This window comes from Capra hircus, chromosome 14 (assembly GCF_001704415.2).
Source record: "Capra hircus breed San Clemente chromosome 14, ASM170441v1, whole genome shotgun sequence".
NCBI lineage: Eukaryota > Metazoa > Chordata > Mammalia > Artiodactyla > Bovidae > Capra > Capra hircus.
Window position 1 is genome coordinate 30348117 of NC_030821.1, and position 72089 is coordinate 30420205.

At 36.5% G+C, this 72089-nt stretch overlaps 1 protein-coding gene and 1 long non-coding RNA gene across 2 annotated transcripts in view; both read right to left on the reverse strand.

The window, feature by feature from the left end:
• The window catches only part of LOC108637525, a 15864-nt gene extending 12995 nt beyond the window's left edge, over window positions 1-2869 (reverse strand). Inside the window, exon 1 of the long non-coding RNA XR_001919134.1 lies at window positions 2704-2869. This is a non-coding gene — a long non-coding RNA (uncharacterized LOC108637525). The remainder of the gene's footprint in view (window positions 1-2703) is intronic.
• LOC108637477 (CUB and sushi domain-containing protein 3-like) lies at window positions 13639-46226 on the reverse strand. The gene is made up of 4 exons (XM_018058091.1): window positions 45989-46226; window positions 41995-42321; window positions 37934-38128; window positions 13639-13817 (listed from the first exon to the last, which is right to left on the reverse strand). Exons 1-4 carry the CDS (start codon window positions 46224-46226, stop codon window positions 13639-13641), a joined length of 939 nt encoding a protein of 312 aa, XP_017913580.1.

The window sequence follows — 72089 nt, forward strand, 5'->3', positions numbered from 1 at the left end:
GTGTCGACATAAACAGTGTTTTATTTGTTTTCTTGGTAAGAAAGGGTTTGTGATGTTAGAGATTATCTCACAATGCTAAACAAGTGAAAGTGTTAGTCACTCAGTCATGTCTGACTCTTTGCAACCCCATGGACTATAGCCCGCCAGGCCCCTCTGTCCATGGGATTCTCCAGGAAAGGATATTAGAGTGGGTATCCATTCCCTTCTCCAGAGGATCTTCCTGACCTAGGGATCAAACCCAGGTCTCTGGCATTGCAGGTGAATTCTTTCCAGTGAGTCATCAGGGAAGCCCCTAAGTTAGCCTTTTGGTTTACTAAATAAACCACAAGGCTAATTAGAAAAAAATGAAAGAAAATGAACTTTTATAAACAAATTTAAATTCAGAGTCACTGTCTCCTGGGCAGATTAGACCAAAATCAGTATCTGTTGTGCCTCTCATCAGCCTCAGAATTATCTAGCCTCTACTCTGCCATTTAAGCACTAGCCCTCAGTAATAATTTGGACTATTTCAACAAAGACCTTTAGGTGACAAACTTGCTGACCGTGATAGACTGTGCTTAAGCCAAACTCAGAGTCAGGCTCATCCCCTTGGCTGGGCTTCCCTGATAAACACAGTTGATAAAGAATTTGCCTGTAATGGAGGAGACCCCAGGTTGACTCCTGGAAGATCCACTGAAGAAGGGGTAGGCTAACCACTAGAGTCTTCTGGGGTTTCCCTTGTGGCACAGCTGGTAAAGAATCTGCTTGCAGTGTGGGAGACCTGGGTTCGATCCCTGGGTTGGCAAGATCCCCTGGAGAAGAGAAAGGTTACCCACTCCAGTATTCTGACCTAGAGAATTCCATGGACTGTACAGGCCATGGGGTTGCAGAGAGTTGGACCCGACTTTCACCCCGGGCTCTGCCTTTGGTCCATTTAATTCAGTTTTAGCAAGAATCTGAACTAAATCTGTTGGTCAGTTTATTGAAAATCCGCACTCTTTTAGTAACACTTTGCATGACAGTTTAACGTAATCCTTAAAATAATTCTGTGTATGAGAACACTATTACGACCACCTACCTTGATTGAAATGGACTGAATAGGATGTATTTGGCATAGAATAGAACGCTGGGCAAAAGCGAAAATGGTGTCTGCTCATGTTAGCACAGTGATACAAATTAATTGCTAGTGAAAATTAATTTTGACATAGACCTTTAAAAATGACTCTACTCTGACTCAGGCTTAACTAATAAATGTTAAAGATTGAAATTAAAGTTCTTTAAATTCATTTTAATTCCCAAGTGTGTGTTAATCCTCTTATTGAATTTTGTAATAGTTCATAAAATATATTTCCATGCCACAAAGCTCTAAGTAAAGGAAAGTTAATATAATTAAATAATATTGTAGACAAGGTTGAAAAGAAAAAGAAAACAATAAATATATATTCATAAGTTAAAAAAAAAATCTCATGGGTCCAACCAGATTTACTGAAGAGAGACACCTAACATGGAATATACAGTTACAAATTTAAATGCTGGAATTTTTTTTCTGAGGGGCGAGGGGGCATAGGAGACTTGAATACAAAAATCATAGATACAATATCTATCTGAAACTGATATAAAGATATCTTGCAATGATCTTAAATGTATTGTTAGATACAATCATCGCAACTGTTTTTCATGGAAAGATATATGGCAACATATTTCCAGATTAAAATGTGTGAATACATGAGTTTATATGTATGTGTGTAACTGTGCATCATATGCAATACATCCACACATTTAAATATGTTAGATGTTTATAAATAAAACAGAGATTTGTATATATATATCAGAATCAATTTTAAAAATCAGACATATTTTAGATTTTTTAAACAAAACTATAGTATTCTAAGTGAAATTATTGTAAACTGATTCCAGCATTGTAAATTAGCTGCTGCTGCTGCTAAGTCGCTTCAGTCGTGTCCAACTCTGTGCGACCCCATAGACGACAGCCCACCAGGCTCCCTCGTCCCTGGGATTCTCCAGGCAAGAACACTGGAGTGGGTTGCCATTTCCTTCTCCAATGCATGAAAGTGAAAAGTGAAAGCGAAGCTGCTCTGTCGTGTCTGACTCGCAGTGACCGCAGGGACTGCAGCCTACCAGGCTCCTCTGTCTATGGGGTTTTCCAGGCAAGAGTACTGGAGTGGAGTGCCATTGCCTTCTCTGACTGTAAATTAGAGTTTAATATACAGCCTTTGGCTAGTTATGTTAGCCATAGTTGCATGTACATGAGTATATTTTTTACTTTATAATATTAATATAATTTTCAATACATCACACAAAATAAAATTAAATATTTTAAATAGAAATGTATGCAATGAGTGTGAGGAAAATATAGAAGTATGATTGAGTTTATGAAGTAAATGCTAGAAAAATTTATCAATGTTTATATACATATTAGACTGACATTTCCACTTATTGTTGGTTTTTCAGAACTGCACAAATAATGATTATAGGAACTCACTTTTAAGATTTTTTAGTTAATACTTTTTTACATTTCCTTAGTATTTCCCTTCATAATGATATTACATAGATATTGTTGGAAAAAACCTATTATGGAATTTACTGAAACACACACCTTATAACCCATTAGCATTCTCATAGGTTCTCTTAATGATACAAGATAATGCCAAAAGCATAGAAAAGAGAATAAAAAAATTAAAAAATAATGTTGGCATTACTTACTTTCATAATGAATCTTGAAACCATTATTAGAACGACTATTGTCTGTTGTAAATAGAAGGTATATAAAATTACTGCTGCTAAATAGAAACTGGGGCACCTGTGTGCCATTGTAAGATCCAAGCAAGGGTGACAGAAGATTTGGTCCATCGTGAACTTCCAGAACATCATAATTCAATTCAGTCTGAAATCTAAAATTAAGAGAGACATGTGAAAATTTATTTATTAGGAAAAAAACACTATAGGCTGCTACTTAAATTACTATTTATAATTTTTACTATATATATAATTTTCTCTAGCTTTGCTAATATCTTATACATCATTTAAGGATCCATAATTAAGAATGCCAAAGTTATAAGCTCTTATTCCTGTGGACAATTTTCATGTAAATAGTATTTATATATACTTATTGTTCACAAGAAAGATTTATTCAAATGTCACAAACTGTCTTGAGTAAATAAATGGTCTTTTCGTTAACCAAACATGTTTTATGAAGTCGTCTTTTTTTTTTTTTTTTTGCTTTCTTCATTTCTATGGAAAACTATGTGACTATATAACATTTACCCTCAGTAAGATCATTATAATTTCATCTTAATAGTATATGTATATATATTTCAAATCTGACCTCTGCTTCATACTGACCTCTGCTTCATATCTCTGCTTTTTTTGACAAATCTGTTTGGCCATTAAATTTTTGCATAGTTTTTATTTAGATTTTTGGCTGTTCTTCCTGATATTGCTTGCAATTTTTTAAAAGATATAATTATATTATAATCTATAGCCAAAACAGAGCTTCTTTTAACATGCATAACACATTATTGATAAAGTAAAATTTTGAATTCCTTCTTGCATGTCAGGATTATACCACATTTTGAATATGGATCAGAAATCTTAGTTATAGCAGCTCAATTCCAGAAAAATAAACGACCCAATCAAAAAATGGGCCAAAGAACTAAATAGACATTTCTCCAAAGAAGACATACGGATGGCTAACAAACACATGAAAAGATGCTCAACAGCACTCATTATTAGAGAAATGCAAATCAAAACCACAATGAGGTACCACTTCACACCAGTCAGAATGGCTGCGATCCAAAAATCTGCAAGCAATAAATGCTGGAGAGGGTGTGGAGAAAAGGGAACCCTCCTACACTGTTGGTGGGAATGCAAACTAGTACAGCCACTATGGAGAACAGTGTGGAGATTCCTTAAAAAACTGGAAATAGAACTGCCTTATGACCCAGCAATCCCACTTCTGGGCATACACACGGAGGAAACCAGAATTGAAAGAGACACATGTACCCCAATGTTCATCGCAGCACTGTTTATAATAGCCAGGACATGGAAACAACCTAGACGTCCATCAGCAGATGAATGGATAAGAAAGCTGTGGTACATATACACAATGGAGTATTACTCAGCCATTAAAAAGAATTCATTTGAATCAGTTCTGATGAGATGGGTGAAACTGGAGCCAATTATACAGAGTGAAGTAAGCCAGAAAGAAAAACACCAATACAGTATACTAACACATATATATGGAATTTAGGAAGATGGCAATGACGACCCTGTATGCAAGACAGGAAAAAAGACACAGATGTGTATAACGGACTTTTGGACTCAGAGGGAGAGGGAGAGGGTGGGATGATTTGGGAGAATGGGAATTCTAACATGTATACTGTCATGTAAGAATTGAATCGCCAGTCCATGTCTGACGTAGGGTGCAGCTTGCTTGGGGCAGGTGCATGGGGATGACCCAGAGAGATGTTGTGGGGAGGGAGGTGGGAGGGGGGTTCATGTTTGGGAACGCATGTAAGAATTAAAGATTTTAAAATTTAAAAAAAAATAAAAAATTAAAAAAAAAAAAGCCTTTATGTGGAATCATTAACAACTGAGCATCTGACTCCCTTGCCAAGATGATCTTGCAGCCTAGGACATTCTTTTCTGCCTTCACCAAGGTTTTCCTATACATATTTCAGTTTTCAGCTTAGATATGTCCACAGCAAGCCCTTCTCTGACCTTACAGTGTAGGTTAGTTTCTTTACCATATTGTCACAATTTATTGTGCTTTTGTGATACTAATCATAGTTGCTTGCTTGTTGACAGCTGTCTCCTTTAAGAGATTATAAACTCCATGAGGTCAGACAGTTTCTGTTTTTCGCTGATGTTCTGCATATAGCAAACCCTCAGTAAATATTTATTAGATAAATGAAAGAATGAATGTATTTTAAAGGAAAAAAAGAGAATATTTTCTCTAGAACTGTTATTAATTTTATAAAAAAGTCAATATATTTAGATACTTCAGTATTAACTACTCATTTTCACTCTTTTAAAATATACCTTCCAACACATTTTGTCAACTAGTTATATTCACTATGTTTTTAAAATAATTGTCAGTTGAAATATCGACCAATTTTCAGATAATCACTTTATAATCAATAGTTATCATTAATAGATGATCACTCCATCATACCTAATAATAGTCAAAACAAAGTGTATAATTTAACGCCATTTGAGAAATACAAATGAAATATTTTTAGATTTGTACTCTGGTACATACTATTAAAATAGGTTTAGTAAAACCAAAGGATTTCATAAGTTTATCTTACTTTTCACTTTGCAACCTGGGGTATATTGTATTTTTGTCTAATAAAAATAGTTTTTCCAATAATATGATTTAGAGTAGTAAATGTATAGAAACACATTATGTCTCTTAAATAAATGATCAGGCAATTATGCACTGCAAATCTATTATTTGGTTATTTTGTAGTCAGTCTTCTCTAGTACTGAAATTGGACTTTCACTTTGATAGCAAGTCAGCTGATAACAACCAAATTAAAGTGTACAGAAAAGTCAGGGATTACTTTGAATTGAAGCATAAAGAGACTTAATTCTTAATAGAACAGCTACATTAAATGCTGTGATCAGAGAGTATCATTCAGTAGGAATGAATGTATAGAAAGAAAATCATCACAGATTTGCCTCAAGAAACTATAAAAATACATTTAATAACAGAAAATGAAAAAGAGTTACACAATAATTTGAATTTCTTTCATTTTGTATTTTAGGATGGTTATATATAAATTTTACATGAATTACCTTGATCTACTGTGTATTTGTTTATGACATTAATTTTATTGTTTATCATAGAAAATGTTATGGAGCCATGAGATGATGTTAAAATGAAAATTAATCTGATCTTACTCAATTTTCAGTATCTTATAAAATATTCTTTGTGTTATCCAAAATCTTTCTGACCACAATGAAATAGTTTGCATTTAAAAATTTGCACTCAGGTAGACTGATACTGATAGCTTGTGGCCAGGAGTTAAGGAAGGAAGGTGAACAGAAATAAAAGTTTAGGATTATTAACAGTAAAGTTAATTGAGTTAGGAGCTACCAAATATTGAGAAATGAGAGAAGAAAGAAAACAAAATTTCTCTGCAAATCTCAGAATAAGATCTAACTGTTGGCTATGTTAGAAAGAACTGTACAAAAAATATCTTCACCACCAAGATAATCATGATGATGTGATCACTCACCTAGAGCCAGACATCCTGGAATGTGAAGTCAGGTGAGCCTTAGGAAGCATCACTATAAACAAAGCTAGTGGAGGTGATAGAATTCCAGTTGAGCTATTTCAAATCCTAAAAGATGATTCTGTGAAAGTGCTGCACTCAATATCCCAGCAAATTTGGAAAACTCAGCAGTGGTCACAGGACTGGAAAAGGTCAGTTTTCATTCCAATCCCAAAGACAGGCAATACCAAAGAATGCTCAAACTACCGCACAATTGCACTCATCTCACACACTAGTAAAGTAGTACTCAAAATTCTCCAAGCCAGGCTTCACCAATACGTGAATCGTGAACTTCCAGATGTTCAAGCTGGTTTTAAAAAGGCAGAAGGACCACACATCTAATTGACAACATCCGTTGGATCATGGAAAAGGAAAAGAGGTCCAGAAAAACATCTATTTCTGCTTTATTGACTATGTCAAAGCCTTTCTTTGACTGTGTGGATCACAATAAACTGTAGGAAATTCTGAAAGAGATGGGAATATCAGACCACCTGACCTGACTCCTGAGAAACCTCTATGCAGGTAAGGAAGCACAGTTAGAACTGGACATGGAACAACAGACTGGTTCCAAATAGGAAAAGGAGTACGTCAAGGCTGTATATTGTCACTCTGCTTATTTAACTTATATGCAGAGTACATCATGAGAAATGCTGGGCTGGAAGAAGCACAAGCTGGAATCAAGATTGCTGGGAGAAATATTACTAACCTCAGATATGCAGATGACACCACCCTTATGGCAGAAAGTGAAGACGAACTAAAAAGCCTCTTAATGAAAGTGAAAGAGGAGAGTGAAAAAGTTGAAGCTCAACATTCAGAAAATGGAGATCATGGCATCCAGTCCCATCACTTCATGGGAAATAGATGGGGAAACAGTGGAAACAGTGGTTGACTATTTGGGGGTCTTCAAAATCACTGCAGATGGTGATTGCAGCCATGAAATTAAAAGACGCTTACTCCTTGGGAGGAAAGTTATGACCAACCTAGATAGCATATTAAAAAGCAGATACATTACTTTGCCAACAAAGGTCCTTGTATGGATGTGAGAGTTGGACTATAAAGAAAGCTGAGTGCCAAAGAATTGACGTGATTTTGAACTGTGGTGTTGGAGAAGACTCTTGAGAGTCCCTTGGACTGCAAGGAGATCCAACCAGTCCATTCTAAAGGAGATCAGTCCTGGGTGTTCACTGAAAGGACTGATGTGTAAGCTGAAACTCCAATATGTTGGCCACCTGATGCAAAAAGCTGACTCATTTGAAAAGACCCTGATACTGGGAAAGATTGAGGGCAGGAGGAGAAGTGGTCGACAGAGGATAAGAGGATAAGATGGCATCACCGACTCAATGGACATGAGTTTGAGTAAACTCTGGGAGTTGGTTTTGAACAGGGGTGCCTGGCATGTTGCGGTTCATGGGATTGCAAAGAGTCGGACATGACTGAGTGACTGAACTGAACTAAACTTAGGTTGAAAGTGAAGGTGAAAGTGAAGTCGCTCAGTCGTGCCTGATTCTTTGCGACTCCATGGACTGTAGCCCATCAAGCTCCTCCATCCATGGGATTCTCCAGGCAAGAATACTGGAGTGGGTTGTGATTTCCTTCTTCAGGGGACCTTCCCGACCCAGGGATCAAACCCGGGTCTCCCGCATTGCAGCCAGACGCTTTAACCTCTGAGCCACCAGGGAAGCAACAGTTAAAACTTATATGTCCATTAGTGGTTTTGTTATATATTTTTTTGCATCTGATGTGTATGTGTGTGCTAAGTCACTTTATTGACTCTTTGCAGCCTATGGACTGTAGCCTATGGAGTGTAGCCTACCAGGTTCTTCTGTTCATGGGACTCTCGAGGCAAGAATACTGGAGTGGGTTGCCATACCATTCTTCAAGTGATCTTTTTGAGCCAGGGATTGAACCCATGTCTCCTACATTGGCAGGTGGATTCTTTACTGCTGAGCCATCAGGGGAAGCCCTTGCATTTGACAGGAAAGCGTAATTCTTAAGATATTACTGATTTAGACACTCTCAAGAAGCCAACTAATGGCTAATATATGCATAATGCTTTCAGTATTTGTTTTTCTGTAGACTAATTCTAATCACTCACAACATTTGAGAATATGTGAGTTTGTGTTAGTCACTCAGTCATGTCTGACTCTTTCTGACCCCATGGACTGTAGCTCGCCAGACTCCTCTGTCCATGGGGTTCTCTAGGCAAGAATACTCAAGTGGATTGCCATTCCCTTCTCCAGAGGATCTTTCCAACCCAGGAATCAAACCCTGGTCTCCAAAGTCATCTGAATATATTATCTGAATTTTTAAATTTCTTTTTCAGCCAAATTAGTTTATGCTATTCATGAGTAGTAGAAAGCAAATGATGTTACTCTGTAATAAATGCAATCCATCATTTGGAAACAAATTCTATAAAAAGATATTCTCAGGATGAGAAGAACTATTAAAGAATTAACAATCAGTGTCCTTACAAGAGTTCAGCTGAAAATCAGAAAGGAATTCATTTTCTTAACAATATAATTCTTGGTGGATAGTTCAAAGATGATATCTTGTTTCTCAGAAAAATCATCAGGGGGAAATGAAGCAATGAAATACTATAAGGTCACTAAACAAGGAAGTGATAGATGTACACATTTTTTATTTTAAAGTGACTATTTTATGTTATTACCTAATGGATAAAATCCTCATTTATTTTTAACTCGATGAAGACTGATGGTTGTTGTTTAGCTACACAGCTACTTCTGACCATGTAGCAGAAGTTTAAAAATGTTAATTACTTTAAAGAAGACAGTTTCTGATAAAAAGTAAATGGAGTATGGACAACCCTAAAACAGGTCACACACACGCCTTAAGAATCTTTAGGAAAAACAAAAGAAACAGAAGTTTCAAAAATAATTTTCCCTTCAAAAAGCTCAAACTCAAGAATCCAATGGGGGTGGGTGGTGTGTGTTTGTGTATGTGTATGTGTGCTTGCGCACGTGCACATGTACACGTATGAAGGGCAGATGGAGGATTTAAATCCCCAGACATTTTTGTTCACAACACTTAAAATAATGTGGGACTTTATTTATTTTAGTTACATAAAGTGTGATTCGAAAGAAATATACTGATATAGCTGAGCCTTGTCTATTCTAAAATAGTGAAAACATCATCAATAAATACACAAAGTGGTCTAACTCTTGATTCTTCCAGTGTTTGTGCTAATTAACATGAAATTGTTTAAAAATTAAAAAAAAGAAGATTGCTATCAAGGAGGTGAAGGAGCTGGGGATCGGGGCGGGGGGGCGGGGTTGTGATTTACTTGAGTGGGTAGTTGAGGGATTAAGAAAAAAGGCACAATTGACAAGTCCTGATCAGTGATACTCATGGGAGAAGTCAAAAATCTTTGGATTCTGGAAATCGTTTTTCATCCTAGGCTTGTTGTTGTGATTCAATATACAGAACTGTTTTTTGTTGCTGTGCACAAACCCTGGCAGTGAAAATCACTTTTTAATTTTATTCTCTTGCTTCTGCTGCTGCTGCTAAGTCGCTTCAGTCATGTGACTCTGTGCGACCCCATAGACGGCAGCCTACCAGGCTCCCCCGTCCCTGGGATTCTCCAGGCAAGAACACTGGAGTGCGTTGCCATTTCCTTCTCCAGTGCCTGAAAGTGAAATGTGAAAGTGAAGTTGCTCAGTTGTGTCTGACTCCTAGCGACCCCATGGACCGCAGCCTACCAGGCTCCTCCGTCCACGGGATTTGCCAGGCAAGAGTACTGGAATGGGGTTGCCATTGCCTTCTCCTCTCTTGCTTCTAGTCTAACTTAAAAAATTGTGTCTCAGGAAAAAGGTAAGAGAATAAGAAAGTGGCAGAGTAACAATAACTGAGTAAACTATACTTATCAAAATTCAATTAGGTGTTTCTAGCATTGCATCTTATAAAAATGACTGGAAAGATTTTTTTCTTTTCCAAAGGAAGGTAAATTTGGGCTGACCTGACTTAGAACATAGCCTGTAGGTGCGTATTAGTTTTGAGAATTCTGAAGGTATCTAAAGAAGATAGCAAAGAAGCCCATGCAACAACATGTTTGAAGAGATAAGACAGACATATTAAGAACTCTGGACAGAGAAAATAGTGCCTTCAAATAAAAGTCCAAAATCATAAGTTATGCGTGTGGTGCTCCAAATTACAACCATTGCTTTGCAACCTAACTGCTTTTCAGGTAGGCAGTGCTAGATAGCCTACATAAGGCTGAAGGATATCACGCATGTGCGCTCATCAGTCGCTAAGTCATGTCTGACTCTTTGCAACCCTGTGGACCATAGCCTGCCAGGCTCCTTTGTCCATGGGATTCTCCAGGCAAGGATACCAGAGTGGGTTGCCATCTCCTCCTCAGGAGATCTTCCCGATCAGTGATTGAACCCATGTCTCCGGCAATGGCAGGGAGATTCTTATCACTGAGCCACCTGGGAAGTCCTGAAAGATATCAGGGGTTACTTTAGTGGAGTTTAGTGACTATTATTAGCAAACTGGGAAATGCTTTTTCATACAATAATACACTCTTTGTTAAAAACACTTAATTTTCTTATGATATTATTTTATGCTTATGTAATTCTTCTAAATTGAATATTTATGTATATATATATTTAATTTTAATTTAAAAGTTGGCTACAATCTGAGTCATCTGGGAGGTAGATAAGGGGTAAATTATTCTTATATGAACACTGATCTTTGATTTAGGGGGAAAATCTTAATCTGCGTGTTTAGAAAGAAAGGCAAAAATTCATCCCCATCATCCCACCCATTGCCAAGTTGGGAGCTCAGAGAAACAAAGACTTAAATTGCTTTGCTTAAGTTAACAGATATTTTGAGATTTATCCTGCTATATAGTGGAGGGAGGAACTAGAGAGTGAGGGAAATGAGGGGTGAAGATCCTGATGGGGAAAATACTGGATAGACATGGAGAAGGGTCTAGGCTAAGGGGAGAAAACTAGAGAGAGAAGCAATCATTCCCATGATGGAGTTTACCAGGAAAATTTTAGAACAGTGAGGGTTTATTTAATCTTAAATTACTCTGGATTGTCCAATAATCCTACTTGGTTATCCCTTGTACTAAAGTTTTCTTTCTTTCTATTGTGAGAATGAAGGCAAGTGATCCAAATAAACAGCAGAATAAGGAGTTGAGAGGACAGCAGCTTCTGTACCTCAAGTGAGATGACTCGAAGAGCAGGGATTCAGAGTCATAAGTGAACAAAAGCATCTCCACGGAAGCTCTGAGGATGTAAAGAGGGCCTAGACTTCCCTTTGTATCTGAGATGGGGCTCAACTCTTCATTAGATATTGAAGGATGATGATTGATGAGAATTATTAATATATGGGTGAAAATATTATGAATTATGAAAACATAAGACGTTTCAATCACCTTGGCATCATAACTCCTGATGTAAAATAATGTTAAGTCCAAAACAGGAAATACTAAAATCATGTTTAAACCTATAATATATGCAATTTTTTAAAGTGTGAGATCAATTATGACAGAGTGACAACTATGCTAACATTTCAGGTGTGATGCTCTAAATTTAACAAATTAAAAATATATTATAAATCTCTGTCATATTGACATATTTTTAAAAAATTATTTAATGACATGATCAATAATATTATGTTATATGGTATACTCCAAACCAAGTAAAATTTTGTGTAATAAAGTAAGGTTGGTTAATTTGGATCACACATTGATGGGGCACTGTTATTTGACAATGATTTGATTCTAAATAAATAAGATGCTTTTCAAGCTTTTTTAAAATTACTATGGCAACAAGCTATGTCAACTACTGAACAAATGACATGGTTTTAATATCACAACAAAAACTCTTCATATTATTCTAAATGAATTTACTTTTTAATATGTAAGTCATTATGGGCTAAAACTTACATGTTGAAATCCTAACCTCTTAATACCTCTGACTGTGACTGTATTTGGAGAAAGGTCTTTTAATTAGGTAATTAAGGTAAAATGAGATTATATGGGAGGATCTTCCCTGGTGGCTCAGATGGTAAAGAATCTGCCTTCAATGCAGAAGATGGAGGTTTGATCCCTGGGTGAGGAAGATCCCCTGGAGACCCACTCCAGTATTCTTGCCTGGAGAATTCCATGGACATAGATGCCTGCCAGGCTATAGTCCATGTGGGCACAAAGAGTCAGACATGACTGAGTGACAAGACTAACTAAAATATGACTTCTGTCCTTATAAGAAAAGATTAGGAAACAGATACACACAGATGGAAGACCACACGGAGACACAGGAAGGCATAGACAGGCATCTATTAGCTAAAGACTAAAGCCTTAGAGGACAGCCCTGCTGACACCTTTATCTCAGACTTCTAGACTTTAGAACTATGAGGAAAGACATTTCTGTTATTTAAACCACTTAATCTATTATATTTTGTTATGGCAGCCTGAGGAAATTAATACAGTCATAATAAAATTGTGTAGGTCATAATAAGGGAGAGTGACCTCATATGAAATGATTAGTATAATACATCTTTCAAAATAGAATGTTTTCCTCTCAAATTTTTACATTAGCCTGAATAGATTAATTCAATGAAGGTACTCTTTCATTAGGGAAAGATCATGTTATATTTGTAAAATTCAATCATCAGAGCACAATTCTGACAAATATATATATATTTACTATAAGGCTTACAGGGGTTCCTTCTCTTTCTTTTTTTTGTGTAAAGAAAAGGTTGGAAGATGAGAGGGGTCAAAATGTAATTGAAAAATTATATAGATACTTCTATTTGGATTTGGGAATAGTGATCCAATCACAGACATGAAAATAGAAAATATTATAATCTTATAGGATATGGATTATTTCATCAGTAATACTAATTATCCTGGGTGGGAGTGGACACTTTACTGACAAATCATTAATTCACATGAATTTGATACAGCCATTTTTCTGAAGGCCCTTTAAGTGTAGGTATATGGGTAATGTATGGAAGCAGATGCCTCAGGCTGCAACATGGTAACAATTCAAATGTATTTACAGCATCTTTACCTTTGACAGTCTAGCAGAATAGAATCCACAGGGCCTTCAAAATATAGGGCAACTAAACATTAAGTTAAAGGTTATAGATTCATATCTCAGTAGTGTGTGTGCGTGTGTGTGTGTGTATGTGTGTATATATATGAATAAAAAATCCATCTTATGTATCTCATTAGTACTGATAGAGCATTAAGCAAATAGAAAATTAACTTCAGAACAGACTGAAGGCTAAAAGGGGAAAACATTCTGAAACACTCAAGGCACAACAACTGACTAGTTCAATAAAATTAATCATTAATTTGGTAAGTAAATTAGAGAATGTCAACTATATTTTAGATAATGTTTTTTAAGTAGAAAAGTATTTTAAGAAACCTTTCAAATGTAATTTTGATAGAGTGTCCTGGTTCAGCTTCAATCACCCATTCACAATTCAGAGAGTCTTTATAGTATCCAGGCCATCCTGGTGACAGAATCAATCCACTGGGAGCTGAAAAATGGCCACCACACGGAGCTGAAAAATAAAATCAGAGAATAGGTAAAAACAAAATTTTAGAGAGTAAGCTGCGGAAGATATTTTTAGTATTAATTGTATTTATTAAAATTAATCTGTGTATGTATATTGGAGAAGAAAATGGCAACCCACTCCAGTATTCTTGCCTAGAGAATCCTGTGGACAGAGGAGCCTGGTGGTCTGCTGTCCATAGAGTCGCACAGAGTCAGACACAACTGAAGCGACTTAGTGTGCACGTGTGTATGTATATACTAAACGCTATTTTAAAACATTTTGGAAGTAAAACATCTAGTCATTTTATTATTGAATGATTATTTTCCCTAAAAAAAAAAAAAAAAAAAAAAAAACTTTACTTTTTGAAATAAGGTTTAGTTACACACTCAGCATGTCAGATGAACTCAAGTCTCCCAATTATATCCCTTAAATATGCTCTTGTGTCTCAACCATTTTCCCCATTTTCAAATCTTGGAAAAAAAAAACAAACATGTTGTTAGTTTTACTTTATCGCTTTTGTTTTCTGATTTATGTATCAAATACTGTTAATTCACACAGAAAACTAGCCAATCTGATCATATGGACCACAGCCTTGTCTAACTCAATTAAACTAAGCCATGCCATGTGGGGCCAAGACGGGAGGGTCATGGTGGAGAGGTCTGACAGAATGTGGTCCACTGGAGAAGGGAATGGCAAACCACTTCAGTATTCTTGCCTTGAGAATCCCATGAACAGTATGAAAAAGGCAAAATGATACGATACTGAAAGGGGAACTCCACGGGTTAGTAGATGCCCAATATGCTACTGGAGATCAGTGGAGAAATAACTCCAGAAAGAATGAAGGGATGGAGCCAAAGCAAAAAAAATACCCAGTTGTGGATGGGACTGGCGATAGAAGCAAGGTCTGATGCTGTAAACAGCAATATTGCATAGGAACCTGGAATGCCAGGTCCATGAATCAAGGCAAATAGGAAGGGCTCAAACAGGAGATGGCAAGAGTGAACATTGACATTCTAGGAATCAGTGAACTAAAATGGAGTGGAATGGGTGAATTTAACTCAGATGACTATTATATCTACTACTGTGGGCAGGAATCCCTAAGAAGAAATGGAGTAGCCAACATGGTCAACAAAAGAGTCCAAAATGCAGTACTTGGATGCAATCTTAAAAATGACAGAATGACTTCTGTTCATTTCCATTTCAAACCATTCAATATCACGGTAATACAAGCCTGTGCCCCAACCAGTAACGCTGAAAAATCTGAAGTTGAACGGTTATATGAAGACCTACAAGACGTTTTAGAACTAACACCCAAAAAAGATGTCCTTTTCATTTTAGGGGACTGGAATGCAAAAGTAGGAAGCCAAGAAACACCTGGAGTAACAGGCAAATTTGGCCTTGGAGTATGGAATGAAGCAGGACAAAGGCTAATAGAGTTTTGCAAAGAGTACACACTGGTCATAGCAAAAACTTTATTCCAGCAACACAAGAGAAGACTCTACACATGGACATCACCAGATGGTCAACACTGAAAACAGAATGATTATATTCTTTGCAGGCAAAGATGGAGAGGCTCTACACAGTCAGTAAAAACAAGACCAGGAGCTGACTGTGGCTCATATCATGAACTCCTTATTGACAAATTCAGACTTAAATTGAAGAAAGTAGGGAAAACCACTAGACTATTCAGGTATGACCTAAATCAAATCCCTTATGATTATACAGTGGAAGTGAGAAATAGATTTAATGGCCTAGATCTGATAGAGTGCCTGATGAACTATGGATGGAGGTTAGTGACATTGTACAGGAGACAGGGATCAAGACCATGCCCATGGAAAAGAAATGCAAAAAAGAAAAATGGCTGTCTGAGGAGGCCTTACAAATAGCTGTGAAAATAAGAGAAGTGAAAAGGAAAGATATAAGAATCTGAATGCAGAGTTCCAAAGAATACCAAGGAGAGATAAGAAAGCCTTCATCAGCGATCAATGCAAAGAAATAGAGGGAAATAATAGAATGGAAAAGATTAGAGATCTCTTCAAGAAAATTAGAGATCCCAAGGGAATATTTCATGCAAAGATGGACTCGATAAGGGACAGAAATGGTATGGACCTAATAGAAGCAGAGGATATTAAGAAGAGGTGCCAAGAATATACAGAAGAACTGTACAAAAAAGAGCTGCATGACCCAGATAATCACTATGGTGTGATCACTCACCTAGAGTCAGACATCCTGGAATGTGAAGGCAAGTGGGCCTTAGAAGGCATCACTATGAACAAAGCTAGTGGAGGTGATACAATTCCAGTTGCGTTATTTCAAATCCTGAAAGATGATGCTGTGAAAGTGCTACCCTCAATATGACAGCAAATTTGGAAAACTCAGCAGTGGCCACAGGACTGGAAAAGGTCGGTTTTCATTCCAATCCCAAAGAAAGGCAATACCAAAGAATGCTCAAACTACTGCACAATTGCACTCATCTCACACGCTAGTAAAGTAATGCTCAAAATTCTCCAAGCCAGGCTTCAGCAATACGTGAACCGTGAACTTCCACACGTCCAAGCTGGTTTTAGAAAAGGCAGAGGAACCAGAGATCAAATTGCCAACATCTGCTGGATCATCGAAAAAGGAAAAGAATTCCACAAAAATATCTATTTCTGCTTTATTGACTATGCCAAAGCCTTTGACTGTGTGGATCACAATAAATTGTGGAAAATTGTGAAAGAGATGGGAATACCAGACCACCTGACCTGCCTCTTGAGAAACCTGTATGCAGGTCAGGAAGCAACAGTTAGAACTGGACATGGAACAACAGACTGGTTCCAAACAGGAAAAGGAGTACATCAAAGCTATATATTGTCACCCTGCTTATTTAACTTATATGCAGAGTACATCATGAGAAACACTGGGCTGGAAGAAGAACAAGCTGCAATCAAGATTGCTGGGAGAAATATCAATAACCTTAGACATGCAGATGACACCACTCTTATGGGAGAAAGTGGAAGAGCAATTAAAAAGCCTCTTGATGAAAGTGAAAGAGGAGAGTGAAAAAGTTGGCTTAAAGCTCAACATTCAGAAAACGAAGATCATGGCATCTGGTCCCATCACTTCATAGGAAATAGATGGGGAAACAGTGGAAACAGTGTCAGACTTTTTTTGGGGGGCTCTAAATCACTGCAGATGGTGATTCCAGCCATGAAATTAAAAGACACTTACTCCTTGGAAGGAAAGTTATGACCAACTAGATAGCATATTGAAAAGCAGAGATATTACTTTGCCAACAAAGTCCATCTAGTCAAGGTTATGGTTTTTCCAGTGGGCATGTATGGATGTGAGAGTTGGACTGTGAAGAAGGCTGAGCACTGAAGAATTGATGCTTTGAACTGTGGTGCTGGAGAAGACTCTTGAGAGTTCCTTGGACTGCAAGGAAATCCAACCAGGCCATTCTAAAGGAGATCAGTCCTGGGTGTTCATTTGAAGTTTGATGCTAAAGACGAAACTCCAATACTTTGGCCAAATCATGCGAAGAGTTGACTCTTTGGAAAAGACCCTGATGCTGGGAGGGAATGGGGGCAGGAGGAGAAGGGGACGACCGAGGATGAGATGGCTGGATGGCATCACTGACTCAATGGGTGTGAGTTTGAGAAAACTCTGGGAGTTGGTGATGGGCAGTGAGTCTTGGTGTGCTGCGATTCATGGGGTCGCAAAGAGTCAGACACGACTGAGTGACTGAACTGAACTGTTAATTCATGTTACACGCTGTCTAAAACTTTGTTCTTCCTTTAATCAGAGTCCCTATTATAATTTTAGTCCTTCATTGATTCAGTTTCTTTCTTGATCTCCCATCTGCTAATAATGCTCCAGCCCAGCTGTCAGAATAATGCCCTTCAAATTACAGTTTCATGATACCTTTTGCTTTTCTAGACAGGTACCTTGATCTCTTTTTCCTTTAACGTAAGATTAAATTCAGCTTATCATTTCAAGAATTTAATCATCTGATCTTTCCTAAACTCATACACAATTGAAATCACAATGATAGCATTGTAATCCCAGTAGTTACTGATAAGGTATTTTAGTGTAAACACCTCGTTTTGAAGAGAAATAAACCAAGTTGAGAGAACAACTTGTCAAAGTTCACAGGATTTGACAGTCTCAAAAGTATTTTCAAGTCAGCTTTTACAAAACAAGACTTCAAAACCAGTCCTCTCCCATTATTGTCAATATCATTACATGAAATCACCATCCATGGATTTGAAAAGCCCAGAAATTTAGAAGTAGTCATCTTTTATAGTCGAATCTCAGTCCCCTTCATTGCAGGTAGATTCTTCGTTGTTTCAGCCACCAAGGAAGCCCATTTTCCTTACTATTTACTCCCATATCCAACTCATCCTCAAGTTCATTCTTTTTTTCTCAATGACTACAGCTGTCAGATTTAGTTTAAATTAACCATAATTTCATATCTGGAGTAAACCCTCTTAACTGAGTCTCTTAATTGGTCTTCTCATCTACACTAACTATCCTCCACACTATGGTCAGAAATTTTTTAAACCATAAACATCCTTAAATGGTCTCTTGCTGTGCTGACCAACAGTCCCTGAATGATCTAGTTATCGCCTTAAACTCTAGCCTGTACTTTGAACTTCCCCCCCTGCACTCAGCAGCCCTGATGCATTAGCCTGCTTTATATCTTCAGGATGAACAAAAAGAGGAGATAAAATGGAACAAAAATATTTGAATTATTAATAATTATTTGGAATGTCAAATGTGTACTATATCAGCTTCAACAAGATAGAGACCCTTCTCAATGACTTCAGTTCAGTTCAGTCGCTCAGTCATGTCTGACTCTTTGCAACTCCATGAATCACAGCACACCAGGCCTCCCTGTCCATCACCAACTCCCGGAGTTCACTCAGACTCACGTCCATCGAGTCAGTGATGCCATCCAGCCATCTCATCCTCGGTCATCCCCTTCTCCTCCTGCCCCCAATCCCTCCCAGCATCAGAGTCTTTTCCAATGAGTCAACTCTTTGCATGACCTGGCCAAACTACTGGAGTTTCAGCTTTAGCATCATTCCTTCCAAAGAAATCCCAGGGCTGATCTCCTTCAGAATGGACTGGTTGGATCTCCTTGCAGTCCAAGGGACTCTCAAGAGTCTTCAACACCACAGTTCAGATCATGGTGCATTATTTATTATGCAGCTGATATCTCGGTGGACGGAGACAGCGTCTCTCTTCCCATGTGGGTCCCGCCTTTAATTTACTTGTATAATTCATTGTTACCGTTCTGTTTTTCTATCAATCTTTTGTGAACTTCCTGAATATGTAACAAAGTATGTACAGTCTACTTTTGAACTATTTTTATCACAGTATTATTTATTGCTTTCTTTCAATAAAGTACTGAAGCAAAAAAAAAAAAAAAAAAAGCATCAATTTTTCGGCACTCAGCCTTCTTCACAGTCCAACTCTCACATCCATACATGACCACTGGAAAAAACATAGCCTTGATTAGACGGACCTTAGTCGGCAAAGTAATGTCTCTGCTTTTCAACATGCTATCTAGGTTGGTCATAACTTTCCTTCCAAGGAGTAAGTGTCTTTTAATTTCATGGCTTCAATTACCATCTGCAGTGATTTTGGAGCCCCCCAAAATAAAGTTTGACACTTTTTCCACTGTTTCCCCATCTGTTTCCCATGAAGTGATGGGACTCGTTGCCATGATCTTCGTTTCTGAATGTTGAGCTTTAAGCCAACTTTTTCACTCTCCACTTCCACTTTCATCAAGAGGCTTTTTAGTTCTTCTTCACTTTCTGCCATAAGGGTGGTGTCATCTGCATATCTGAGGTTTTTGATATTTCTCCTGGCAATCTTGATTCCAGCTTGTGTTTCTTCCAGTTCAGCGTTTCTCATGATGTACTCTGCATATAAGTTAAATAAGCAGGGTGACAATATACAGCTTTGATGTACTCCTTTTCCTATTTGGAACCAGTCTGTTGTTCCATGTCCAGTTCTAACTGTTGCTTCCTGACCTGCATACAGATTTCTCAAGAGGCAGGTTAGGTGATCTGGTTTTTACATCTCAACGACTTAGCATTTTATATTTTTATTTTCTTTAAATATTTCCTTTATAACTCCATCTCATGTGTTTATATTTTTATCTTTGTTATTTACTTCTTTCAGTTTTACCTTACAGAATTTCTAAAATCCATTGTTCCAGACACTGTTTTTACACTTTTTCATTCTAAAGTAATTAGAATAACCCAAACAAAATATGATATGCATAATAAATTGGCCTAAGAATCAAGCATTATAAAATGTCCATTTGTGAAAAACATTTTGTACATGAAACTGCCAAAATTTGTTATTTGTATAAGTAAGAACTTTCATATAAAACTAAATTTTCTTCCTTATTAGAATTTGATTTTGTTTGTTTAAAAGCTTTCACAGGATAGTATTTTCATGGGGATTATTAATCTTCCTTGTAATGATGATCATAATTAGGTTTCCTGTAGCGTTATTATGCATTTCAAAAATAAAATTATGTGCATAACAGTCACTTAAATTGCCATATTTTAAAAGACAGAGGAAAGCATTTTGGTGAGAGAAGATCACTGAAATATGGTATTTCTAATGGATATACCTAATATATCATCAACTCATACTGTTATAGGAAAGTATTTGTACACTTCAGTCTAATCATAATTAAAAGAGGTAATCAGTCATAAAATTAGCAGTTGAATAATGGGCCACTAACTATTAAAAAGTAGAATACCCAGAAGCATTTTGGTTGGTCCCTCAGTACAAAATTAGTTAGAGAGGCAGAGCTGTTCAGAAGGAGTATTAAAGCAAAGGAGTAGCATAAATATGTTGTGACTGTTTACTGAAAGTATTTTCCCAAATAGTGACCTTGCTACAAAGTGATAATTCCCCTAATTAACATACAACTTATTTCCATAATGCCTGAAAATAAATATGCAGCTATTGAATTTTAAGAAATGCTTACATAGTTAACACCAAAAGCTTGTCTACCTCAAAGTATAATGGTACTATAGTCTTAAGAAAAACTTCTGGAAAAGACAGTATCTTTGACAGAACAAAGGAAACTTGGAATATATAGAAAACAGAAAGTAGATCAAGATACAAGGAGTTATTTTCAAGTTCTATTTATTCATTCATCATTTACTCATTTGTATTTCAATCATTCAGCAAACACTTGTGTGTCAGATACATGCCCCTGTGATATCTGGACTACTTCTAAGTTATCAGTTTCCAGGTAATATGTAAGAAGTCCTATGTATTATTTATGAAATATTTAAAATAATCCAACCACATATGTACCATTATAGATCAGAACACTGATGTGTAGAAAATTCATATAATTTGCACATCAGCTAGCAAGGATTTGAACAGAGGCAATCTGACACTAGAAATTTCTTTACAAATATAATTAAGATATTCTCATTCCTTTTCTCACATCTCCCATGTGCAAAACACAGAAATGTAAACATAAAAAATAATAATGTCATAAGTTATATAAATGCTAGTAAAGCAATGCTCAAAATTCTCTAAGCCAGCTTCAGCAATACGTGAACCATGAACTTCCTAATGTTCAAGCTGGTTTTAGAAAAGGCAGAGGAACCGGAGATCAAATTGCCAACATCCGCTGGATCATGGAAAAAGCAAGAGAGTTCCAGAAAAACATCTATTTCTGCTTTATTGACTATGCCAAAGCCTTTGACTGTGTGGATCACAATAAATTGTGGAAAATTGTGAAAGAGATGGGAATACCAGACCACCTGACCTGCCTCTTGAGAAACCTGTATGCAGGTCAGGAAGCAACAGTTAGAACTGGACATGGAACAACAGACTGGTTCCAAATAGGAAAAGGAGTACATCAAGGCTGTATATTGTCACCCTGCTTATTTAACTTATATGCAGAGTACATCATGAGAAACGCTGAGTAGGATGAAGCACAAGCTGGAATCAAGATTCCCGGGAGAAATATCAAAAACCTCAGATAGGCAGATGACATCACTCTTATGACAGAAAGTGAAGAGGAACTAAAGAGCCTCTTGATGAAAGTGAAAGAGGAGAGTGAAAAAAGTTGCTTAAAGCTCAACATTCAGAAAATGAAGATCATGGAATCTGGTCCCATTATTTCATGGCAAATAGAGGGGGAAACAGTGGAAACAGTGTTAGACTTTGGGGCTCCAAAATCACTGCAGATTGTGACTGCAGTCATGAAATTGAAAGACGCTTACTCCTTGGAAGGAAAGTTATGACCAACCTAGATAGCATATTAAAAAACAGAGACATTCCTTTGCCAACAAAGGTCCGTCTAGTCAAGGCTATGGTTTTTCCAATGGTCATATATGGATTTGAGAGTTGGACTATAAAGAAAGCTGAGCACCAAAGAGTTGACGGTTTTGAATTGTGGTGGCGACGACTCTTGAGAGTCCCTTGCACTGCCAGGAGATCCAACTAGTCCATCCTAAAGGAGATCAGTCCTGGGTGTTCATTGGAAGGTCTGATGTTGAAGCTGAAACTCCAGTACTTTGACCACCTGATGTGAAGAGCTGACTCATTCTAAAATACCCTGATGCTGGGAAAGATTGAGGGCAGGAGGACGTGGATGATGGAGGATGAGATGGTTAGATGGCATCACCGACTCAATGGCCATGAGTCTGGTTTGGCTCCAGGAGTTGGTGTTGGACAGGGAGGCCTGGCGTACTGTGGTTCATGGGGTCACAAAGAGTCGGACACAACTGAGTGACTGAACTGAACTGAAGTCATATAAGAAAGATATGCCCATGGGCAAGGGGTCTGGAAGAGGGCATGAATTAAGGCTTCATAGAAGAGACTCCATTTGGAGGCTCTTTAGTTCCTCTTCACTTTCTGTCGTAAGAGTGGTGTCATCTGCCTATCTGAGTTTTTTGATATTTCTCCTGGGAATCTTGATTCCAGCTTGTGCTTCATAGAAGAGACTCCATTTCAAGGATAAGTCAGAGTTCACCAAGAGACAGACAGAGGATACTATAAATGGAAGAAACAGCACGTGCTTAAGAGTAAAAGGCTGAATTAGCATTATATATATATATATATATTAGGGAACCAAGAAATGATGATAGATGAAGGAAAAAGAGTAGAAAAGGACCTGATAAGTTACATTAAGGAAAATGAAAATAGTCAATTGAAAAAATTTTTAAAGCTACATATACATGTATAGATTAAAAAAATACAATTTTCATTTAAATGGAAGCTACAGGGATAATGGATTAGGAACAGTGCACCTGGAGTTGGTGAGATCAATTAGGAAACTGTTACAATTATCTGCAAAGGTATAATCAGGTTCTGATTTGTGGTTTTAACTGGAAAGGGTTGAATATGAGAGATATTTAGGAGGCAGATTCTAAAGCATTTACTGATTACATGCAATGAGTGAGCAAGATAAAAGAGTTGGGCTAAGATAAATTGGTTATTGGGCCCCTGTCATGAACTACATTATAGAAGATAATTCTATTCGCTAAAATAGGAAACACAAAACAAAAAGGAGTTTTACGTGGAAAGATAATAAGATTCACTACTGAGGCAAAAAGGACTGTGAAATACAATAAAAACAAGAGAAAACAGAATCTGGAGTTCTCAGTTATATGTGTCATTTTCAACATAGGTTGATGTTAAACTTTCGATGTAAGCAGAAGATTAAGGTGAAATCTTAGAAAAGAAAATAAAACAGATTTAAGATGTAACCTTTGAAAAAAAAAGTTTAATTTAATAAAAAAATATAAGTAGGTATTGTTATGTATTATAACACTACAGTGGGGTGAGGCTAGGATGAACTATTTCTATTTGGGTTTTCCTCTCTCCTAATTGTGTGTGAATTGGATGACTGTAGCTGATAAAATAAATAAATATCTAAATTTTAGTAAGTTAACAGAATACTTCCTCACTTGACCAAAATGGCTTTCAGTTTGACTAAACTTTAACCAGGCTTCTTAAAGACTCTGGACCCCCTTACTCAACTTTCTCCATTAATTTTCAACTAGCTGATCTCAGCCCTTAACAATCTTCCCTCAGTGCATTTGCGTTCAATCTATCCTCCCCGCTGCAACCATCTTGAATAAAATCTTCCTTGCCTGTTTAACTCTGGCAAAATTTTTCCTTGGCATAATCATGTACCAATACAATGAAGTATACCTGTCAGCAGAACAGCTTTCCTCCTAGTCTCTCAAGACCCAGAATGACAAAGCCTCTGTCATTTTCAGTATGCCATTTCCTAGATTGCTATGAAGGCCATTTCCATTTCAGCTGGCAGGAAACAGAGCATGGAGGGCCACTCTGCATATGCTTTCTATGGATCATAGCTTGGAAGTTATTTATATTACTTCTGCTTACTCAGTTGACATACCTAGCTGCAAAGAAGGCTGTGACATGAAGTCCCTCAGTAGGGTAGCTATTTCCTACCTACAACTCTGTATAATGAATAACAACTTAAAGGTAAACAGATAGCCTTTTCTGCTATACCAACCATTATACCAAGTGGTCATAATGCTTTCCAATTTAGCATATGTTTTCATATACATACCTTACTTATTTTAATAACCATGCATGCATGCAGTCACTTCAGTTGGCCAACTCTTTGCCACCCTATGGACTATAGCCTGCCAGGCTTCCCTATCCAAGGGATTCTCCAGGTAAGAATACTGGAGTGAGTTGCCATGCCCTCCTCCAGAGGATCTTCCTGATCCACGGATGGAGCCCATGTCTCCTGCCTTGACAGGTGGGTCCTTTACCACTAGGGCTACCTGGTATACCCCTTTTAATAATCAAGTAGCATAAAAATGCTGGTTTCTTTCTTATATCAGTTTTGTACGTAAAAAAAAAAATCATCAAACATATGACTTAATGAGAAACACAGATCTAGGTACTGAAAAGGGAAAATTCAAATTCCAAGTTAGTAACTATTTTCATGATAGATGTATTGGATTAATTTTCTAAGAAAGACATTTGTTTAAGCATACCTATTCTCCTTAAAATAAGTTTAGTGAAGACAGAAATGAATGGTTAGGGGGATAAAACAAAGTAACTCAATTTTAATGTAAATCTGAGATTCTAACCACACAATTTTAAGTGCTTACCTGATATTAATTTATTTATTATTTCTGTATTTATTCTGAACAAACATTTATTTAGCTTTTGCTATATATAAGATATTATGCTGCTGCTGCTGCTGCTAAGTTGCTTCAGTCGTGTCCAACTCTGTGCGACCCCATAGACGGAAGCCTACCAGGCTCCCCCGTCCCTGGGATTCTCCAGGCAAGAACACTGGAGTGGGTTGCCATTTCCTTCTCCAATGCATGAAAGTGAAACGTGAAAGGGAAGTTGCTCAGTTGTGTCCGACTCTTAGCGACCCCATGGACCGCAGCCACCAGGCTCCTCTGCCCATGGGATTTTCCAGGCAAGAGTACTGGAGTGGGGTGCCATTGCCTTCTCCAAAGATGACATGCTAGGTGATACAGTTTTTTTAAAATTTATGTGACATTATATTTCACTTCATGAAACACACAGTTTATACAAGGAAGACATTCATAGCTAACATGTAGAATAAGTGTATGTTTGAGCTAGATAGGCTAGAAATGTGGGGAAGAGACAGGTAAAATCTCAAGGGCATTAGAAAAGAGTTCTTGAAGGAGATTTTGTCAGAGGTGAGTTCTATTAAAAGAGAAAAAAAATGAATAGAAGATGGGAGTTATGGAGGGAAGACAGAAAGACCAGAGAAAGGAAGTGAGAAATACCGAAAACAAGCAGAACCCTGGACGGCCTTCTCAGGAACATGCATCCCATTTCTTGTTTTTAGAAAATATAAGCAAAAAAACAAACAAAAAAATCTTCAGCCTCCTAGACCTTCCCTGAGTCCCAAAGAGCAAATTTAAAATTTATTGCTCAGGGAAGTGAGGGGATACAGTGTATCTTTCAGAGTTCCTCTGTAAGAACTAAGGTCCTTCGTAGGAGGAGGACAGTAACTTCAGGCTGAACACAAGATTCCTGAAAGACCACTCTGTTACCTCACCACCAACCAATCAGAAGAAAGTCACTGACCCTACATCCCTCACTTCAAATTCTGTATCTAGAAACTCTTCTGTGGGACTTCTCTGATGGCACAATGACTAAGAATCTGCCTGCCAATGCAGGGGCCATGGGCTCAAGCCCTGGTCCTAGAAGATTCCACATGCTTCATGCAGAGCAACTAAACCCATGTGCCACAACCACGTGTGCCTAGAGCCTGTGTTCCACAACAAGAGAAGCTACCACAATGAGAAGCTCCTGCACCACAACAAACAGTATCTACAACTAGAGAAAACCCATGTAAAACAACAAAACTCAGCACAGCCAAAACTTAATTAATTACTTAAAAACAGAACAAAAACAACAACAACAAAAAACTCTTCTCTGAAAACCACCAGGAAGCTGAGGTCTTTTGAGCGTTAGCTAAGCATTCTCCTTGCTTGGCCCATGCAATAAACCTTTCTCTGTTCCAAACTGCAATATTTTGGCTTATTTAACATCCCTGTGCGTAGGGCACATGAAATTTGGTCCAATAATTCTGTATGAGAAAATCTAGTAGTTCTTTGTTTCTGTAGGTTATAGTTACTGAGGAAAATACCTTTTGGTTTCATGTGGTGGCTACTGCTTTTGAAGACTTCAAAGCTTTTTAGACATCTACAGGTGTCATTTTGTTGTTGTTTAGTCCCTAAGTTGTGTTAGTCTGCCAGGCTCCTCTGTCCATGGGATTTCCCAGGTGAGAATACTGGAGTGGGTTGCCATTGCCTTCTCCAGGGGATCTTCCTGACTCAGGGATCAAACCTGTGCCTCCTGCACCAGCAGGCAGATTATTTACAGTTGAGCCACCAAGGAAGCCCAGACATCTAGAGAGAGTTTATATTAAAAACTTATTAAAATGCAGATTTAGTAATTATAACGTAGGAACCAGAAATCTGCATTGTTAACAAAACCCGCACTCTATTCCAATCCCTCAGGTCATTTTACAACTCTTGGCTCACAGACCATGGTGACAAAATCTAAGAGAATATGGCTAATCTGTAGCTCCAAGATTCTCCTGGATAAACACTCAGGTTCCTGGCATAAAAAGGTAATTTCCATCTATTAGTGAAATACAGATTACCACCTCTAATCCCCCTCCCTACTTAAACAATGAAAGCAAAGCATAAATGATAAAGTAGACAAAATTCATTTATCCTGTTTCATTTTTCTAAGGCCTGAAGAAAGTCTGTTATAAATAATTCTTGCTGGAGTACTGACTCATTTCTGTGTTGCTTTAAGTAGAATGGACAAATTCAAGATACCCAGTATGCTTTAAGATATAAAAGAGTCAGAAATGTTTCAGACTGTATTCAGATAAATGTCTTTTGAATAAAAATACTACAGTATCTTGGTGTTCTTTCATTTTAGAAATGACAGGTGCTCAGAAGGGGATTAAGGACCTGAAGACAGATTAGGTTTTGATCTCAGGGATTATAAACAAGGAGGGTTCCATTTCCTTCCTTATTTTTTTTTTTTTAACTTGCTTCATAGTGCAGAATTGATTCAATGGACATACGTTTGACCAAACTCCAGGAAATAGTGAAGGACAGGGAAGCCTGACAGGCTGCAGTTCATGGGGTCACAAAGAGCTGGCCATGACTGAGTGACTGAACAAGAACAACAACAACAAAGTAACCACCTGTTCTGTCTTCAGCATACTGGATGATGCTTCAAGGAAAATTATGGGAAACAAGTTGCACCTCTATCTTAGGTAAAAAGACAAAGCCAGAAATATAGATATTAAAGTGCCAGGAATGCAGAGAAGCAATCCTAGGTATGAACCTCTTTTCGTTTCTATAACAACTTCTACTCTTCTCTTGCCCAGCTCTATAGAAATTAGGCGCAAACTCCTGAAGATTGCTATTAAATTAGTTTTCCCTATGGTAGTCCTCTAGGAATTTAATACTACCTTAATATGTAACTAAAAGAAGAGTCTATTGTTAGATATGAATAGGCAAACGTGTGAATATACATTCTTTCTATGAGAACCACAAATATATTCTGGTTTATGCATCAGATTGTTACAGTAATTGCTCCCTCAAATTAACTACCTCCAAAGAGTGAAATGTCTGTGAATGAGAAGGATTTCCTTTCTGTTGAGGCTAATTGAGACTCAAGAAAAAAATCCTTTATTCTCAAAGGGTAAGTTCATTGGCAAGCAAGTCCAGTCTTGCTGTCAAACAGTTTTCCCAGGGACTCTAGTCCCATCCTAATCACTCAAGGAATTCTCTCAGACATCCCATTATGGGTAGGAAGTCATAGTTCTTCAGGGAGTTCTCCACTGAGAACAAGGAAGTTCTTGCCTGAATAAGCATTTTATGGAGTATTATGAAAGTCATGGAAGACAAACAGAAATTTCTCCCTTTCTTCTTTCATCCTTAAATATAGCCTTCAAACATGCACTGATAAATCTTATTCTCCTTAAAGAAATGTTTGGTGCAGCCTCTAAAATTCTCATCACTTTCAATATTAAAAACATTTAGTCCAAATTAATTTAAAATTCTTATTTCTTCCACCCACCCACCCAAGGTGCATCTGTGATCATGTTGGAGGATGGAGGGGAGGATGCTGATAATGCACCAGTAGTTGGTGACTCATTTCTTCATTCATTTCAGCAGCTGGAAAAGAGAAGATCCTCTCCCTTCCTATGAGGAGATAAAGTAAAAGCTGAACAACCTTTGACTCTAACAATTTAATTAGATACATAGACATTAACAGATAAGATAGATATCTCAATCTCTCCTACTTTTCTTTTGTTGCTTATATAAATTGGTAGTGGGATAGCTGTATTATGATTAAGAGAAATAAGTCAGAATCCACTTAGTAAACCACAAAGGAGGTATCTGAACCTCGGGTTTTATGGAGGGGGATACTAAAAAATCTTTTTCCTTAGCGGGTATGGTATAGGTTGCCAATCCCAAAGTAACAGGAAATTTTGCCTGAAAACACTGTTAGTCATACATTTTGCTTCTACTGTTTTTCTTCTCAGGGAGGCCAAAATGATAATAATACTAGAAATTATGATGAGTCTTCACAAGGAAGTGACAACTTTTCTTTCAGTTAGTCTTAATAGCATCCTTAATTAAATCAAATGCTTTGAGCCAATAGCATTCATCTGACTCTTCCAATGTATTTTATTAAATGTAATCCTCTTTATCTATAATGTAGTTCAATGAATGTATTACATCCTAATTATATTCAAGAACATGACCACGTAATCCAGAAGGCCAATATTCCATTTCCATTTTTGTCGAAGGGATTGCTTTATATCAAAGTGGGTGTTGCTATCTATAGTCAAGCAGCACATGGGGGACAAACAGCCAGGTAAAAACAGGGAGAGAAGCAGATAGTATATACGTATTAGTCCTAGAGGAGAAATAACTATGAAGAAACTAATAGGTGGGCAGAGGTAAGCTGAATAACAAATGATTTCTACAGAACTGAATAGAAGTGAGAGCAGAAGCAGTGAGACTAGTCAGAAGGCTGCTGCTGTAATCTAGGTCATAGATGATGGTTGTTTGAACCAGTGTCAGCAGTTAAGGAAGTAACAAGCAGATGGGTTTTGAAAATAAGTATTCAAAGTAGAGCTTAACATATTTTTCTGATGGATTGTGTACAGTTATGACAGAAAGAAAGGAGTCAGAAATTACTCCTAAGAGTTTTTGCTAGAATTACTGGAAGAATGGATGAGCTATTAATGATGATGGTGAAAGTCTGTGACAGTATCAGATTTGGAATGACCAGGGAATCTGATTAGTTTTGGACAGGCTAAGTTTGAGATGCCTATTAAACATCTAAGCAGAGATATTGAGGAAGAAGTTGAATAGATGACTCCAGACTTCAGACAGAGAAATAGGTTGGAGGTGGAAATTTGAGAGCCTTCAACACAGACATGTTATTTAAGGATGGAGACTGGATGGAAATTACGAATAGAATGAGTGGAAATAAACAGAAGAAAATATTCAAGATCAAGCTCTAGGACATAAACAGAGATTACAGACATGGGGAGAAACTAAGAAGAGAGACTAAAATGATCTTGAGTAGCATACTTATTAGAATGAAATGTAATAAGGTATAAAATTTCTAGATTAGTCCAAATTTTTTCATGAACAGTTAAATGATTTTATAGTTTTAAACTATCAAGTAACATTTGATTTTAAAATGTAAATAACATGTGTTTCAGATTATAGAAAAATTATGAACACATTTTAACAGAAATCTTATTTTTGGTCTGCAAATAAATCCTTCTCATTCTTCAGTCTGAATGAGTGCAGTTCAGTAGCATTTTTAAAAAGACATTCATCAATGAATAATAAATCCTTATACTCAAGAAAAGTTTCCTTCTATGACTACAACAGAGATAGAAGACAATTTACGTCCAACTGTCTTACGGAAAACTCTAGATGATTTAGTGCTCACTGTTGGACACCTAGGAAGAGAACTTTCTCGTTTGATTCTAAATCTCAAGGCACAGTATCTCTTTCAAGGTTTCTGAAATTCATTGGCTGGTTTATTACTGGCAAATATAGAAGCAGGTAGTTATAAAGTAGAAATGCAAATTAGAGAGCAGTTTGAAAAGACAGGTCAAAAACTTGATTTCTTTTTTTAAAACCAATGCATAATTTCTTATAATGAAGTGGAAAATTGTATTTACCAAGCTTCTATGGAGAAAGAATTTTAATTCAAAACCATTAGAATGGGATGAACTAGTCTTTCCTGGGGGCAGAGTACATTGGAGTTAATAGGTAGGTCTTGGCTAACCTTAGGGTTAAGTATTGAGGAGAAGGGCCTAAAATATGTGAGCAAGAGCATGGGGCTGAGAAAAGGAAAATTAGAAGATAGAGAAGAACAGCTTAATGATTAGAGAAATGTATGTGTAGTCATCAGAGGAAAAAAATGATCATAACAAAGATGGTGTTGATTTTTATATGTAACAACTACCTTGAATGGGAGACGGGGGAAAATATAGCTTAGAAAAATATTTGGGATGCTTTCTAGTTACTGCATTGTTTAAAACCTTTGCATCCCAGCTCAAAGAAAATCAAGGTAAAAATTCTATCTTACTTACTGCTTCTTGAATCTGGTTCAGTTCTTGAGTCAGCCTGAATCAAATTAAGCCACACAATTGAGCCACAATAGCAGCTATGATGGTGTAGTCATCACCTAGAATCAGACATTCTGGAGTGTGAAGTCAAGCAGGCCTGAAAAAGCGTTACTCAAACAAAGCTAGTGGAGGTAATGGAATTCAGGCTGAGCTATTTCAAATCCTAAAAGATGCTCTTAAAACATATATACCAGCAAATTTGGAAAACTCAGCAGTGGCTAAGGACTGGAAAAAGTCAGTTTTCATTTCAATCCCAAAGAAGAGGAATTTCAAAGAATGTTCAAACTACCTCACATTGCACTCATTTCACATGCTAGAGATCAGTCCTGTGTGTTCTCTGGAAGGACTGATGCTAAAGCTGAAGCTCCAGTAGTTTGGCCACCTCGTGCGAAGAGTTGACTCACTGGGAAAGACTCTGATGCTGGGAGGGATTGGGGGCAGGAGGAGAAGGGGATGACTGAGGATGAGATGGCTGGATGGCATCACCGACTCAATGGACATGAGTTTGAGTGAACTCCGGGAGTTGGTGATGGACAGGGAGGCCTGGTGTGCTGTAATTCATGGGGTCTCAAAAGAGTTGGACACAACTGAGCAACTGAACTGAACTGAAGATAATGCTCGAAATCTTTCAAGTTAGGCTTCAAGAATAGGTGAACCAAGAACTTACATATATACAAACTAGATTTAGAAAAGGCAGAGGAACCAGAGATCAAATTGCCAATATCCAGTGGATCATAGAAAAGCAAGAGAATTCCAGAAAAACATCTACGCCTACTTCACTCACTACACTTAAGATTTTGACTGTGTGGATCATGACAAACTGGAAAATTTTTCAAGAGGTGGGAATACTAGACCATCTGACCTGTCTCTGGAGAAACCCATATGCAGGTCAAGAAGCAACAATTAGAACCAGACATGAAACAGACTGGTTCAAAATTGGGAAAGGAGTATGACAAGGCTGCATATTGTCACCCTGCTTATTTAACTTACAGGCAGAGCACATCATGGGAAATGCCAGGCTAGATGAATCACAAGCTGGAATCAAGATTGCAGGGAGAAATATCAACAACCTCAGATATGCAGATGATACTACTCTAATGGTAGACAGTAAAGGGGAACTAAAGAGCCTCCTGATGAATGTCAAAGAGGAGAGTGAAAAGGCTAGTTTAAAACTCAACATTCAAAAATTAAGATCATGGCATCTGGTCCCATCACTTAATGGCAAACAGATGGGTAAAAAAGGGAAACTGACAGTTTTTATTTTCTTGGGCTCCAAAATCACTGCAGATAGTGACTGCAGCCTGAAATTAAAAGACATTTGCTCCTTGGAAGAAAAGCTATGACAAATCTAGACAGTGTATTAAAAAAGCAAAGACATCACTTTGCTGACAAAGGTGCATCTACTCAAAGTTATCGTTTTTTCAGTAGTCATGTACTGATGTGAGAGTTAGACCATAAAGGTCTGAGTGCTGAATAATTAATGCTTTTGAACTGTGGTGCTACAGAAAACTCTTGAGAGTCCCTTGAACAGCAAGGAGATCAAACCAGTTAATCTTAAAAGAATCAACTCTGAATATTCACTGCAAGGACTAATGCTGAAGCTGAAGTTCCAGTACTTTGGCCATCTGATGCAAAGAGCTGACTCACTAGAGAAGACCCTGATGCTGGGAAAGATTGAGGTCATGAGGAGAAGGCAGTGACAGAGGATTAAATAGTTGGATGGCATCATTGACTCAATGGACATAAGTTTCAGCAAGCTCCTGGAGATGGTGAAGGACAGTGAAGTCTGGTGTGCTGCTATCCATGAGGTTGCAAAGAGTTGGACATGGCTGAGTAATGGAACAATACCACCAATTGATGCATCTATGGCAAACTCTTTATAATCTGTCATCTCTATGCCCAGGTCTCCAATTTGGAGAAAAATTGAGGGGTATAGTTAATGTCTGTGTATACAAACAATGAATTTCCAAGCCTTCACAGTTACAATGCTATGAATGCATTTTCTGGAAATTAGGTAGTGAAGGACAGGAAACCCTGGCAGGCTGCAGTCCATGGGATTGCAAAAAGTCAGACATGACTGAATAACACCACCAACAACAAGCAGGTAAATTATTAGAAAAATTGCAGTGCCAGATGACAAAAAAGAATCAAATATAAGCAGAATGTCAGTGCAAAGTCAAAAGGACAGTGTAGACTGAGGTTGAAATTACCCCTCTGGGGGAAAATGCACAATTCTGGATAGGATGTTCCAGCTGGACTCTAGGTGCCAGAGGATTGGACCTGAAAAAATTCACTGATTTACACAAATTCACAAAAATGAGGAACTCAGAAAGCATTTTCTTAAAATAACTATCTGGAACATTGTTCATAGGTAAGAACACCCAGTTTCCTGGGACATTTGTGTGTTTTCTCAAAAGGGAGGGGAGGTTGATATATGACTTCTAACCTGTTCCAGCAACCTGACATACTCCCCAAAGGACTGGTTGCCGCTGTTGAATTTCCAATTAAATTGCCTTAGTAACCATTAGTTCAAGCCATTTATCTCTTGGAATATGCTCTTTCAAATGTGCATGAAGAGACTGTATGTGCTAATGGGAACATCGTTGTCAGCTGTTAATGATATTCTTGCATTCTTGTTTATTATTGTTGTTAAACAGAGAAATGTTTATTAACAAACATATCTCTATAAAAAGTGAGAAATAATACCTCATCCTTAAAAGGACAGACTGTTTTATTCAGCCCACCTAATTTATTTCTGTTATTGTGTTGCTTTTGTAAGCACTGAGGTTATGACATGGAGTGTTTAGTGCTATTAGTGAACTCAGATCCATCAAAACCTCCACCTAATGGCACTTAGCTTCAGCTCACTAGAGGGCATAAATATCAAGATGAATTTGAATTGAGTGCAAGTGTTGGAACAATATGTTCTGGATATGCAGTAAACTCATAGAAATATTTAAAACAAGACATAGCAAGGAAAAGGGACAAACGATATGGGCATCAGGAACACTTTTTAAGGAATATTTCTCTGTAGAAAATCATGAAAATCCCTGTGTCAACCCATTATAGGAGACCTATGATAACCATTCATCATGGCTCTAGGATGTATCTGTGAAGGAGACTCCATGCAGAGATTGGCCCTAGATAAAGCCAGTTTTATTCAGGTTACTGTCTAGGTGTGAGTGAAAGAGTCATTGATTGTTACTAAATTGAGTTAGGTAGACGGTTTGTGAAATTCAAAGTGAATAATTCCAATGCTAATTATAAAAATTAACGTGTTCTGTTTTCCATCAGCAAAACTGAACAATCACAAGGTTTTATAAGGCATCTAATCCTTCTTCCTCATGAAGAAATTTGATCATTCCATTCTAGAGAAAAAAGTTCAAAATTTAAAAAAGATAGCCTAAATCTATCCCTAGCTAATGCATCAGGGTTGAACTTTAGGTCAATGAATAAAATGTATAACCCAATTCTGTTAACAATTACATTTAAGCTATCTGAAATAAATCTTAGTTCAGCTATGGGATCATAGAACTGCAACATATTATGATTTCATCTCTCCCTTTTGGTTTGAACAATCCTTATTAAGGTCCGTGGCAGATAAAAGGTTTCTTTTCTTCTTAAAGATATTCCACAGTTTTAGGATTGAAGACTGGTTGACATGGGTGGATCATTAATTTGCCAATAATGCCTAAATTTCTATACAATTGTGATAGAGAGGAGTTGGGTGGAGAGAGCAATCTTTAAGTGAATTGAAGCCCTGGATTTTCTTATCAAAACATTTTACAGTGACCTCCTTTGCTCTGTAAATTCTGATGAAAACAAATTATTTTCTATTTTCTAATTTTAACACATAGAAATCCATTGTTGTTGTTCAGTTGCTAAATTGTGTCTGTTTAGTGACCACACAGACTATGGGCCATCAGACTCGACTGTCCATGGGATTTCCTGGGCAAAAATACTGGAGTAGGTTGCCATTTCCTTCCCTACAGGATCTTCCCAACCCAGGGATTGAACCCACATCTCCTGCATTGGCAGGCTGAGTTCTTTACCACTCAGCAACCAGGGAAGCCCATAGAAATCCATACACATTAGCAACTTTTCACAATGCATTTGATTTTGTAGTTCTTTGTGTTTAGAAAATCAATTGTAAGAGAAGGTTATTTCTATTAATTACAGTATATAAACATGTACATATTTAATCTATATAAAATATTTAAGACAATGATAATTTAAAAAACAGCTAAAATATTAAGTATATATTGGAAACTGTGAGAGAGTCCCAGAGGATAAACTATAATAAATAATAAGCAAAACTTTTTTTGTCAAAATATAAAAGGCTAAAGAACAAAGACTATAGGCAGAGAAGGCTCTCAGACATATTTCTTTGTGTGAGTTAGAGTGGCTATGTGGACACTTGGGGAATGGGGGAGGAAGAGTTGCACTAAAAAAAAATATATATATATATATATATATATATATATATATAAACAGAAAGAAAGAAGGGAGAGAAGAATGAATTTAGAAAAAGAAAAAAAAAAAAAAAGCTTTCCTCAGCTAATCTCAGGCTTGTTTTGTTAGTACCTAAATAGAATTCTGGAAAAACTAAAGGAAATCTTTAGAAACCTTAATTAGAGTCTTAGAAATGAAACCCACCATAGTTAGCTACACAGGAACTGACAGTAGTCTGTTTTATCCAGTGGAAACTGGCTCAAAACATAGCCTGGGATATGGCAGGTAATCTGGCAAGTGCCAGGGTAAGACTGCTTCCAGCCCACTTCCATTCTGCCCTCCCTGGCTCCAGTCTTATCCTTAGTGATGTTCCCACTTAGTGTGGGATCCAGAAATTGGCAGGTGAGTCAACTGCATGTAATTTTACTCACATATGCAGAAAAAAATATTCTTCTCCTTTGAAAAATTTACAAAGTTCTCTTTAGGAATCTGAGACCCTGTTGGCCTGTGCCAAATGAGAATTCTGAATATTTTGTTTCACTTATTTTTTAAAAGTTAAATGCAATTCATTTTTCATGGTGAAAAGTCTCATTGAAACTGCTCTCTCACATAAAGTAGCAATTCATCAAATGGTCTCTTGATGTCAACCTCATTATTTTTTACCGCTCCATGCATCCAGGCACCAAACAGCACCTAAACCAATACCTAAGTTAGCCAAGCGAGCTCTCAGTGAGATCCAGTTATTTGGAGGTGGACTCTATGTTTGTCCACTGAGACTGTAAATAACCTCGTGCTGGGAGGGGCTCAAGTCATGTCACCTCTAAACTGAAGCAGCTTCCTGTTGCCACAGGATAATTTTTAATCTCCTTAGTGCTGTTACAAAGTATTACATTATTTAGAGGCCTCTGAATTCATCAAGCCCCATCCCTCTATCTTCCAATCCCATCATACTGAACCAATGCTATGCCTTCTTCCTGAAACAAACTTTTATCTCCTACTTTTCCCTCAAATGCTAATGCAGACTTTCCTGACTGATTTCCCAAGTCTAGGCTGGGCACTAGGTTAAAAGAATGATGAGCTCCGGGCAAAGCATTATGGAAAAACTTGAATGTTACTTTCAACTCTCTCCTTTTATTTTAGTCCTGCACTGTGCAGATTCATTATGCATTTTAAACATAATAGCATAGTCATAGCCTTGTCAGGGTAACCCCTATGAAGCCCATAATATTTGAGGTTTGGAAAAGAACAGTGAAGTCATCTAGTTTGGCCCTCTGATGTTAATATGAAGAAGTGATTAGAAAAGGAGGGAGGTGCTAATTGAAGGCACTAAGGGGAAAACTTAACTGCATGGTCTAGATTATTTCATCATGATACATTATGAAAATGCTCAATTCAATGAAACTCAAAATTTATAGGTAATAGCTGAATTATTCAATTAAATTGGTTATACTTTTAGAAACTATGTATTAAACATTCCCAATTTATTAGCTAGAAATTGAGAAAACAAAGGTCCAATGTCAGTCTGGACACAGCTAAGAAGAATATTTGGGAAAGCAAAGAAAATAAGAAACCACTCAAAATTGTCACCTAAAATCACTAAATGGTGATCTATTGACAAGTGTTTAATGATTCTAGTTCATCTATGTCTTAGTAAAAGTTCTTTCATATATATTTTTTATAAAATGGTTATGTAACCTTAGAGTAGGAGGAAAATGTAATTCAAAATGTTAATTCCTACTGTGTCAATTCTAACTAAAACCCAACCCACATTCACTCTTACAGATTCTATACTGAAACACTAAATACTTGATATATAATATTATCCTTAAGATAATCACCTTTCCCTTTTACCAAGGATTTGTGAGTTTATGTGAGTATATATGTTCAAAGATGTATCGATACTCACAAACACTGCACATATATACATATGCTATACATACAGAACACATATTTTGTCTTGAACATTCTTGACTACATTATATTACATTCAAATCAAAATTTAAAAAAATGTTCAGTAAACTTCCTATAAAATTGTACATGTTAATTAACAGGTATTTTAGCATAAACTTACTCATTGTAATTAATAATAATACATTTTTGAAAATAAATTTATATCATGAATAGTTAAAATATCAAGAAAAATATGACTGGAAACTAAAAAGTTTACTCAGCTATAATCATGAAATATATTGAAGGTAACCTGCATGTGCAACTAATATTTACTATTTATTAGTGTATATCTTTTAATAAGCACTTCTTTTAAAAGGAGTTTCTAAAAGATTTCTAAAAGTTAAAATAATAAAGATAAAATAATAAATATTAAATGTGTAATTTACATACTATATGTCCAAAGAAAAAATACTAAATGATATTTTAAGATTACAACAGTCCTGGCAGAAAAATGCATTTCCTGATATGATTTCTAGTGCATTGTGATGATGGAATTGTATTTTTCACTGAGCATTGTGCTTACCTCCACATCTTGGAATTGGGCCACTCCACATCACTTTTCCATCCATAAGTATACATGTAATTGTTTCTGTTCCCTGGGTTTTAATAAATCCTTCTTCACAAATAACTGAAATCGAACTTCCTAATTGAAAGTTGTCCCCAAATCTCCTTGCATTGATCGGTATTCCAGGATCAGGACACTCATTATGTCCAAATGCTTGAGAATAGCAAAAGAGAGAAACATACAAACCAGTAGCATGAAACAGAACCTTGAGGATCTGGGTGATAAAAATTGATTTTTAGAAAAGTTATGTTCATTACTAGAAAAGACCTTATTAAAAACAAAACAAAACAAAAAACAAAATAGAGAGACTCTTCTCTGACCACACCTGTTTCTCTCTCTGATGTGTAATAGATGTATTGGTGTTAAAATAAGAACTGCACAATAAAATTACAACATTTCAAAATAGAATTGTTTTTGCTTATTTCTTGAAATCATTAGCTTTATCTAAGTAAAATTTCCAGGTTAAGCTGAACCAAATTCCAATTAATGTGAATACAGAACAGATTGACTATAGGTCCTTGAAAAGTTCTGTTGTGATTCATCATTTGGAATAAAGAGAGTCTCACTGTGAGAATTAACATGAAGTGTTTCAATCTAGGATGAAAGTCTTTCAATTTTCCAATAATTTTCCACATATCATTTATTCTCTGCCATCTAGGAAAAGGGAAGAGAGCTAATTCTTTTGCAATCACTATGTTCTAGGCGCTGTGATAGAAGCTGTAGATATTATACATTATCACATCATTTAACATGTAGAACAGCCTGATAGCCATTTACTCTAAAGAGTAACATGAAATTCAGAAAAAGTATTACTAGTTTGCCTCAGATCATCAAGATACTATTGAAATGTGTCCCCTGGTCTGACTTTAAATTTTTTCTCCACAACATATTCTGTCTTGGATCATTTGTCTCATGTCTCTCAAATGAATGCAAGTTTCTTGGTTCAGGGTCAGTACCTCCTTTCACCTTGTCTCATCCAGGATGTGTATTTAGCCCCATCCCAGCAAGTAGCAGAATTGTAAGGACAATGTGTTTACTTAAATTTCTCATAGATTATAGGTTACATGAGCCTTATAAATTTGCAACGTAAGTGTTTAAATTAGTATAATACAAATGGAAGAATATTTAAAGTAGCAAAGTCTAAATAAGTAAAATCTATTTCATGAGGCATATACAATTTGATATCATATTCATACTGCATGAGTACATGCAATTATTTCAATTTTTCACTAAATCATCACTGATATTGTTCATAACTTTTATAATTATATTGTCCATCTCCTCATTTTTAAGTTAAACAGTACAAAATAATATTAAGTGAAAGTGAAGTAGCTCAGTCATGTCTGACTCTTTGCGACCTCCATGGACTGTAGCCTACCAGGTTCCTCTGTCCATGGGATTCTCCAGGCAAGGATAGTGGAGTGGGTTGCCATTTCCTTCTCCAGGGATCTTCCTGACCCAGGGATCGAACATGAGTCTCCTGCATTGCAGGCAGACAATTTACCATCTGAGCCACCAGGGAAGTCCTTTCACTTTCAATACAAAATAATATTAAGTAAATTCTAAAATGCATAAAATTTATTTTGCATGTACACTTATTTCTAATTTCTTTCTGTTGTGCTTTTTAAAAGCATAATTTTGATTAAGTCTGGTCGCTCCTGAATATAATATCTTCCGTATAGTTTTTCAGGAAAAAACAATCAGTAGGAAGCATGGGAGTAAGAATTTGAATACAATGGGTTAAATCATTTATTAGAAAAATAGAACAAGGAACAAAATAAATTATTTCCATAATATCTTCAAGGTACCATAAATATTAAAGTTAAAAACATTATGCATTTAAGGAAATTCCCTGGCAGTCAAGTGCTTAGGATTTGGCGGGACCCGGAGTTCATTTTAAAGTTGGAGAACTATGATCCCTGTTTAGCCAAAAAAAAAAAAAAAAAAAACTAGATATATGCATTTACAACAACATAAAAAGTGTAAATAGAAAAATGCATATATTCTCTATATTTATGCATATATATGAAACATTTTAAAAGGGACTTACAGATAAAGTAACTAATTTATAGAGAGGGCCTATATAACATATCACAGCTAAATTAACTTGAACAATGTGCAATTACACATTGACAACTTTTGAGTGCCAGTATTCACTAAGAGTGTCATCTTGAAAAGACAATAACCACATTTAGTTACTAATTGACAAAGCTCAGCACTGAATGCGCTAGGGCAAGGGTTTGGGGGAGGAGGGCACAATTTTTTTCAAAGAGCAGGAAATTAAATTCTATTATAATGTGACACAAATATTAACTCATCAAGTTGGTGAATGGAGTGTGGTACTTTTGCACATAAACAATAAAAATCACTGACATTCTATAGCTTCAGGTAAAATATGTGGAAATAGAAGTATCAGTATGTACATTTGTTAAAAAAATAAGGTATTTTCTTTCTGTGATTCTTTTTCTATATTTATCCATGTTATTTTTGGAAAATAATATTCATCCTTTTGAAACACAAAAAATGTGGATGACAGGCAATAGGTAAATAACCTCAAAGAATTCTTAAAACTAGAATAATAAAATGAGCACAGTAATACAAGAATTTTCAAGGGAATAGCTCAGAAGGCAACTAAACAATAACTGCTAATGTTTATTGAGCATTTATTAGGTATATATAATGAATTGTTTACATGCATTACCCTACTCTGATTAAATAAAATTCATATTTTATGGCATGATAAATATTTAAACATAGATTTTTTTTCCCTCCACCTTCTTGGGCCTCCTTCCTCATCTTCAGTGTATATTGTGCATCTGCATTAACCAGATCTCCTTAGGAGATACTGCTGCTGCTGCTGCGTCACTTCAGTCGTGTCTAACTCTGTGCGACCTCATAGATGGCAGCCCACAAGGCTCCCTCGTCCCTGGGATTCTCCAGGCAAGAACACTGGAGTGGGCTGCCATTTCCTTCTCTAATGCAAGAAAATGAGAAGTGAAAGTGAAGTCGCTCAGTCGGGTCCGACTCCTCGCCATGGACTGAAGCCTACCAAGCTCCTTTGTCCATGGGATTTTCCAGGCAAGAGTACTGGAGTGGGTTGCCATCACCTTCTCCGCTTTAGGAGATAACATTCCTTCTTAATCTCCTTAATCACTTCTTCTTAATCACCACTTGTTTTGTATATTGTCTCAAAAAATTGCCTAACTATGCTTTGACGTCTAACAGTGGAACAGTCCTCAGAGCTTTCTGAAAGACTGTCTCCCAGGTTATAATCCACAGTTTGTCTTCAAAAAAGTTTTTTCATTTCTTTCTTATTTATTTATATCAGCCAATACATTAGCTTATTCTATTAAATCTAAACCACTGATTATTTTTTTTATTGACAACTCCTTACAAAAACTCAATATAACTTTGTTGATGGGAATGCTGAGCCTCTGTTGTTAAACCTAAAAATGTATTACAGCAAAGCCAAGATTTGAAGTTCCACAGACTGATTTTAGAGCTGATCTTAATCACTAAGGTACCATCCACACAGTGGCTTTGCTAAGTCAATTTAGTAATCCACTGCCCCAAAATTAGTAATTTCCTTCTCTGTGATACTTTGATAGTCTAGTGAATTTTATCTTTGGAATTATAATTCTGTGTTGTCATTATTTGTTTAAAATTCTCTACTGATTTATGAGTATCCTGAAGGAAGATATGTTTGCATACCAGTAACAGGGAAATACATATAGTAGATGTCAGATTATGCTTATATGATTTCATAAAATGGGTTAATACATTGGCTGATATAAAATTATATTTGAAATATATCTCCTTAATATCATGCCTCTTAAAAGGATAAATGACACAATGAATTAAAATATGGTTAGAATCAAGGACTAAAAGACCACCCTAATAGAAATTATACATATGGTGTGCTCAAATTTCCTTATCTGAGGAACAAGAGGGCTGTTTTGTATGATTCCCTTTCTAGTTCTAATTTATAGAAATATGTTATACAGAAAAATTAAACTTACTGTTGTAAGTGATGTTAAAGCCACGTCCTGACATTGAGTGGTCAGCTTGAAATTCCAACCGTAGTATATGACTATTGCTAGTAAGATGAGAAGGCACTTCAGCCCCAGTAAAGGTTCCAAGAATTGGGGAGTCTGGAGAGTCCCCGTCTTTAATAGCAAGGAAGTCAAACTGGGATTCCAGATCAAAGTCATTGAAAGAAAGGTGTATTCGACTTCCTGGATCAGAGATTATTGTCCAGATGCAATTTAAATTATTTCCATACCCTTCTGGATAATCAGGAGAAAGGACTGTTCCCATTGGTGCAGTAAAGTTAGAGAGGCAAGGAACTGTTAAAATAGGAGAATCAAAAAATATAATAAATGTTCAAAAGTAATACAGTATCTCAATTTGCCATTGTTAATAATTATAATAACCAATTAGAAGTTTGAAAAAAATATTAAACAATGTAATCTGTCTTGTAAAACAGAAAAAATTGTTACTGTTTGCACATTATTAGGGAGGGCAACTAGTACCTTGAATTACTATATGTTAAATATGCACAAAAACATAACTAGAGTAATAACAATTTATTTTGACATTTATCATGTCTATGTTAGAGTATGGTACAAAGTTTTACTTTCTGTACTTCAAAACATATTGGAGAAGAATATAGACATTTCCATAGAAAGCTCACATAATGATTGAAAACAAACAAACAAAAATAACATGCAGGTACTAACATTACCAGGATGATACAACCTGAAGAAAACTTGCAGTAAGGGTAATAACTAGGTGAACTTGATTCCTATCATGGGCATGGAATGCTGTGATAGCTTCTAACACAGATAAGGAGATGAGTTACACACGCTAGTGGCTAACATTGGAAAGACAACTAAATAATAATTTTCATATCATAGTAAGGTTAGGCTTTATTTCCCCGCAGATTTTTTTTTTTAACTTAAAAAAAAATCTGATTTAAAGGTTCACACAGAAAAGTTAGAAAGCAGAGGAAGGATAAGAAAAAATGATCTATCACACAGGGGAAATCATAGTTTAAAAAAAGTATTATATTTTTCCAGTGTTTCTTCTTACATATTTTTAAACAAAACTGAATTTATACAATTTTCTACCATACTTTATTGACAAAGGATGTGAACTTTGGCCCTCAGAATATTTTGCTAAATTCTTGTATATAAAAGTTGTATTATCTTATGCTTAAATCTAACAAAAATGTATTAGATAGTGCAACACCCCTACTAGCATGAATACTGTTATTATCTGACCTTTTTATTTAATAAGAAGAATGATATCACAGTGTTTTAATTAGCACTGCTTTGCCTTCTAGTAAAGTTGAAGATTCTATCAGCATTATCTAAAGCTTAGTGGTATTTCAAGACTTTACTTCAAAATCTTTAAATCTAGGTATTCTTCCAAGAAGACAACCTTTGCCTAATATTGCAGAACCTATTAATGTAGCGTATTACATCAAAAATTGAAATATTTTAAATCATTTTAGTAGATGCTAATATTGTGTTTAATAGACTAATTTTAAATAATGCTGACTAGAACAAACTTTAAGAAAATCTAGAGAAAACTTTATGCAATTTTAAAAGACTTAAGCCCTGAATTCTGATATACGGTAAATATGTAACAAGTAATAATTTCCTTTTTTAACCAACAATAGCTAATTTGAAAATGCAATTGAAAGATAGTTTATGAAGAAAAATAAAGTTATAAAGTACAGGACTATAAAAGGTAAGGACTAGAAATAGTCCTTACAAAAATATGAATAACTCATACAAAGAAAATTATAAACTTATTGAGAACAGGAAATTTTACAAGTAAAAAAGAGGTGCCATGGATGCCATGTTCCTGAATGAGAAAACATTATATTAAATATGTAAATTATATAGAAATTGCTTTTAAATTTCAATCAAAATCCTAACATAATATCTTTAGAAACTTGATCTAATGTGTTGGCACAACTTGGCAAAAATAAAAAGGCAAGAATAGATATGAGAATTTTTACAAGTAAAGTGGCTACTAAGCATAATATTAAGTTATTACCATAAAATTAATATGGAATTCATAGATGTATGACACTAGATCAAAAGAAGTTACATAAAAAAATGCATTTGATATAATTAAGGGTTTAAACTATTGTATCGTGTGTGTGCTCACTTAGTTGTGTCTGACTTTTTGCGACTCCATGACCAGGTTCCTCTGTCCATCGGATTTCCCGGGCAAGAATACTAGAATAGCTTGCCATTTCCTTTTCCAGAGGATCTTTCTGTCCCAAGGATTGAACCCATGTCTCTTGCACTTCCTACATTAGCAGGCAGATTCTTTACCTGGGAAGCCTAAAGTATTGTGTAGATATCTACTTAATCTGATAACGGAGATTAGCATGATAGATTTGGTCAGTCTTCCCTCATATACTTAGAGCTTCCCCTATAGTTCAGTTGGTAAAGAATCTGCCTGCAATGCAGGAGATCCAGGTTTGATTCCTGGATCAGGGAAATCCCATGGAGAAGGAAATAGCAACCCACCCCAGTATTTTTGCCTGGAGAATCCCATGAAGAGGGGAGCCTGTCAGGTTAAAGTTCATGGGGTCACAAGAGTCGGAGAGGACTTGGCGACTAAACACCACCACCCTCAGATGCAGATCATTAATTCAGAGATTAGGAAACTAACGTCTGTGGGCCAAATCTAGCCTGAATTCTACTTTTTCAAATGAAATTTTATTTGAATGTAATCTTGAACTTTCATTTTCCTATTGTCCATGAATGCATTTCCTGCTATACTGACAGAGTTTAGTTGCAAAAGGGACCCACATAACTTATAAAAGCAAAAGTGTTGAAGAGTCCTCATATGTTCATTAGACATCTATGTTTATTAGAAATTTATTTATCACCTTTAAAAAATGCAATATAAATTTCTGCATAATATTTTTCAAATATTAGGAAATATTTGGCATCTATTCATTTAAAAAGTTCTCAGTACATGTTTTAAAATGCTAAAGAATTTTAAAATGTTAAAGAATCAACATTTCCAATAAAGGAAAATGTGTGTTTTGCAGCACAAATTAAAATTTAGATAAAATGCAGGTGTTGAAAAGTGCTAAATTTTTTTAACGTCAGTTATATTTTGAAGTAAGGTTTGTGCTAATGCCCTTGTAGGGAATAAAGGATTTCACAAATGAAAAGCATTATTATTACAAGAGCTGGATATGGATAAAAAACAAGAAAATTTTAAAATTATTTTTAAACAAGAAAATTATTTTTACTTTCATAATTATGAGCTTATATGTTACCATTTGTATTGAAAACTAAAATTCAGGTTTTCAATTATTGCATTCACACCTGGTAAGCTGTATTTGTTGGTAATGAAGATAGAATTTAATTTAACCTAAAAGTACATCAACAGATAAACAAATTATATTTTTGCTTCAGCTAAATTGAAATGCTTCAATGTATTTGAAGAAATACATTATTTTAATCTGAACATATTGTAGGCCATAAACATTAATGAATTTTATTCTGTGCAATATAAATAAATGGCACTTAACCATGCATTAGTGTGAGCATCTACAAGCAAAAATAAGTTAATGCATTATACATAGAATATAACCTTTAAATATTTTTAAGTGTTCCTGATTGCAAATAAGCATGTACTATCTCGTTAAAAATAAATGAGTCTATTAGAATTAGCTCAGATGTATAATTTCCATAAGAAGTATGCTATCTATAAAGTATAAAATGCCACCAATAAAGTGTTATGAGAACATATGGAAAATATACTTTGCAATTACCAAATGAACTATGTTAACTTTATTTAAATCTGCAAGGAAATTTATAGTTTGGCATAAACACACTTGTTAAAGAGAGTACCAAAAAGTGCTACTCATTCAAAAATAATTACACAGTTCCAGTTCTTTGCAATTAATTACAAAAGCAATTATATGCAAGGACAGGGTAACATATGCTATCTGGAAGCAAAGCATTTGGTACTCACAGATACAGATGGGTATGTTTGCAGACCATTGGTTATTCTCTTGACAAACAATGGATTTCTCTCCAATTAATTCAAATCCAAACTGGCATTCGAACCTTAAAACATCACGGTTAGAAAATCCATCACCTTCCCTAATTCCATATAAGGGTGTACCAGGATCACCACAACTTTCTTTTTCAATTTCTGTAACAATAGATGATATGTCAGATTTCAAGGGTTTCAGGCATATGATATCCATATAGTCAATTTAGAGACATACATTCTCTATAGTTAGGATATTTCAGAGCAAAAGATGAAAATGTTCTCCCAATTTTAATCTTCTTTTGCTATGGTTAGGATGTAATTATCTTTAGGGAAGACTTAGTATTTTTCTCTTACTTTGAAGACAGGGAATCAAAGGTCTTCAGAGCTTATGTGGTTGTTCCTAACAGAATAATTATGAACAATACCAGATTTTCTGTCTATACTATATACATATAGTATATATATTTACATACATATGTGTTTTCTTCAAATTTCAAAAACTTTTATTTTTGTAACCTGTACATGATACAGGAAATTGTTAGATTGAAACTAGAACACAGGGTAACATCCTCTGCCTCTGTGCTCCTACAACAATCAGTGAATTCCTTCCACATAGTATCTGCCATTCTTCCAGGTACTTGTTGGCTGAATTACCTTCCCCAACTAGACCCCTTGTAAAGTTCCTTAGAGCAGAGGTCAATTTAGTATTCCAGATTACCCTGATACATTTCTCAACAAACGTGTATTGGGTGAATTCAACTGAAGGAGTTTGAAAGAAAAAAATTCTCCTCAGAGCACATTAAAACACCCTTTCAACATATGCTCAGTTCAGTTCAGTTGCTCAGTCGTGTCTGACTCTTTGGGATCTCATGAACTGCAGCACACCAGGCCTCTATCCATCACCAACTCCCGGAGTCCACCCAAACCCATGTCCATCGAGTTGGTGATACCATCCAACCATCTCATCCTCTGTCATCCCCGTCTCCTCCTGCTCTCAATCTTTCCCAGCATCAGGGTCTTTTCAAATAAGTCAGCTCTTTGCATGAGGTGTCCAAAGTATTGGAGTTTCAGCTTCAACATCAGTCCTTTCAATGAACACCCAAGACTGATCTCCTTTAGGATGGACTGGGTTGGATCTCCTTGCAGTCCAAGGGACTTTCAAGAGTCTTCTCCAACACCACAGTTCAAAGGCATCAATTCTTTGGTGCTCAGCTTTCTTCACAGTCCAACTCTCACATCCATACAAGACCATTGGAAAAACCATAGCCTTAACTAGACAGACCTTTGTTGACGAAGTAATGCTTTTTAATAAGCTGTCTAGGTTGCTCATAACTTTCCTTCCAAGGAGTAAGCGTTTTTTAATTTCATGGCTACAATCACCATCTGAAGTGATTTTGGAGCCCAGAAAAATAAAGTCAGCCACTGTTTCCACTGTTTCCCAATCTATTTGCCATGAAGTGATGGGACTGGATGCCATGATCTTAGTTTTCTGAATGTTGAGCTTTAAGCCAACTTTTTCACTCTCCTCTTTCACTTTCATCAAGAGGCTCTTTAGTTCCTCTTCACTTTCTGCCATAAGGATGGTGTCATCTGCATATCTGAGTGTATTGATATTTCTCCTGGCATCAGTGTCTTTTCATGTGCTCAAGGAAACTTCAAACATCTAGGACCTTCATTGTGGAGTTACGAGGCTAATTGTAGATTATTGTGATGATTGTTTTGGTTTTTAGTTACAGAAGATAGCATTAACATAGCCATCCTCAAACAACACCCAGAAATTAACATTAAAAAAAAAAAACTTTGAGATAAAGTTATGATCTCTCTTGACACTCCAATGATCACACATTCCTGGTTCTTCTGTAATCAACCAGTACCAATTTGTCATGCATCTTTCTAGTTCTTTCCTCATGCTTTTACAATTATACACACACACACATATAAAATACATATTATTATAAGCATCCATATTTGCATAAATATAAAAATCCTCTTCACAAAATCTATGTAGTGTTGCTTTGTATAAGTATTGTAACTTATATTGCAGTACACTCCCAGTATATTTTATAACAATAAAATGCTTTTTAATCAAACAATAATTTTGGAGATATTTTTGAATGCCCTTGTATCCTTAGCAGAAAACATAGATAGTTACCATGATTTCTTTAATACACTGGATTTGATTTGATATTTATTTCTTTCTGTGTCATAGGGACATTGGTCCTTTGGTCTAAATATTTTTGTTGTGCTGTTTCTATATAGACTTCATATCGAAGAAAGATTAGGAATTTTCCAGCATTCACTAGTCTTTTAAGCTAGGTTGTATAATAAGAAAATGATACCTGAGTGTTAGAATTTGCCAAAAAAATAAGCTGACTGAGTCTGGCATGATTTTGAGGTAGATATCTGACCAATATTTCAATATCTTCTAAGGTTATTTTCCTATTTAAAAAAATTGGGGAGGATTTAACAACATAATATCACACACACACACACACACACACACACACACACACACACATATGTTAGAGAGGTGAAATTTTCCAAAATTTCCAAGTTGATAGTTTAGCAGGGGTAGAATTGTGTTATACAATCTTTAAATGTATCTTTATAAAGATAAATCATTAATTTTCTTACTCCTAATGCCAAGTTATTTGTGATTAGTCTTCCAGTTTTCTTTTCTTCATATTTACAAAACATTGTCAAATTTACTAGTCTACTCAACTTCAACTCTTTTGCATTATTTTGCTATTCTTTCTCCACCTTCTTAAGCTTAAGTTTTAGGATTTGCTTCTATATTAGTTTATTTTCAGCCCTTCTTATTTCCTTAAAAATATGCTTTTTAGTCTATAAATTTTCTTCAGAGTACTGCTTCTGTACTTAGAGCTTCTGTTGCTGCTGTTGTTCACTTCTAAATAGTTTATTGTTTCCATCTTCATTTCCTCTTTAAATCATAAACAGTTTCAATGTGCTTTTAAATTTATGGGTCTAGGCTATCATTTTGTTGCTGATTTCTAGTGTTATTGCTTTAATAATCAGTATAAGTATATCCAGGTCTCACAGTGGATAAATCAGTAAAACATATTCAATTCAATTTGATATATTTGTCAAACTGAAATAACTTATGTCCTAAATTATCTTTTGTCCACCCTCTCCAACAATTTTTTAAATAACTGTTGAAATTCCAAATAAAGTATGAATTTTGCCAGATTTCTTTGTAGTTCAATCAAGCTCACTTGCATAGTTCACATCACATTGAGTCATTCAATTTATTCTGCAAATATCTGAGGACCTATGATGTGCTAGATTCTCTTCTAGGTATTATGTGGGATAGATCAATGAATAAACAGATAATAATTCCTACTTCTTAATAGTGTATATTCCAGTGGAAGTTCACAAATAATAATAAATAAAAGTCTTATTTTAGAAGGTGATATGTGCTATGGTGGTGGTACACTTTTATTTACACTTAAAATATGTTGTAATTTCTTGAATATTTAGTGATTTGTTACTTTTTATTATTTCATAACCTATTATTTGGAGAAGGCAATGGAACCCCACTCCAGTATTCTTGCCTGGAAAATCCCATGGACGGAGGAGCCTGGGAGGCTGCAGTCCATGGGGTCGCTGAGAGTTGGACACAACTCAGTGACTTCACTTTCACTTTTCACTTTTCACTTTCATGCATCAGAGAAGGAAATGGCAACCCACTCCAGTGTTCTTGCCTGGAGAATCCCAGGGGCGGTGGAGCCTGGTGGGCTGCTGTCTATGGGGTCACACAGAGGTGGACATGACTGAAGTGACTTACTAGCAGCAGCAGCAGCAGCAGCAGCAGCAGCAGCAGCAGCAGCAACCTATTATTTTTTTTCATGGACATAATTTCTCCCTTTATTTTTATGAGGATATCTAGCATAGTCATTTCAATTAAAAAAATGTTTTTATCTGTTTCCTTGGGTATAAGCAGAAGTCTGCTTCAAGTGTAGCAGACTAAAGTTTCTTCTGAAGCAGCATATTTGAAAATGTATTTGATGAATCATAATGGTTGTCAAGCCTACGATGACAAGTGCAGGGGGCAATTATTTGAAGGCAATTATTTGAATGAGTGGTCAAATAAGTGTTTTTATTAGCTTGCTTCTGTAAACTTCAGGCTTATTTCTTCTAATGTCAGAACCATGTCACACTTCTAGGTATAAATTATCTCCTCTGGTGATCTACTTTTACACTTCACCCTGAGTTGGGGATCCCTCCCTCTTGATAACTACATTTGACTCCATTTTATATCTGGGTATTTCGCTCTGAAGCCAAAATATTTTCTTCTGTAGCAATTACTCATTTTCTCAAGATTTCCAGTGGCCTCTTCTCTGGAGGTTTCTGGTCCCAATGAATGATGGTCTTAGGCACAAAGTATAACAACAGCAGCCCATAGAAGCACTGGCTTATGAAATTCTCAGCTTGTCTCTATATTCCATATATATATACATATATATATGTGTGTGTGTATATATATATGTATACATATATTTATATGCTTATTTATATTTATGGATCTCAGAAATCCCCTATAGCTTTATAATAACTGAGATGTTCTCTTCTTAAGCATCAGATTTTTGAGTGTTTTTAAAAATATGTTTTCTATCATCTTTGGGCTAGTAATGAGAATAGGTGCTTTCTCTACTATATTATTTTGAAACTATTTTTTTCTTTGCTCCTTTAAAACAATATTCTTTAAATCAATAATATACTTTCAAATGAAGATATAATTTTGAAGTTGCAATATTCTCTTAGACTGAGAAACAACATACAGTAAGAAAAATAACCATATACCCCCTGATAGCTCAGTTGGTAAAGAATCTGCCTGAAATTCAGGAGACCCTGTTTCAATTCCTGGGTCAGGAAGATCCACTGTAGACGGGATAGGCTACCCACTCCAGTATTCTGGCCTCAAGAATTCTGTAGACTGTATAGTCCATGAGGTCCCAAAGAGTTGGACACAACTGAGCGACTTTCACTTTCTTTCACTTATTTTATAGCATTGCCTTTGAAATTATTTTCTATTGAGGCAAGACTAATATCTGAATAAATAATTCATATACAGCAGATGAGTGTTATAATAGAGTTTTGCACAAAAATCAGTTATTAGTAATAGTAACTACATTTATTTTACATAGAAATTGTACTGATGTTATGAAAAAATCTTTTTAAAATATTTAATCCTCATAACAAAAATATAATGGAACTATTATCATCTCTATTTACTGATAAAAAAAATCAGAGAAGTTAAGTAACACTCAGAGAAATAATGCTGCAGACTGAATGTTTTTGTCTCCCCCTAACTTTATATAGTGAAACATAATCCCCGATGTGGTGATATTTTGATGTGGAGTCTTTGGAAGGTGATAAGGTCATGAGGGTGCAGCCTTCATAAATAGCATTTCTGCCCTTATAAAAGAGGAATTCACAAAGGTCCCTTACCTATCTAGCCATGTGAGGACACAGGAAAAAAACAGCCATCTGTGAACAGGAAATGGGCTCTTATCAAACACTGAATTTCCCAGCACCTTGATCTTGGACTTAGTTTTCATACTTGTTTATAAGTCACCCAGTCTATAGTATTTTTTGTTGTAACAGTCAAAACAAATAAGATATAGATATTAACTTGCCCAATTTCACAAAATCAATAGCAGAGTTTAGGTCTGTCTGAATCTACAGCCACAATCCCCAAGCTACTGTAAAGAAATTTTCATTCGTTAATTACCTGTTTATGAAACATTTAATTTCTAATATGTATCAAAAATAAGACTAGGCACTAGGAATATAAAGACAAATAAGATGTAGTATATGTCCTTAAATGAGGGCAAAAGGAGGTACAGCAAAGGCCCCTTGAATTGGAGGTTGACAACTAGGTAGAAGTTTCACAGCAGAGGTGAGCCTGAAACTATCTTAGAGCTATTTTACTAGGTGAACTGGGGAAGAATAAGGAAGGAAAGGTTTCCTAGGTTGAAAAAGAAGAGAAGTATTAGAAAAGATAAAGTCTTTTCTCTTTCTTTAGATGAGGTTACTTGGTGTTAGGAGCCTGTCTGAGTTCTTTCAAGATATTATAAGAGAATGTTGTTGTTTAGTTGCCATGTCATGCCCGACCCTTTTGCCCACCTGTAGCCCACCAGGTTCCTCTGTCCATGGGATTCTCCAGGCAAGAAAATTGGAGTGGGTTGCCATGGCTTGTAAACAACAGAAATTTGTTTCTCATAGTTCTGAAGGTTGAAAAGTCCAAGATCAAAGTGTCAGTAGATTTGGTATCTGGACAGGGCTCATTTTCCAGATTCACCAATATCTTTTTGCTGTGTCCTCACATGGTAGAAAGGGCTAGGGAGCTCCTAGGGTACTAATTCCATTTATCAGGGGCCCACTCTCATCACTTAGTCACCTCCTAAAGGCCCCATGTACAAATATCATCACATTGGGGATTAGGTTTCAACACGTGAATTTTAGAAGCACAAATATTCATCCTATAGCAGAGACAATGACAGTGGCAACAAGAGATGAGGTGATAGTGAGGTCAAGTAAGTGATAATGGGGCTAGAGGACAAACAAGTAGAAGCAAGGCCAAGGAAGCAGCCAGTAAATTTGTAAGATTAGGTATATATGAGGGGACTGTACAAATCATGAATGTATTGAGGATAAGGTAGCTAGACTTCTCACTATCCAGAAGGGGATGTAGAAAATTGGAAGGCTACAAAGAATTCTGAGTGGACGAACTAAAATTGGAGAAACTGATGTTAATTCATGTTTAAAATATAGATATACACAGATAGAGATGAATGTGCCTGTATTATACCAAACATCACACATATGCACATATATGCATGCACAGATATTGTCTAGCCCCATCCACTGAGAGTCCTACAAACAATAAGTACTTATAGCAACAAGGGCATGAGTGCTCACATCCTGGTGTCTGAATACCATTCTTCACTAACGGGAATCAGGAAACTGCTTCCAGCAGTAGTCAAGGAAACATACAGGACAAAACTGGAACACCTTGTGTAAAAAGAAATCTTTAAAGAATGATGGGGACATATTGAAAAGACATGCAGGCCAGCCTGAAGAAACTACACTGGCCATTCTAGGGCAGCTTAATCAGTTGTGTCAGCCCTTTACAGGTTTGGGGCATGGAGCAACCATTGGTACAGTCATCTTTATTTTGTTTATTGCAGCAAAATGGTAGTAGCTCCAGGATCCAGATTTGATCCCACAAAATTGCCAGAAACTTGGTCTTCCTCAACAGCTTCTCTAAGGTGCTACAGTGCCACTTGCAACTGTGGACAATTTAATGTCTGAGGGATAAACTTTGACTACCAAGAAAAAAGATGAGAAGGAGACCAGAAGAAATATTGCTCATCTGTCTTCTCACAAAACAGGTGGTTTGAAACCACAGCTGGTCCATGAGGCCCACATGGCCAATACACTGTGTTTTTCTTGAGGCTGTGGCTACACAGTAACTTACTACCTTATATTTGATCCCCCTACTTCCCTGTTATATCTCTTTTTTCCCTTCATTTTTGCTGTCTTGGAATTGCACTCTGCCCTCCCCACATAAAATTTTAGTCTATAAGCTTCATCACAGCCTTTGTTTTCTAGAGACTCAAAGCTAAGATGGGGCTTCCCAGGTAGTGCTAGCAGTAAAGAACTGACCTGCCAATGCAGGAGACATAAGATAAGTGAGTTCAATCCCTGGGTTGGGAAGATCCCCTGCAGGAAGGTATGGCAACCCACTCAAGTAACCTTGTCTGGAGAATCCCATGGACAGAGAAACCTGGTGGGCTACCATCCGTAGAATTGCACAAAATCAGACACTACTGAAGTGACATTGCACACATGTATGCAAAGCTTTAATAAGTAACTTAAAACTGGCAAGCAGTCAGTAAAAAAATTAAGGGATTAGGCTATCTAAAGGTCCCAGGAAGATAAGATTATTAGTTCCCATTATTGAGAGATTATAATTTGACAGTTTGCTAAATACTTATCTGCTTTAACTCATATATCACTTATTATAACACTGAGAGGAAGACCCTATTTATTCTACCTTAATGGGTGAAAAAATGAGGTTCTGAGAAGCTGACCAAGGTCAGATATGTAAAAATAGTTCAAGTCAAGTAAGTTTCCACTCAACATCTACCTGACTCCAATGACCAAATGCTGTCATCATTCAATACTGCTTGAGAAAGGATGGAGAGAATACTGTTAGCCAGGTACAGGAATAATTAAGGAAAGAAAATTGCTTCCAGTACTGGAACAGGAAAAACAAAATAGCAACATTAATTTTAAGAGAAGTTCTTGTCTTGAATATTTTAACACACCAAACCACATTTATGGCACCAGGATAATTTTTAAACTATCCATATCTCTTCAAATTCTATACTATGGGAGTCCTCGTGTTTTAAACCTTTCCTGTCTCTTCCTTTTGTTCTGCAACCATTTTCCTACTAACTACCTAAGTGTCAGGCATGTCAGGACATTTTCACATCAACATGCTCTTAGGGAAGATGTCTCATCCAGGACAGAAGAAATGTCCTGGAGAGTAACATTTGGGGAAATTCCTATGCATCTTTTAAGGTCTAACTATACCTCTTTCAGAATCTTCCACAGTTTATTGTGATCCACACAGTCAAAGGCTTTGGCATAGTCAATAAAGCAGAAATAGATGTTTTTCTGGAACTCTCTTGCTTTTTCAATGATCCAGCAGGTGTTGGCAATTTGATCTCTGGTTCTTCTGCCTTTTCTAAAACCAGCTTGAACATCTGGAAGTTCACGGTTCACGTATTGCTGAAGCCTGGCTTGGAGAATTTTGAGCATTACTTTCCTAGGGTGTGAGATGATTGCAATTGTGCGGTAGTTTGAGCATTCTTTCTCATTGCCTTTCTCTGGGCATACCAGACCACCTGACCTGCCTCTTGAGAAATCTGTATGCAGGTCAGAACACAACAGTTAGAACTGGACATGGAACAACAGACTGGTTCCAAATAGGAAAAGGAGTACGTCAAGGCTGTATATTGTCACCCTGCTTATTTAACTTATATGCAGAGTACATCATGAGAAACTCTGGCTTGGAAGAAGCACAAGCTAGAATCAAGATTGCCAGGAGAAATATCAATAACCTCAGATATGCAGATGACACCACTCTTATGGCTGAAAGCAAAGAGGAACTAAAACGCTTCTTGTTGAAAGTGAAACAGGAGGGTGAAAAAGTTGGCTTAAAGCTCAACATTTAGAAAACTAAGATCATGGCATCTGGTTCCATTACTTCACGGGAAACAGATGGGGAAACAGTGTCAGACTTTGTTTTGGGGGCTCCAAAATCACTGCAGATGGTGATTGCAGCCATGAAATTAAAAGACGCTTACTCCTTGGAAGGAAAGTTATGACCAACCTAGATAGCACATTCAAAAGCAGAGTTATTACTTTGCCAACAAAGGTCCATCTAGTCAAGGACATGGTTTTTCCAATGGTCATGTATAGATGTGAGAGTTGGACTGTGAAGAAAGCTGAGCGCCAAAGAATTGATGCTTTTGAACTGTGGTGTTGGAAAAGACTCTTGAGAGTCCCTTGGACTGCAAGGAGGTCCAACCAGTCCATTCTAAAGGAGATCAGTCCTGGGTGTTCATTGGAAGGACTGATGCTAGAGCTGAAGCTCCAATACTTTGGCCACCTCATGCGAAGGTTTGACTCACTGGAAAAGACTCTGATGCTGGGAGGGATTGGGGGCAGGAGGAAAAGGGGGAGCCACGTTAGGCATTACTGACAGGACACAGATGATGAGATGGCTGGATGGCATCACTGACTCAATGGACATGAGTTTGAGTGAACTCCAGGAGTTGATGATGGACAGGGAGGCCTAGCGTGCTGTGATTCATGGGGTCACAAAGAGTCGGACACGACTGAGCAATGGAACTGAACTGATACCTCTTTCATAAAGATTGACCTGAGTTTGTAACTCTAGTCACTTTCTCCTTTCTTTGCAGTTCTATAGGCCAATATCCACTGGATCAGAGAAAAAGCTAGAGAATTCCAGAAAACAAAACAAAGCAAACACATCCATTTCTGCTTCATTGACTATGTTAAAGCTATTGACTCTGTGGATCACAACAAACTGTAGAAAAATTTTAGATAGGAATACCAGACCACCTTACCTGCCTCCTGAGAAACCTGTATTCAGGTCAAGAAGCAATAGTTAGAGCCAGACATGGAAAAACAAGACTACTTCAATATTGTGAAAGGAGTATGTCAAGGCTGTATATTCTCACCCTGCTTATTTAATTTTTATGCAGAGTACATCACGTGAAATGCCAGGCTGGATGAAGCACAAGTTGGAATCAAAATTGCCAGAGAAATATCAGTAACCTCAGATATGCAGATGACACCAGCCTTATGGCAGTAAGTGAAGACGAACTAAAGAGCCTATTGATGAACATGAAAGAGGACAGTGAAAAAACTGGCTTAAAACTCACATTCAGCAAACAAAGATCATGGCATCAGGTCCCATCACTTCATGGCAAACAGATGGGGAAACAATGAGAACAGGGAGAGACTTTATTTTCTTGGGCTCCAAAATCATTGTATATGGTTACTGCAGTAATGAAATTAAAAGACTCTTGCCCCTGGAAGAAGCTCCTCAATAACATATTAAAAAGCAGAGCCATTACTTTGCCAACAAATGTCCATATAGTCCAAGCTATGGTTTTTCCAGTAATCATGTTTGGATGTGAGAGTTGGATATAAAGAAGGCTGAGCACTGAAGAACTGATGCTTTTGAAGTGTGATGTTGGAGAAGACTCTTGAGAGTCCCTTGGACAGCAAGGAGATCAAACCAGTCAATCCTAAAGCTAATTGGTCCTGAATATGCATTAGAAGGACTGACACTGAAGCTGAAGCTCCAATATTTGGCCACCTGATGTGCAGAGCTGACTTATTACAAAGGCCCTGATGTTGGGAAAGATTGAAGGCAGGAGGAGAAGGGGGCAACAGAAGATGAGATGGTTGGATGGCATCACTGACACAATGGACATGAGTTTGAGCAAGCTCTCAGTGATGGTGAAGGACAGGGAAGTCTGGTATGCTACAGTCCATGGGATCGCAAAGAGTTGGACATGACTGAAAGACTGCACAACAACAAGCCTTAGGGATACTTATATCAATCCATGTATTTTACTATAATTATTTACTCATTTGTCTCTTCCCATGATATTTTATTCATAACTTTGCACGTCTGTATGCATAGTGATGACAAACATTTATAATTCATTTATGTGTTAGGCAAAGTTCTAAGCATTTGTTACATTCAACCTTGACACAACCCTATGCAGACCCAATGAGGTAAGTAACTTGCCTAGAGTCACACACATTTTAAGTAGTAAACCTATGATTTGAACCCAGATGGTATGGTTCCATGATATGAATTCTTAAGCATTATGCTCTTTCTTGAGACTAAAGGTCAAGAATGGTTGTGTAATATATAAAGAAAGAAGGAAGGTAATTAAAAATTAGTATATAAAAGTATGTGGTCCTATCTGTAAACCATAGAAGCAATTACATATTCTCATAGTACATACAGGAAGTCACAGAATGACACATTACTGTTGTGACTTTGGAATAATTTAAATTTTATAGTTGTCTTATAATTATAGGAAATTTGTGCTGAATATTTTGTTTACCTCTCAAGAACCATTCTTTACCCGTTTCTTCCCTGAGTCTTGCCTCGGTAGGGTGGGATTAAAGGCTGACCCACATGGACCCAAGACAGATAGGCTCCTATACCACTCGACTTTCTGAATGTGTAATAAGCAGTCGGACCACTGGCATGAGAAAGGATGAGAAGGTTGGGCAATAGGGGCATTTTCTCCCATCTTCTCTGCCTGATCACCATGGGATAGCTCTGTTCCTATACTGAAAACCACACTTCTGTCATGCTGCCCTCTCCCCACAGTGATCTTCAGTGCTATAATTATCATTCTGAAAGGTGATAATAGCTCTCTGTTGTCACTAGCCATGGATACTGTATAACCTCTTGGTTTTAAGCTCGACTCACACATAGCCAGTGAGAAAGTGTCATTTGTTACCTGCACTGTCCCTGATTTACAGAATACAGCTTACATTGAAATCTCAGTGCAACACAAAAATAATTTAGTTTGCATCGTACTGATTCTTGATTTTATTATCTTATGACACTTTGTTTCTTAGAATATAAAGTGGGGTTGAGATTTCTCTAACAAGCGACTCCTCCACTGGGAGTCAGATAAACACTGTGCATCATTCACAAAGAAGTTTGGAAGGAAGGAACAGAATAAGTATCCATTCCCAGAGTCAGAGGTAGGCACCCATGAAGTAGCACCTGATTCTGCTCTTTTTCTTCCCTCCTGTGGAGGCAAAGGAATCAGAAGCTGGAGAAGAGGGTTGAAATAAATGAGGATGAGGGGTCAGATGAAATATAAGCTGAGCACTTGGGAAGGCTCTCCTGTAGTGAGTTGAGAACAAAATAGAAAACAAAGGTTTAAATGACAGTGCTTGAAATTTGTAGAGCAGGAATATTTCAATATCTTGTTTTAGTAATCAGGAAACTTTGATCCTTGATGCCTAAAGTAATAAACCCTAATTTTAAATTCAACAAGATTTCTAGCCAAAAACTAACATCTGGCCTTCAAGTGACATGGAAATTCTCATTGATCAATCTCTGACCTGACAACAGTTGACACTGTAATTCAAATATTTCACAGAGGAACTGTGTAAGTTAAAAGAAAGTGATCTGTAAAACTTGCAGTTTTGCTGATTCTTAATGTTAAGAACCCTCTTGGGAAATCTCATTACCTTAGTAACGGGCTTACAAAGGTCGTGAAATACAGAATCATGCAGCTGAAAAAGACCTTGTGAGTTAAACTCTGTTTCACCCTCAAGGATCTCAGAGAAATGAAACCAAAATTTAAACAGATTTTGAGAAGGAAAGCTATAGCTCCCACACAAAGAAATGAAGGACATATTTGCAATAATAAATGTGTAAAGTGTCTTATCACAATGTGAAAACACTGACATTGAAAAGCTTCAGATTAGATGTGATCATTTAATAAAAAATTGAGAATGCTGCTCAAAGAAAAGACAGCTGAAGTTTAGCATTTTGCATAGGGCTGGTGTAGAAGAACATCTTGCTGCCAGTAAGTAATTAAATAATACATTGTTTTGATATACCATATAGCAATAGAGGTACTGATTCAAAACACAAAAATTACTCAATTTTTAATCATATTTCACCTTAAAAATTATTGAACACCTTAGTATGCTTAATAGAGTTAGGAACTCTGTGATTAAAAAAAACAGAAGAATTGATGCTTTTGAACTGTGGTGTTGGAGAAGACTCTTGAGAGTCCATTGGACTGCAAGGAGATCCAACCAGTCCATCCTAAAGGAGATCAGTCCTGGGTGTTCTCTGGAAGGACTGATGTTGAAGCAGAAACCAATATTTTGGCCACCTGATGCGAAGAGCTGACTCATTTGAAAAGACCCTGATGTTGGGAAAGACTGAAGGCAGGAGGAGAAGGGGATGACAGAGGATGAGATGGTCAGATGGCATCACTGACTTAATGGACATGAGTCTGGGTAAACTCTGGGAGTTGGTGATGGACAGGGAGGCCTGGCATGCTGCAGTTCATGGGATCACAAAGAGTTGGACATGACTGAGCGACTGAAGTGAACTGAACTGATAAAAAAACAATGTGATTTTCTTTGATTCTAAATATGATGCTATTTGACATTTCATTAATTTGGAGATATTTTTATGGTTGTATTGATGATCTCTGATTGTTACCAAGGCAAACCATTCAACATCAGAGTAATCCAAGTCTGTGCCCCAACAACTAATGACAAAGAAGCTGAAGTTGAATGGTTCTATGAAGACCTACAAGACCTTCTAGAACTAACAGCAAAAAAAGATGTCCTTTTCATCATAGGGGAATGGAATGCTAAAGTAGGAAGTCAAGAGATACCTGGACTGAAACAGGCAAGTTTGGCCTTGGAATACAAAATGAAGCAGGGCAAAGACTAACAGAGTTTTCCCAAGAGAACACACTGGTCATAACAAACACTCTCTTCCAACAACACAAGAGATGACTCTACACATGGACATCACCAGATGGTCAATACCTAAATCAAACTGAGTATAATCTTTGCAGTCAAAGATGGAGAAGCTCTTTACAGTCAGCAAAAACAAGACCAGAAGCTGACTGTGGCTAAGATCATGAACTCCTTATTGCCAAATTCAGACTAGATTGAAGAAAGTAGGGAAAACCACTAGGCCATTCAGGTGTGACCTTATGATTATACAACAGAAGTGACAAACAGATTCAAGGGATTGATCTGATAGACATCCTGAAGAGCTATGAATGGGGGTTTGTGAAAATGTACTGGAGGTGATGATCAAACCATCCCCAATAACAAGAAATGCAAAAAGGCAAAACTGCTGTCTGAGGAGGCCTCACAAATAGCTGAGAAAAGAAGAGAAGTGAAAGGCAAAGGAGAAAAAGAAAGATATACCCATCTGAATGCAGAGTTCCAAAGAATAGAAAGGAGAAATAAGAAAGTCTTCCTAAGTGAACAATGCAAAGAAATAGAGGAAAACGATAGAATGGGAAAGACGAGAGATATCTGTCAAATCCTGAATGATGATGCTGTTAAAGTGTTGCACTCAATATGCCAGCAAATTTGGAAAACTCAGCAGTAGCCACAGGACTGGAAAAGGTCAATTTTCATTCCAATCCCCAAAAAAGGAAATGCCAAAGAATGTTCAAACTACCACACAATTGCACTCATCTCAACGCTAGTAAAGTAATGCTCAAAATTCTCCAAGCAGGCTTCAATAATACTTGCATCGTGAACTTCCAGATGTTCAAGCTGGATTTAAAAAAGGCAGGGGAACCAGAGATCAAATTGCCAACATCTGCTGGGTCATTGAAAAAGCAAAAGAGTTGCAGAAAAACATCTCTTTCTGCCTTATTGGCTATGCCAAAGCATCTGACTGTCTGGATCATAACAAACTGTGGAAAATTCTGAAAGAGATGTGAATACCAGACCACCTAACCTGCCTCTTGAGAAATCTGTATGCAGGTCAGAACGCAACAGTTAGAACTGGACATGGAACAACAGAGTGGTTCCAAATAGGAAAAAGAGTACTGCAAGGCTGTAAGAATATACAGCCCTGTTTATTTAACATATATGCAGAGTACATCATGAGAAATGCTGGGCTGGATGAAGCACAAGCTGGAATCAAAATTGCTGGGAGAAATATTAGTAACCTTAGATAGGGAGATGACACCACCCTTATGGCAGAAAGTGAAGAGGAACTAAAGAGTCTTGATGAAAGTGAAATAGGAGAGTGAAAAAGTTGGCTTAAAGCTCACATTCAAAAAACTAAGGTCATGGCATCCTGTCCCATTACTTCATGGCAAATATATATTACTTTCTGGAAACAATGGAAACAGTGAGAAACTTTATTATTATTTTTTTTTTTTGGTGGGGTGGGGCTCCAACATCACTGCAGATGGTGACTGCAGTCATGAAATTAAAAGACACTTGCTCCCTGGAAGAAAAGCTATGATAACCCGAGTGAGCAAAGCAGAGACATTACTTTACCAACAAAGGTCTGTCTAGTCAAGGCTATGGTTTTTCCAGTAGTCACGTATGGATGAGAAAGTGGGACCATAAAGAAGGCTGAGTACTGAAGAATTGATGCTTTTGAACTGTGGTGTTGGAGAAGACTTGAGAGTCCCTTGGAGTGCAAGGAGATCAAATCAGTCTATCCTAAAGGAAATCAGTCCGAATATGCATTAGAAGGACTGATCCTGAAGCTGCAGCTCCAATAATTTGGCCACCTGATGTGAGCAGGTCACTCATTACAAAAGACACTGATGCTGAGCAAGATCTGATGCAGGAGTAGAAGAGGATAACAGAGGATGACATTGTTGGATGGCATCACTGACTCAATGGGCATGAGTTTGAGCAAGCTCTAGGAGATGGTGAAGGACAGTGAAGATTGGCATGCTGCAGTCCATGGGGTCACTAAATGTTGGACATGACTGAGCGACTGAACAACAACAATTGATGCATTTATGGCAAACCATTTATAAGTTGTCATCTCTATGCCCAGGACTCCAATTTGGAGGATAATTGAAGGGTATAGTTAATGTTATGTATACAAACAATAAGTTCCCAAGCCCTCACAGTTACCATGGTATGAATGCATTCCTTCAAAATTCAAAGATGATGACATTAGGTGGGGACTTTCAGAGGTGGTTAGGTCATGAAGTCAGAACCCTCATATATAGGATCAGTGCTCTTAGGAGAGAAGCCCCAGAGTGACCACTTCCCCCTCTACTATGTGAGGAGGATACAACAAGGCCCCAGTTATGAAACTTGGGAAAAAAATTCTCAGATTGACCACACTGGTGCCTTGAGTTTGGACTTTCAGCTTCCAGGACTGAGAAATAAATTTCTGCTGTTAATAAATCATGCCATCTCTGATATCTGTCGTATTTTGTTGTAGCAAATCATCCCTACTTCCCAAGACAAGAAAACTAAGACAATAGGTACATAACCCATAAACTTGGATTATGATATTTTACTCCTACACTCTCTTTATTCACCAGATTTTTTTTTTTTCTGGCCATGGGCTTCCTGGGGTTTTTTGCTAAGACTCTACCTAACAATTATAATTCTACCATCTTTCTCTCTCTCAGATGAACTTGTTGGAATATAAGACAGTGAGACTAAGATTTTTCAAAAATGACCAAGCATTCTCTCTTTTAATTAAAGAGAAATAAATAAAATTTTAAAACTTAAATGAAAGAAATAAAATACATTTTTAAAAAATTAAAAAGAAAATAATACAATAGAAAAACTTCAAACCCAGAAATAACATTAATAATGCTTAATCCAATAATTCCTTAGTATAAACATTTGATTATACAAAACAATTTAATGAGACTAGGTAGAAATAAATCAAACCAAACAAACAAAAAATAATTATTGATGTTTCTTATGATAATAAAGAAACTTAGTTCAGGGAATCTAAGGCTAGTCTTACTAACTTAGTATAAGCAATTCATTTCAGTTCCATTTGAAACTAAGGATCCACCGTGTATTAAGAACTGTGCTAGGAACTAGGGCCACAAAAAGGTGTATATCATTTCCTTGCCCTAAAAAAAAAAAAAAAAAGGATATAAGAACTGCCAAATAAGTGAATTCGGTACACACACACACATATATATATATATGTATGTATACATATACAAATTCCTTGACACATATTTTTAAGAAAAAAAAAATGAACTATGCTCTGGTCAGCACCTATTCAAGAAAATGTAAAACATACATATTTTAAAACTCCAAGATGATCTGAGAATTGAAGTGCATTTCCTATATATTTAAAGATAAACTGTAAAGTGATAAGTAAACCCTTCTTCCTGAATTCCTTGTGGTATTATCCTTAAATTTTGACCAATGTTTATACTTGAGGATCCTTCAAAAGACCTACTTAGTATCTGCCTTAAGTTTGTAACTAAGCACAGGACCTATGACAAAAAGACAACAAGGAAGGCTGATTGAGATTAGGAAACCCAGGGATAGACTCAAGGGCATTTTTATCATAAACATCTCAAACGTAAGTACATTTCAGCTAAGTACAGGCGGTGTCACTATCAATTTTGTCAGTTGCAGCGACCTCACTCATTCATACATTCATTCTTTCATTTGTATATTCAATCCTCCATTAGTATGTTCATTCAAGCAAAATGTCTTAAAACTATATTATACTTTAAATCCTGGGAATGCTGGGATTGACAATCTAGTAACTAGATGACAATCTAGTAACTTCCTACCAGGAAAAGACTATGCATGCCTGTTAAGTCACTTTTATGATACATAATTTAGAATTATTGAATTCTCCTAAATTTTGAAATTGAAAGTCAAAATGATCCTATAAACTGAAACATGAAGTAAACTTGGGCAGATCTTAGGGGATATGTGTGATTGAGGTTGGGGTACAGGGTACATGGCATTAAAGTTTGGGACATTTCAAGTACAGTAAACAGATTGATGAAAGGATAATAGTGTGAAATATCACATTTGGAAAAATTCAAGTAACTCACCATGGCTGGCGGTTAGGGTAAAAGAAGGGTAAGATAAGAGATGAGGATGGGGAGATGTGGGGTGCCCTGTGTGAAGGCCTTCACACTGTGAAGGGCCTCTGATTTTATGCTAAGCAGAGATAAACCATTTATAAGTATTTTGATGATGGACACCCCCAAAATACTCCACCAACAGCACACACACTAATGTCTTGTGAAATAATCTAAATATGCTGTAGAGTCAATTAAAGAGACGTGACCTTACTCCTTGGGGGACTTAAAGTTTAATATTGAAGCACAAAAATGGAAGCACCAGGAAGCATTCCTTTTTAATAAGAAGACTCAGTATAGCATTGTTCACTTCAACTTCACTTAACCTGTCTATTCCTTAAATATTTTTTTTGAAGTACCTTGAATAAAAGACCAAAGTGAAATATAGATTTTTGTTCAAATCTCTGTAGCTACCTGGTTAAAAGAGTTTGCAAGCAGTGATAGATCAATATTTTTTGAACTATAATAGCAATCAAAGTAAATGTATCTTTCTTTTGAAAGTATCATAACTGCTAGCAGCCTAAGAACAGTATTCAAAATCTAAACATTCTTGCTCTTACTGTATCTACCATATGGTCAAAGGACTTACTTGGAGGTTTATCTATAAAGCAAGTAAGAAGAATCAACCACTCTTATTATAAAAGACAATACTGAGAAAATCCAGAGTGCAACAAATAAGCAGAATACGTCTTTTGTTTTTTAAAAATAACAATATTGATATTGTTAGCTCTTTATAGGATTAAGTCATGGGACTATCCACATAAGCTCTCTCAGACAGAAAACAGGTATTGAGCATCCATATGTGCTCAACTAGGGTGGTCCCAGATGAACTGGTCTGAGTGTTTGCTCAAATGATAAACATAACATTTACTCAGACACTTTGAAGCACTGATGACAGATATAAAAACAACAAATAGAACATAATGTTAGATCTCTGAAGCCAATTTCTTCATATAATTTGAGTCTCTGAGGCTACTGTGATAATCACTTCTCTATTGTCTTTCTCTAACTTTCAAGTTCCAGGGGTTCTAGTTTCTGGAGAGGACCCTATACTCATCACATATATTTTAGTTTAAATGTGAATTATCATGTTACTTGCAAGTTATCTACATCTTAACTCATCTCAAGTAGTTAGATGAATGCCTATAATTTTTAAAGATTATTAAAAAGTCAGGTGTCTAGCTTTATTCATTAACAGCTTAGTATGCACAAGCCATAATATTTAGGGCCGTAAAAGTTTATAAAATTGAATAAAGTGTAGATATTGTGAATAAGGACAGAAAGTTTACTAAGTATATAATATGGATACAAATGTATAGTTCAATGTGAGGCAATATGTGAAAATTCTGTTTCTATTTATTCAAGGTGTTTTATATTTAGAAACTAAGGAGTGGAAAGATTATTTTCAGGTTGGGAGTGGGTGAGTATAAGGATGATCACAGAAGACTGTTTCAAAGGTGTTGAATTTTATACGATACCTAATGAATGAAAAGGACACTTATAAATGGAAATTAGCAAATACATTACAGAAGGATAGGAGGATATATTAAGGTTTGAACAAGGAAAAACTTGACAAGACATGAGTGAAAAAAAGAGTAGAATTGATAGTGTGAAAATGGAGATGAATAAAGATTTTTGGAGTAGAAGTAACAGCTAAGAGTAACCTGAAGTCCATGAAAAGAGAAAATACAAGTGAAAAACCTGGAGCTAGATACTGGAATAATTCAAGCAACACAAAGACTATTTGAGTTGTGACCAAAACATAGGTGAAAAATATAAGTAAAATACATATGATTAGCCATGGAACGTATTTGAAGTGGGGAGTACAGAAAGAAGATAACAAGTTGTAAATGAAGATAAGAAATATTTTCCAAATATTAAGTTTAAGAGGGATTGTAGAACAAAAGGGAGGCTTAATCCCCAAAATAGTTTATGATATACTTTGAATGCATGCATGCTAAGTCATTTCAGTCGTGTCTGACTCTGCAACCCTATGCACTGTAGTCCACCAGGCTCCTCAGTCCATGGAATTCTCCAGGCAGTAGTACTGAAGTAGGTTGTCATGTACTCCTCCAGGGGATCTTCCTGACCCAGGGATCAAACCCACATCTGTTGCCTCTTCTTGTATTGGCAGGAAGGTTCCTTATCACTAGTGCCACCTGGAAAGCCTGTGATATACTTTGCTGTTGTGGTTGTTCAGTCGCTCAGTCACGTCTCATTCAGACCCCATAGACTGCAGCATGCCAGGCTTCCCTGTCCTTCACCATGTCCCAGAGCTTGCTCAAACTCATGTTCTTCGAGTCAGTAATGTCATTGAACCATCTCATTCTCTGTTGTGCCCTCCTGCCTTCTATATTTCCTAGCATAAAGGTCTTTTCTAAAGAGTTGGCTGCTCGAATCAGGAGGCCAAAGTATTGGAGCTTCAGTTTTAGCATCAGTACTTCTAATGAATATTCAGGATTGATTTCCTTTAGGATTGACTGATTTGATCTTGCAGTCCAAGGACTCTCAAGAGTCTTCTCCAACACCACACTTCAAAAGCATCAGTTTTTCAGTACTCAGCCTTCTACATGGTCCAAATTTCACATCCATATGTAACTACTGTAAAAATCATAACTTTGACTGTATAAACCTTTGTTGGCAAAGTAATATCTCTTCTTTTTAATATGCTGTCTTAGTTTGTCATAGCTTTTCTTCCAAGGGGGAAGGATCTTTTAATTTCATGACTGCAGTTACCAACTGCAATGAGTTTGGAGCCCAAGTAAAGAAAGTCTGTCACTGTTTCCATTGTTTCTCCATTTACTTGTCATGAAGTAATGGGACCAGATGCCATGATATTCGTTTTTTTGAATGTTGAGTTTTAAGGCAGCTTTTTCACTCTCTTCTTTCACCTTCATCAAGAGGCTCTTTAGTTCTTCTTCACTTTCTGCCATAAGGGTGGTGTCATCTGCATATTTGAGATTACTTGATTCCAGCCATCTTGATGCCAGCTTGTGTTTCATCCAGGCTGGCATTTCCCATGATGCGCATTGCATACAAGTTAAATGAGCAGGATGACAATATACAGCCTTGATGTACTCCTTTCCCAATTTGGAACCAGTCCACTGTTCCATATCTGGTTCTAACTGTTGCTTCTTGACCTGCATACAAGTTTCTCAGGAATACCAGGTGGTCTGGTATTTCTATCTCTTGAAGAAATGTCCACAGTCTGATGCAATCCACACAGTCAAAGGCTTTAGTGTAGTCAATGAAGCAGAAGCAGATGTTTTTCTGGAATTCTCTTTCTGCTATGATCCAACAAATGTTGGCAATTTGATCTCTGATTACTCTGCCTTTTCTAAATTCTACTTGAACATCTGGAAGTTCTCAGTTCCTATAATTTTGAAGCTTAGCTTGGGGAATTTTGAGCATTACTTTAGAGAATATTAAATTAATTTAGGTAGTACTGGCTTCCCTGATGGCTCAGACAATAAAGAATCTGCCTGCAATGTGGGAGACCTGTGTTCGATACCTGGGTAGGGAAGATCTCCTGGTGAAGGGAAGGGCAGCCCACTCCACTATTCTTTCCTGGAGAATTCCATGGACAGTGGAGCCTGGCAAACACAGGTCATGGATCACAAAGAATTGGACACAACTAACCCTTTTACAAATGAACTTTTTAATCCTTTTATGTATTAATCTCCATTGTGAAAGTTTTTAAGGGGTATATAGTATATGGATGTGAGTTATTATTTTCTTTTAATCCAAAAGGTTTAACACACATGGAAAATGGTCAGACTATATATGGCCATAGAATCTGATCCACATAAGAAGTCCCGGGGTCAGACTACAATCTCAGCAGTAATCAGTCAAGAGTTAATTCAACCAGAGAAGTCAAATTTTCTAATTTATGTTCTCACCTACAACTCAGAATCAGAGAGAGCCCAAAATGCTGCTCAGAAGAAATTAGATAAGATGTTCTGCTTCTAGCTAGCACAACAGTAGGTTTCCCATCTCAATAATTTCCATCAGAGTATACGTGGAAGCCTAGCTTGCTTCCTTTTTTCCTTCTTTCCTTCCTCCCTCCCTCTTTCCCATCCTCTTCCCTTCCCTACAGTTCCTCTCATCCTTTCCTCCCTCTCTCTCTTTCTCTTTCACTCTCACTATAAATGTTCCCCACTCCACAGACTGCCTTAGAGTTTCTGCTAAAAGCAAGCAATGGTCACTGACTCCCATGATACAATAAGTTCTCAATAAATGATCATTTTTTTGTTTTCACTTGGGTGGTATTAATTTATCTATTTTCAACCACTCCAGTATACAGTTTATTTATATATATACATACATAGCAACACACACATGAAAATAATTGCAAAATATTTTTCACAGAACAATGCAAAACTTCAAATGTGTACCATAACTAGCTCAGATGGTGAAGAATCTGCCTGCTCTGCAGAAGACACAGGTTCAATCCCTGGGTCAGGAAAATTCCCTGCAGAAAGAAGTGGCAACTCACTCCAGTATTGTTGCCTGGAGAATTCCATGGACAGAGGAGCCTGGCGGGCTACATTTCATGGAATTGCAAAGAGTCGGACATGACTGAGCAACTAACACACACAATTGTGTACTATAAGCAGCACCCTCTCATACTTTATATTCCATTCCATTCTATTTATTTAAAAAAATGCTGATCCTAACTCATCAAAATTATTTACTGGCCCACTAATTCAGTATGGTTTTTATGTTGCAAAGCAACATGACATAAATATTCTAAAGTTTCTTTTACCCCAGAGTCATGTGTTCACAGAGTATCTCTTGCAACTTGTTTCCACAAATTACTACCCTTGGGAAAGTGCGTTTACATTTTGAGTAGGAATTCCTAGAATAGGGATGTAGTTAACACATAGGAAAAAGCAGAATAAGACATTGGTTTTCAAGGTAGGTGTTTAGTTCAATTTAATTTTGATTTGGAAATTATAGTTCACAGAAACAAACTAACAAAAAATTACTGAAATGAAGAAAGGAAAGACTTTCATTAAATTCTAATCTTCCTTCTAGACACTTCTTTAAAATTTTACCTTCCTCTCAAAGCAATGATTTTGCTTTTCTATCATACTATCTTCTATTAAATTGGAAGTATGCATTGAGCAGAGCAAATATTAAAGAAAAGGTCCTTCTGAAAGGATAATCTGAAGGCAGATAAAAATTTAAAAGAGGCCCTCTCACCTTCCTTTATCTCAGAGCTTTCACTATAGAAAACGTAGATTTTTTTTAATATAAATTTATTTATTTTAATTGGAGGTTAATTACTTTACAATATTGCATTGGTTTTGCCATACATCAACATGAATCCACCACAGGTATACATGTGTTCCCTATCCTGAACCCCCCTCCATACCATCAAAAAAAAAAAAAAAAAACCAGAATTGCCAGTTCTTTCTATCTTTCTCAAATGTGTATAAAGCTTTTCAAATGGTACATAAGCCTCTAGTCAGTCTCTGCGTTTAGGGGTGTTTCCTCAAGAACCTCTCAGCCATCTCTTTTGAGACGCAATAATCAAGAAGTGCTGTGTGTGCTCAGTGGCTCAGTCCTGTCTGACTCTTTGCAACCCGTGGACTGCAGTCCATCAGGCTCCTCTGTCCATGGGATTTTCCAGGCAAGAATACTGGAGTGGGTTGTCAGTTCCTACAAACAGGGGATCTTTCCCACCCAGGGATCTCAACTGCATCTCTTTGTATTTCCTGCACTGGGAAGCACATTCAGGGAAAACAGCACCCTAGCTCCTTTTCTGTGGGGAAGTGGAAACCTAATTTCAGTGAGGATCTCACTTCAAGTTGCAAAACTACTCCCTGTCATAATGATATGAGAGTTTTATTTTTCCTTTGAATAAAGCCAATTAGCTAACACAGTCACTCCAATTATATTTTGAGTAAAGCTGTCTTTAGGTGAATTTATGAAGAATTATGTGTGGTAAATGGTACTGTCCAGTTGATTTACCTAAGGACTATTTACCATTTATCTTCAGAACATTCATGAACAGATTATATCTGACTGACTACATGAAAGTATAAAACATCTTTCTGTATCTAAAGTTTCTTTCATGGATTGTCTATGATACACATTAGATCCTGGCTAAAAGTTTATTAAATGATATAAGTTTTATTTACCTACTGTTTTTGTGGAAAGGATTTTTGGTTAGGAGGAGATTTTGTTTCTAATTTTATTTTCCCAACAACAGCCACGTACAGAATTATACTTTTATCCTTAGTGAAAATGATTTCTATTTTTAAAGGTCTTATTTTGCTTTTGTTTTAAGGTGCGGAACTGAAAGAATTTGATGTTGAAGAAATACAAAGATAATTAGAGAAATATACAGTGGAATAACTGTAAAGGATGCAAGCATAAACAATCCCTTACTTCATGAGTTTTCTTACATTATACCACACATGTGTACAACATGGCTTCTTGCTTGAAGTGGCTATAGTAAGGTTCCTATTGCTATGATAAACCATAAATTCTTTTCTAGCCACATGATTCTTTTTCATATATTATCCAGGTTAAAAAATATTTGCATAAATAGCTCCTTGACTCTTTCAAGTGGCTTTTCAAACATCATATAATTGAACAAAGAATATAATTTGATGGAAAACTAAAGAAGCTTTAATTATACAAGCTTAAATTAACCCTACCTTTAGATCTTACATTCTCTTTTGGAATTAACATTTTTAACCTTTCTACAAACTAATCAAGGAAATATTTTAAAGCAGATTTAAATATATGGTGAGCTTTCTTGGTGGCTCAGATGATAAAGGTTCTGCCTATAAGGAGTCAGTCCCAGGATCAAGAAGATCCCTTGGAGAAGAAAATGGCTACTCACTAGAGTATTCTTGCCTGGAGAAATCCATGGACAGAAGAACCTGTTGGGCTACAGTCTATGGGATCACAAACAGTTGGACATGACTGAGCAACTAACACTCATATAAATGACAAATTAAATATTTAAAAAATAAATAAATAAATATACAAACTTTACCTGTAAGAATATTTAAAATTCTAACATGATTCATGCTTAACTTCCCTGTAATAAATCTACTGTGTAAATCATGAACACTGTATACCTATTTGCTTTATGAATTCTCATATGAATGTGTAAAGTCAAAGTCATACATCAACACTAAGATAAAGATAGATACCCACATTGGTCCATGTTTTCAATAACAGGCATTTTATATTTATTTTATAAAAGCGTGTTAAAATAAGATATTAGTCTCAAACAGAGTCACTTATGCTAAGCCACATATCATCAAACTGAGACTTAATTAGTTTCAGCTCTCCCAGAAATGGAATCTTAAGCCTATCAGTCAGGATTACCTGATCAGCACTAGTTAGGTAATGTGCCTGAAAAACCACCACCATAACCAATCTTTTTTTGCCTAATATAACTTTCTGGTCCCTACTCTTTCTTTTTATAAGTCTTTTATTTTGTATAGCTCCTCAGAGTTCCTTTCTGTCCACTAGAGCAGATGCTGCCCAATTCATAAATCACTGAATAAAACCAACTATATCTTTAAAGCTTACTCACTTAATTTTTTTAACAAGAACTAACATTTATACTCTAATTTAATAGAATCTGATGTTTGAGTATAATGTATGTAAATACTTATAAATTTTAAGAAGTCATAAAAGTTATCTAAACAACAAGGCACAAAATCATATATGGATCTGCAAGGTCATTTGTGTAATATACTCTAAAAAATGTTAAAAAATATCAGAAGTCTTTTCTTTTTTGTGAACATTGTTTAGAATAGAACATACCTGACTTCTCTCCAAGCAGAATAGCTAACTTAATCTTTTGGGGTAACATTTTAGAATTCTTTTCAGTTTTTTAG

Coding starts and splice junctions, on each gene's coding strand:
- LOC108637477 (XM_018058091.1), bottom strand. CDS start 46,226: ATGGATATCATATGCCTGAAACCCTTGAAATCTGACATATCATCTATT. Junction 42,322..45,988: donor AAACATACCCATCTGTATCT/GTGAGTACCAAA, acceptor CTATTTTAACAG/TTCCTTGCCTCTCTAACTTT. Junction 38,129..41,994: donor CTTTAACATCACTTACAACA/GTAAGTTTAATT, acceptor GCTATTCTCAAG/CATTTGGACATAATGAGTGT.